Raw genomic sequence first — 60,948 nt, 5'->3', positions numbered from 1 at the left:
TTCTCAAGCGGGAAACTTGAGTTTGAAAATACAAACAGCCATCAGACGACTCACGTGCTAATAAGTCGTTCGTATTTCCAACACATTTTGGAATTGAACACCAAGGGCCGGGACATCCAAGAAACCCCAAAACAATTTAAATAATGCAGGAATATACCATGAGATACGATAATTAAACTTTACAGAATCGAAACACATAAACACATAAACAGTTAATCAAAAGATAAAATCAAACATTTGGTTAGAACCTAGTTTTCAATCCCCAGCAGAGTCGTTATTTCTGTTTTGTCGAAAATTTTGGCTTTTGAGAGTCACCACTTAAGATTGAAAAGGAATTAAGAAACTTTAAACACTTTAAATGATCCAAAACAGACAAATCGCTCAAGTTTTGAAGATTCTGAATAAGTGGTTCTTATTAACGTTTTAGGAAGGTGTTAGGCACCTAAAACGTCTGCTAACTTGCGGTTATCCGAACTGTTTGAAAACGTCTTTTGATTGACTTCAAAAAAGATTAATTTGTTGAAAAGTAGTTAATTACGAAAAGGTTTTGCAAAATCAAAATTTTAGCGACTTAGTTAGGGGAATCAACTAGATTCGCAAGAAACACGTAAAACAAATAAGCAAAAGGGAAAAGGGAAAAAGGAGGAGTAATGATTTAGGCTTTTAAGCCCAAACCGTCGACCCTGTCCTAATCTAGTTTTCGAGCTTTCGGCTCGAGTATCGCTCCACCTGTATTAAGTACAACTTTGGCTTTGAGGCCTAAATGAATAAATAAAATAAATAACTAAATAAATAAAGAAAACAACACTAAGAGAATAAATAAAATGGAAACCAAGACTTTTAAGTCTCTTGAACGCTTCAACGATGGGATTTTAACCCATTCTTTTCTTCTTCGTTCGACTTCACATGTTTATACGCCATGGGATTACTTTGACATGGGCCTCATTGGACCACTTGACAATGCAATGGGAAGGAGTCCATCGTGGACTCCAAAACAGATTCACACGTAAAGGAAGAAAGGCAAGAATTAGAATTATTCCGAATCGCATAATTGACTAAGTTTAAAAATGAGTCGATATGCATAAGAGACAGAATAGGATGAATAAAATTAAAACACATGATTATAACACTAAAAAAACGACACAAGGACCAGAATTCATAGCAACCATTTGTACAAGAAACATTAAACAAATACGAAGTAAAAACGCAAATGCAGACGTAAAACTATGGCATAGTGATAACCACTAACTAACAAACAACCTACAAAAGCAACCAAAATATCTGTGACACAGAATAGCAGATATAACACAAACATTATGATAACAACACATTTATTTTCACCTCTGTTTCTACTAAATAGATCCTGTGGGAGCTGCATAGGAAAATAGATATGTTTGCCTTAACAAACACAAAGTATTATAATACCAATACTAAAGGACTGGTGGCAGTTTCTATGAATAACAATGATCAATAGTGTAAAGAAAAAAAAATGAGTGAGATTTTACGTGAATAAGGAAACCAACATGGTATTTAAAGATTGAGCAATGCACGTTTCTATGGATGAAATAAAAAAAAACATAATATAACAAGAATATTAACTCTCCACCCCATTGACTTCCCTATCTCTTCTGAACATTGTCTTTTAATATTCACGAACTTCATACCTCTTTGAATAATCCATGTTTTAAAGAAGACTTATCCTAAACAAACGTACTTAACGTCTAGTCTTTCTACAGAAACCAGTACATTCACCCCTTCCAACCTGATCTCCTGTCAAAAATAGACTCAAAGGAAAAATGGAAGTCCAAATTTAAGACTTTAATACCAAGCAAAGACAACAACTAAACAACTCTAGCAGAGAAATGGCAGGCGTACTTACTCTTAAACAATAGGCTAGAGAATATTATGAGAAACGAATCGAAATACCGCATCCAATTAATATTCAAATGGGTGGAGGCATCAATGATCATGAACGAAAGATTATTGTTCAAAACAATCATTTGGATATAATCACTTGGAACAACATTCAGACCTCAATGACATAGAAAACTATCAAACATAGATGGAAAATCAGGAAAAACAGTAATTTTACCACAGTGTGATTTAATTAGCAATCTAAAACTATCCCACCAAACACACGTTAAAAGATATCATCTTCAACAAATAAACCTATGGCCTCCAAGGCCGTCAACAGCTAATCCCAGAAAATAAAGTTGCGACTTCAACTACATCAGCTACTCTCAGCAGAACAAGATTACGATTATGGCTATATCATCTACGAAGAAGAAAAGATGAGGAATGGTCAAATTAAGGGAAAAAACAGAGTCTGCTTACCTCTTTAAGGGCAGCAAACGGGATGATAAGCTATCAGCAAAATTGTCACCACCGGCAGTTGATGTTATCGACTCGGGAACTTCCAATTGATCGACCAGCTTCCTAGAAAGAATGGACGAGAAAATTTTCAAAAAAAAAGCTCTTTTACTTTCAGAATTCCCAACCCACTTTTCGAACCCTAATTTTGGACCCTAGAATTTTTCAGCTCCTCAAAGAGAAAGAGAAAACCAAAGAAAAAAAAGAACCCCATTTTGCCTCTAAAATCTTGAACTCCGACGGGAAAGAGGAGAGGAAAAAAAAGACCCTCCCCACAGTGACCCCAAAGCTCTTTTTATAGCCCCATCAGTTGGGGTCCTCTTTTGGGGTTTCAAAGAAGGATACCCTGGGATTTCAAATTCGAAAGTCCCTCCTAAAGCACCATTTCTTATCCTCAATCATACCCACTTTTTGAATTTCTTGCCCCCTCTGGAATAGGCCACCAATAAGGAAGGGAATTCGTCTCAATCAATGATAAATTGTCAAAAACGTACGAAATCATACCGGTCATCCCGAGATTCGCAGAGTTTGAATGTTGGGGATGACACTTATCCTCGTTTCTAGAAGCTTCGAGGGTTTTCTCATACTGGATCGCGTGAAACGCGTGAAAAAAGTGCAAACAGAACTGTCCTGGGTTGGGTTGGCTGTTTGTCGCGGTTTGGAATCGGGTTATCGGAACAATTTGAATGACAGGTCGGTGCTGGGTTGAGGGTTACTGATGTTGAAGAAGAAAAGGGGGGTTTTAGAAGGAGTTGGGCCGGTTTAGGCTTTATTGGACTGGGTTAGAGTGTTTGTTGTTTGAAGGAGAAAAGAAGTGGGCCTGGGTCAGATTGTGTTATGATGTTGGGCTTAGGGATGTCAAGGGGAGTTGGGCCTGTTGTTTGTTGGGTCTCAAATTAGGCTGAAGGGGTAAATTGGGCTAGCTGGTGGTTTTAGTGTTGGGCCTGTTTAGGCTTTAAAGGAAAGCTGAAAATTAATTAAGTGGTCTGCTAGGTGTAGTTAAATGGAGTGGGTTGCAGCTTAATGTGGTCCGATTTAAAATGAAGGGGGTAGAAATTTGGTAATTTAAAAATAGCCCAATTAAATTAATTTGTAGCTAATTTACTTAAATGTTAACCAAATTGGATATTAGTTCGATCAATTGCATTGCAATCGTGATCGACTCGATTCCAATTATGGTTGAATTTAATAAATTAACTAAAATTAATCGAGATTCGATACTAATCAATACTTTGTTTAATCTTGAGTTTCTTGATTCGGTAAAATTAAACAAACATTTATCCAAATAAATTATTTTTGAGGGCAAATTATACTTAAATCAAGATTTTAATCCTTTAAGTTTATTTTCAAAATAAGTTTTGATTAAAATCCGATATTCCATAGAATAAATATTTAAGTAATCAAATTATATAATCTCGTATAATTGAGCACGATTATATATAATCGCTACTTAAAATGACAAACTTATCTAAATAAATATTTTGAAAATTCTTTTATTCCGATGAAATAAATGTTTCAATTTTATTGAAAATCGAAGAAACTCGGGATTAAACTTAGTCGTGGAGGACAAAAATTAGGTGTTAACAGCGAGTAATGTCAAATAGTTATTATTTAAAAAGTTATTGTTTTAAATCAATGTACATATATGATTGTATTTCATCAATATCAAATATTAGTGCTAAAAGATGTCTATAAAATTGGGCCCGTGCTGACCCGGGCCATGCACCTCTAGTGAGGTAGTTTCGACCACCTCTTCATTTACTATACTACCCCCAATCATTTACTATATTATATCCTAATTGCTCCATAATTCACTATATTATCCCTAATTAATTATTACAAGTCATTGATATATTAGAATTAAAAATATTTTTTTATTATATTACCCCTAATTAATTATTATAAGTCATTTATATATTAGAATTTATAATATTTAATTAAAAAAATAGATATTTATGACGTTTGTTTCAGTTGCTTTAATCGTGATTTTACTATATATTCCCTAATTAATTATTATAAGTCATTTAGTTATTAAAAAATTAATAATATTTAATTAAAAAATAGATGACATGTCTCCCTATATTACCCCTAATTGCTCCATGATTTACTATATTATCCTTAATTATTTATCATAAGTCATTTATATATTAGAATTAATAATATTTTTTTACTATATTACCCTTAATTAATTATTATAAGTCATTTATATATTAGAATTAATAATATTTAATTTTAAAAATGGATATTTATGACGTTTGTTTCGACTGCTTTAACCGTGATTTTACTATATCATCCCTAATTAATTATTAAATTAATAATATTTAATTAAAAAATAGATGACATCTCTACCTATATTACCCCTAATTGCTTCGTGATTTACTATATTACCCCTAATTAATTATTACAAGTCATTTATATATTAGAATTAATAATATTTTTTTATTATATTATCCCTAATTAATTATTATAAGTCATTTATATATTAGAATTAATAATATTTAATTAAATCAGTGTACATTTATACTTATATCTCATCAATATCAAATTTTAATGCTAAAAAATATTTATAGTGTTGGGTCCGTATTGACACGGGCTGTGCACCTCTAGTCTTTTTGAAAAATCAAAGTTTTAAAAAATACTACTTTTAGGCGGCCAATTGGTCATCCTTTAATTATTTCTTTATCAAGACTAGTACTCTCTCCGTTTAAAAAAAAATGACCTACTTTTTTTTTTAATTCAGTTAAAAAAGAATGACTTTTTTTCTTTTTTTTTTTGTAATACTTTAATTTTAATTTTAGGATATTTTGGTACATTTGACACAATTTTAATTTAAGATCACAAGATTCAAAAGTCTTCTTTATTTTTTTAAATTTTATGTCAAGTTAAAAGTAGGTCATTTTTTTTAAAACGGAGGGAGTATATATTAAAAAGTTTGATAAGAATCATAGCACAATGCACATCATTCTTCTGATAAAACACAGACACCTGGTTAATATGCACGTCAGCTATTGAAGGAGAGAGCCAATACAGTAATCAAATACTATCTCCCTATTGTTGGCATTTTTGTTTGTTTATCAAAATCAATAATCGAACCAAACTAAACCTTGAAAATCGAATTGAATCAAAGTACTATGGTGCAATCTAATTAAAAATATATTACAGATTTGCAAACTAAAAAGACGCTGAATTTTTTATAGAATCGAACTAAATCAACTAAGGCAGACCCCTAGATAACATAATGAACACTTATATTTAATAATTATATACAAAACGAAATATTTTATGTCTTTTTATTAAATCAAAAGAAAAATCAGGCAAAAGGGTAATTGAATTGAATTTTTCCATATCCATCCAAGCATATGGACCTGTTATCCCTAACCATTAATCAAATGTGAATTTATTCGACAAGAGAGGTTGTTTGAATAGTAAGCATTATTGTAGATTCGAGTGATAGACATTAAATAATAATAATAATTAAAAAATAAATAAAAAAATATAAACTTATTCTCTCTATCCAGATATGTTTCTTAAAAACAAAAGAATCTTCAACTCGTAGGATCTACTAATATATTTAGATGATGTGCTAAATTAAACTTTGGTAACAGGAGATTGATGGCAGAAGTGATAGGAGCACCAGCAGCTCAGGTTAAATCAATATTTGTATATCCAATCAAATCATGCCGTGGAATTTCTGTTTCTCAAGCACCTATCACTTCCACTGGTATTCTCTATTTTTTCTTTTAATTCTTGAAATGAACTTTTTCCCCCCTCTTTTTTGGGTCTGTTTTACTTGTTATGGAGTGTAAATGGTGTCTTCTGGCAATTGAGATTGTGGGGGTAAAGGAAATTAAGATAAAGTTGGTAGCTTTCCTGTTTTTTTTTGTTTTTTGGTTCATATGGAAGTGTCAAGATTTGAGAGGTAGTTTGTTACTGCTAAAAAGAAAATGTTTTCGAGTATTTTGGAGAATAATTATCTGTTTTCCTTCCTATTTGAGAAAGTTCTGATGGAAACTTACTTCCTTTTTTTTCCTTGTTCCTAATTTCAGTATGCAAACCAAAACACAAAGTGCTAATGGAAATAAAATTTGTGATTCTTGTTAGTAGTTTGTTTTTGGTCACCATCTAATATGTGATATGGTTCAGTTTCATTTCTTACTTTTGAGTAAATAACATTCTTCATTAACAAACTGTTTGTGAATAGTTTGTTTTTGTTCCTAAACTTGTTTCTTCAATCACATTATCACTTGAAAAATGATATCTTGTTGCATTTAAACCAGGATTTCGATGGGATAGACAATGGTTAGTGGTGAATTCCAAAGGCAGGGCCTATACTCAAAGAGTTGAACCGAAGCTTGCTCTTGTCGAAGTGGCATTGCCAACTGAGGCATTTTCTGAAGGCTGGGAACCAAATAACGACTCTTATCTAGGTAGCGTCATAGTTTTCGGTCGCCTCGTCCTAGATAAGGTTGCCCTTACTATATGTTTTACTATTGTATTATCTCGTTGGTTCAGCTTCTCATTTTAGCTATATGGTGCATTTTCCTCGTCGCAATCTGTTACTGATACTATAGTTGACAAGAAAGAGAGAGGATAATATATGTTGAAAGATGGATCATTTTACTTGAAAATGTTGATATGCTGAATTAAGAATCAGTGTTTGATTCCCTGTGTGACTGTCAAGAATTAAACATATAGGATATTGATGTTTGGATCGTATTATAATTTTTTTTTAACTGCTGTTGCATCTCCTCAATCATAGAAGCTTCTTGTCATACTGATAGCCCACCAGAAAGTGAGGGGGAGAAAATTTTAAAGATTGGCCTATCTTTTCTATATCTCAAATTACTTTTTGGATGTAGTTATCAAAGCTCCCGATATGGCTCCACTGAAAATTCCACTAGCTAACCCATCTGAAGTGACGGATGGTGTCTCAGTCTGGGAGTGGTCTGGTTCTGCCTTGGATGAGGGAGCTGAGGCAGCAATGTGGTTCTCCACACATCTGGGGAAACCAAGTCGGCTAGTTCGCTTTAGTGAAGGTATAGCTCATCCCCTGGTTCAAATCACTGGTGTGTCAATATCCTCGTCTGAAATTTGCTCTGCATATCTCTTCCACAGTTATGCTTAACTTCTCTAAAAGCCTTGTTCAGCACTCTCTTTTTTTCCACTTAATTTCTAACTTTATTTCTTGTATTGAACTGTATTTTCTTGGAGTGTGTTTCCTTCATTCTTTGCATTTAGCTGCTTTCGATACGTAGCTTACAGAGCTACTCATGATTCATGCTATCTCCTTTGCTTCTTTTGCAATTTTTACTTGTCTTTTGTGACGAAATTTGAGAAAATCGCTAGTTGCATAAGTCGTGAACCTACCACCTTGCATATAGCCAATTTGCTTATGTTGCTTTACAGTATTCATGGTTATCAAACGAATACCAAATATTAATTATGGGATGGAGTACTTCTCTACCAAGATTTCACAATTGTGAAGCAATTCTCAGAATTGAGCAGGCTATATTTTCGCAATTTTGTTCATAGATTAGTTTATCGCCCAGTATCCGGTTATCTGCTTGCTTGAGTAGAGAACTGTTGGGAATAAATGTGAACAATTTAATCAAAATAAGTTGCTTCTTGTTGACTCTTGTAGTGAAGGAAATGAGGGTTGTAGATCCAGATTATGCTCGAGGATACAATGTTATGTTTTCTGATGGATATCCATATCTTGTGCTATCCCAGGTTAGTGATATCTATGAACTTTGTAATCTATTGAACCTATAAGCTATCTCTGATTCTGAACAATGGAGAAATCTGGTTTATCTTTTAAGTGTCATGGGCCAAGTGGCTGTTTTATTGGAATTGTTTATAATCTCTATCTAAAGAGGAAATCACATATACAATGATAGTGTGTATATATAATGACAACTCACACTACTAACCGACTCTAACAACTCAGTGCACTATTCTTTTCTCACTAATTCAGTTTAGCTGCACTTCTTTACTGTATTCACTGCACACTTAATACTCCCCCTCAAGCTGGAGGTTGGAAAATGTCCAACACCCCAAGCTTGGTAAGTAGAAACTGATGTTGCCCTGCTCCTAATCCTTTTGTCAAAATGTCTGCTACCTGTAGATTAGTGCTTAAGTATTGAGTGTCAATGAAGCCTGACTTTACTCTCTCCCTGATGAAGTGACAATCCAGCTCTATATGCTTTGTTCTCTCATGAAATACAGGGTTTCCTGCTATTTGAATAGCTGCCTTACTGCCACTGAATACCTTGATTGGTAATGTGACTGTAAAATTAAGTTCCTTCAGCAAACCAGCCAACCAGATCAACTCTGCTACTAGAGCAGCCATGCTCCTATACTCTGCCTCTGCTGAGCTTCTGCTCACAGTTGGCTGTTTCTTTGATTTCCAAGAGATTAAGGAATCTCCTAATTTTACTGCATACCCTGTCACTGATCTTCTGGTATTAGGACAAGATGCCTAGTCTGAGTCACAATAGCCTGTGAGAATTGTTCCCTTATCCCTCTTCATCAACACACCTAGACCAGGTGAGCCTTTTACATATCTTATCAGTCTGATTGCAGCATTCCAGTGTGAAACTTTTGGACGTTGCATGAACTGACTTAGCACTTGTACTCCAAAACAAATGTCTGGCCTAGTTATAGTAAGGTACAATAGTTTTCCCACTAATCTTTGATAAGCTGTCACATCTTCAAGGGTCGGATCACTAGTATTTCCCGCTTGTTCATCATGCTCCAAGCTGGTGAGTTTATGGTTAAATTCTAGAGGAGTTGATACAGTTTTAGCACCACTCAATCCTGCTTCCGAGATAAGCTGCAAAGCATATTTTCTTTGATTCAATAGTGTACCTTCTTTTGATTTCAATACTTCTATCCCCAGAAAATACCTTAGTGCACCTAAATCCTTCATCTTGAAGTTTTGATTCGAGGTGTCTTTAGCCTCTTGTATCATTTTTGAGCTAGAACCCGTGATAAGTAAATCATCAACATAAATCAATATCACCAATATATCGGTTCCTGTCTTCTTGCTAAACATTGAGTGATCATGCATGCTTTGACAATATCCAGCCTGTAATAGTGCTTCTGTCAACTTGATATTCCACTGTCTTGAGGCTTGCTTCAAACCATACAAAGACTTCTTCAGTTTGCATACCTTGTCCTTTCCCTGTTTGTGAAATCTCTGTGAAATCCCTGAGGCAATTCCATGTAGACATCTTCTTCTAAATCACCTTGAAGAAAAGCATTGTTGACATCCATTTGACATAGATCCCAACCATGTGAGGCAGCTAGACTAATGACTGTCCTTATGGTTACCATTTTAGCTACTGGTGAGAATGTTTCATGGTAGTCTAGACCCTCTTGTTGGTTGTAGCCTTTGGCAAATAACCTGGCCTTGAACCTTTCCACATCGCCATTGGCTTTGTATTTTACTTTGTAGTCCCATTTTGACCCAATAGGTTTGACACCAATTGGAAGATCAACAATAGACCAGGTTTGATTGTTCTCCAGGGCAGTGATTTCAAGCTGCATTGCATCAATCCATCTGCTATCTTGAGAAGCTTCTTTATAAGAGCTTGGTTCAATAATTGCAGAGAATGCACTAAGATATCCTTGGTAGGAATGCGATAGGTGATCATATTGAACATGATTTGTGATGGAATCAGGTGTTTTAGTCTTACTGGGAACAATGTAATCCTTTATCCAGATGGGAGGTTTAGATGACCTTACTGGCCTCTGTTGAACTGCAACATCTGGTTGTGGTACTAAGATCTGATCATTTGCTGACACCTCAGTTTCATCAATTGAATCAGTAGTTATAGGTGATTCTGTTGGCATTACTGCATCTACACCACCAATGTGATCTTGATATGTGTCTGTGTTGTGTATTGGTTCATCAGTTGAGAGACCTGAACTTGAACCTACAGAATTAGGGAACATAGTATGAGTAGCATCAGCTTCATGTTCAGCATCTTGCGCAAAAGGTGATAGTAAAGGTAGAGCCACTTCAGGTCCTGCGGTATCCTTGAATGGAAACACGTGCTCCTTGAATATTACATCTCTACTAACAAAGAAAGTATGCGTGTCGAGGTCATATAGCTTGTATCCCTTTTGTGTATTTGAAAAACCAATCAATGCAGCTTTTCTTGCCCTTGGTTCAAACTTATCCCCTCTTGGCAGCATACTTGCAAAACACAAGCATCCAAAAGTCCTCAAGTGCTCAAGTCGTGGTGGTTCACCATACAACAACTCATAAAGTGTCTTCCCTTTTAACACACTGGTTGGCCACCAATTTATCAAATACACAGATGTTTGCATACTCACCCCAAAATCTTGCAGGAATATGAGACTGCCCTTCCTACTTCAAGAATGAATATGAGACTGAAATTTCAATGCCCTTCCTACTTCAAGAATGTGTCTATGTTTCCTTTCTACCTCTCCATTTTGTTGTGGAGTATATGGGCAGCTACTTTGATAGATTATACCATTATCAATCAACAATTCATTCATTTGAGTATTGAAAAATTCTGTACCATTATCAGACGTCAACACTTTTATTTTTGCATCAAATTGTGTACAGATCATAGCGATAAAACTTTTCAAAAAACAATCACTTCCTTCTTAGATTGTAAAAGAGATATCCAAGTGAATCTACTGAAGTCATCAACTATGGTAACAAAGTAATGCTTTCTATCATGTGTTGGATGCTTATGAGGGCCCCAAACATCTAAGTGAACCAGATCAAACAAACCACTAGAGATACTGCTACTAGAACTAGGAAAATGTAATCTGCATTGTTATGTGCTTCATAACGTCTTGTGAAGGATGCCCAAGCCTGAAATGCCATAACGATTGACTCACTTTGCTCCTTATTGTTGTGTTAGCAACTGAAGATATTTGATTCCTCAAAATATACAATCCTGCTAGTCCTTCATTGCGACTTAGATTGCACGATCAAGATCAAAGTGTCCGTTCGGTAAGTCAGCCAGTCGTCATCTTATCTTGAACGAGCATCGTCGTCCCCATCACTTCCTCATCCTCAACCTCTAGAGGAGTGGAAGAGACTTCTTTGTCCTTCTTGTTTTGACTTTTGCTCTGACTTCTTCTCATCTAAGCATTTGTTGATTCCTTACCAATCCCAATCACCTTGCCAGTGAAGAGAGCCTGCACCACACACAGATCAGGATAAAAAGATACAGAACACCTTAATTCCTTAGTGATCTTTGACACAGAGAGTAAATTGAATTTAAAATCTGAAACATGCAAGACATCTTTCAATATGTAACCTCCCAGAATCACTGTGTTTCCTATGTGCTGTATTTGTATCTTGCTTCCCGTTGGTACTTGTACTTGACTTTCCTTTTGAGCAGTAACATCTCTAACATTATTTAACACCTTATCTGATGGTGTTATATGATGTGTGGCACCGGAGTCAATAATCTACTCCGTCCAATCTACACTACCTGCACTACTGAATAATGAGATCATACCTGATCCCTCAGATTTCCAAGCTCCTTTTGATTCAGATCGATCGATCATATTCAACAACTCCTCATATTGTTCTTTGGTGAAACAACTTCCTTTGTACTGATCAGCACTCCTTGAGCCACTTCCTGCTTCCACAATTGTGCTATTGACATGAGGTCTGAAAGTTTCACCTTGAGGTTTCCTCTGGCTCTTGAAGTCTGGTGGAAATCCAACAATTCTGTAACAATTCTCTTTATTGTAACCTTTGTATCCACAATGCTCACATATTATTCCTGGGTTCTTCTTTTGAAAATTCTGATTCTGGTAGTTGTTGTCTCTTCTAAAGGGCTGAGCTTGGTTCTTTGAAAATGCAAATCCCTATTGCTTGTCTGCTAGCATAATCATGGGCTCCTTCCCTCCATCTGCGCTTACGAGCTTTCTTTGGCTTTCCTCTTGGATTGCCATCGCATATGCTTGGTTCACACTAGGAACAGTAGCATTAAGCAAAATATTACTTCGCACTTGTGAGAAACTTTCATTTAACCCAACCAAAAATTGTAACAATCGTTGCTGCTTTATGTGTTCTACATGATGCTTCGACTCAACACAATCACACGCAGGTGACGGCACCATAACATCAAGCTCATCCCATAAATCTCTCAATTTGGAGTAATATGTAGTGACAGAGTCTGTACCTTGTGTCAACATGCTGATTTCCTTCCAAAGATAAAAAATTCTAGTTAGGTTAGATTTATTGAACCTTTCCTTGAAATCTCCCCAAATATTCTTCGAACTAGATGCGTAGACGATGCTAGTCATCAATTCCGGTGCTACCGTTGCACTGATCCACGACATCACCACTGCATCACATCTCTCCCACTTTGCCGCCAAAGAACCTTTGTATGAGCCTTTTGCACAAGTTCCGTCAACAAACCCTAGTTTGTTTTTGACTAGAAGTGCTAATCTCATCGACCTGCTCCATACACCGTAGTTTTCCGGCCCTGTGAGCTTCATAGGAATCAACGCTACGCCTGGTATGTCCGACGCTTGCAAGTGCAGAGGATGATTGTGATCCATCTGTGGATCTTCAACAGTTTCTGTTGTTTATGGTTCCGCCATTATTAAGCTTTCAAATTCAGCAAATCAAGTCAAAAAACAAGATGAACAACCTCCGATCGTAACCCGTTGCTCTGATACCATATGAACTTTGTAATCTATTGAAGCTATAAGCTATCTCTGATTCTGAAACAATGGAGAAATCTGGTTTATTTTTTAACTGCCATGGGCCAAGTGGCTGTTTTATTGGAATTGTTTATAATCTCTATCTAAAGTGGAAATCACATATACAATGATAGTGTGTATATATAATGACAACTCACACTACTAACCGACTCTAACAACTCCATGTGCTAATCACGTGCACTATTCTTTTCTCACTAATTCAGTTTAGCTGCACTTCTTTACTGTATTCACTGCACACTTAATAATATCATCATTTAAATTCAACAAAACATCCATAAAAACAAGAATCTTAAACTGGATTTTCTTGGTCCTGCAGGGATCGTTGAATGCGTTAAATTTTCTTCTCAAGGAGCCTGTTCCAGTAAATCGGTTTAGACCCAAGTATACTCTTGTCCCTCTTGTATAATCTGTTTATGATTGGTTGTGTACTTGCATTTCTTTTTCTGTACCAAGTGTTAGTACTTTAGATTAACTCAGTTAAATCTTTGACGTTACCTTCTTTCACAGTGTCCTTGTTGACGGATGTGAACCATTTGCTGAGGATTTGTGGAAGGAGATCCGGATCAATAAGTTGACATTTGAGGGTGTCAAACTATGCTCTCGCTGTAAGGTAAAACCTTATGAAGTTGCTACTTACTTTCTTACTAAACGACAGAGAATAACCTTTGCAAACTGAAGAGGTTTTCTCCACCTGGTTTTTTCTTTAAAGTTCATGCAACATGATATTGAGGCGAAATTTAACATATCTGAGGGCATTTTATAGGCAGAAAGCCAAACTACAAGAACAACTTCATCTGTATTTTACTCTCTAGTCGTGGGATATACATGAATTGAGATATATTATTCTAACAACTTTTTTTGACAAGATCAAAAGAAATGGTCATGTTTTTTGCTTTATAATGTTGTGATGAGTATCTTTTTTTCAACCTAAGAGAATGGTGTTGATTATGAAAACATACAACAACAACAAACCCAGTGTATTCCCACCTAGTGGGGTCTGGGGGGTAAGATGTACGCAGTCCATACCTCTACCTCTAAAGAAGTAGAAAGGTTGTTTCCGATAGACCCTCGGCTCAAGGCACGAGATACCACACAAACACATAGTAAAGCACAGAAGCAGATTACATAACATAAATACGGCACCCATGAGTAATATAAAGCAGAGGAAAGCACACAGATTCGTAATAAAACATGGAACACGGAACACGAAATCATAACAGGAATAAAACCCCCACCAAGTAATTCCCTACACTAGCGACCCAAACTGGCCCTAGTCCTCTGCCCTAATTCGCGTCCTCGTCCCTCCTAATCACCTCACCCCAGCACTTCTTCGGCCTACCCCTACCCCGCCTAAAACCATCCAACGCTAGCCTCTCACACCTACGGACCGAGGCATCCATGCCCCTCCTCTTCACGTGTCCGAACCATCTCAATCGGGCTTCCCACATCTTGCACTCCACTGAAGTCACACCGACCTTCTCCCGGATAGTCTAATTCGAAACTCTATCCCCTCTAGTCAGCCTACACATCCAGCGCAACATCCGCATTTCTGCCACCTTCATTTTTTGGATGTGGGAGTTCTTAACTGGCCAACACTCCGCTCCATACAACAAGGCCGGACGGACTACCACTCTGTAGAATTTGCCTTTAAGCTTGGGCGGCACCTTCTTATCACACAGCACCCCCGACGCGAGCTTCCACTTCATCCATCCCGCCCCAATATGGTGCGAGACATCCTTGTCAATCTCACCGTTACTCTGGATCACGGACCCAAGGTACTTGAAACTATCCCTCTTACATACCTCATGTGCTTCCAGCTTCACTACTACCTCATTCTCCCGCCTCACGTCATTAAACTTGCATTCCACATACTCTGTCTTGCTTCTGCTCACCCTGAACCCTTTAGACTCAAGAGTTTGCCTCCACACCTCTAATTTGTCATTCACACCCCCTCGAGTCTCATCTATCAGAACTACATCGTCTGCAAAAAGCATACACCACGGCACCTCCCCTTGAATACGCCGCGTCAACACATCCATCACCAACGCAAACAAAAAAGGACTAAGAGTAAATCCCTGATGCAATCCTGTCAGGACAGTGAAATGTTCTGAGTCTCCTCCCGCCGTCCTCACCTGGGTTTTCGCTCCATCATACATATCCTTAATTGCTCTGATATATGCCAGCGGTACTCCACTCAACTCCAAGCATCTCCAAAGCACCTCCCTGGGGACTTTGTCATAAGCCTTCTCCAGGTCGATAAACACCATGTGCAGATCCTTCTTCTTTTCCCTATACTGTTCCACCAACCTCCGTACCAGGTGGATTGCCTCCGTCGTCGAGCGGCCGGGCATAAATCCAAACTGGTTTTCCGAAATAGACACTATCCGTCTCAGCCTCACCTCGACCACTCTCTCCCAGATCTTCATAGAGTGACTCAATAACTTAAATCCCCCTATAGTTATTGCAACTCTGAATGTCACCCTTATTCTTATAGAGAGGGATCATGGTACTCCACCTCCAAGCCTCGGGCATCTTCGCCGTCCTGAAGATTTCATTAAACAATCCAATCAACCACCTTACACCAGCCTCTCCAACGAACTTCCAAAACTCCACCGGTATCTCATCCGACCCCGTCGCCCTACCCCTTAGCATCCTGCGAACAGCCTGTCTAACCTCTTCTACCTTAAAACGTCTACAATAGCTAAAATCCCGACACTCCTCTGAGTGCTCCAGTTCCCCTAACACAATAGCTCTATCCCCTTCGTCATTCAAGAGCCTATGAAAGTACGACTGCCATCTATTCTTAATGTGGCCGTCCTCCACCAACACTCTACCGTCCTCCCCCTTAATGCACCTCACCTGATCGAGGTCACGACCCTTCCTCTCCCTAGCCTTAGCGAGTCTAAACAACTTTTTCTCCCCTCCTTTCCCCTGTAACCCTGCATACAAGCTCTCAAAAGCGGCCGTCTTAGCTGCCGTGACTGCTGACTTAGCCTCCTTCCTCGCTAGCTTGTACTCTTTCCTGTTTACCTGCTTCTCCTCTTCGTCCTTACTCTTCACCAACTTAGCATACGCTCCAGGTCCCCTTTCTTAGAGTACGTTCCTTACTGAGTATCTTATTTTAGCCTAGTTATTGCCTATGGATGGAACTGGTTGCCTAGCATGTTCCAGTGAAAGTAATAAAGACAGTAAGTAGAGAACACAAGTGTTTTTATGTGGAAAACACCTGGCTCAAAAGGTGTAAAAACCTTGACCTGTACCTCTACAAGATTTAACCCTAACTTCACTAAACAACAATGAGCCTCAATAACAACTGATTACAACTCTGTAACCTAGTAATTATAAACTCTAATTTCTAACTACACACACCACCCAAGGTATGTATTCCCAAAGTATCTAAATTTTTCCCAACTCGAAGACTAACCCCTAGTTCAATTTATAACACACTGAAACTAATATTACATCAATAGTTCAACACACCGAACAACTCCTAACAATCAATCCTAAAAATCTTAGCCAGATTCTATACTAGGACCAGGTTCTTCAATGTGTTTCTTCAGTGATTAAGTATCACTTAGTGAAGTTAATTTATCAATTTCCCTTTTCTGCTTTGTAAGTGCGCAAGTCACTCTGAATGATACATTTTCTATTTAATCAAAGCTCTCCAAAGAGTCATTCTTTATTTCAAACTCCCCCTTCAATGAAAACTCTCATTACTTAAGAGTTCAACTTCAAGTAAGACCCCTTCTTCAATTCCAACTCTTGTCTCCTTGGTGTTGTAGTCAAACTCCAACTTTTTAAATTAAAACATATTTATTTCCTTGATTTTATCAAAATTAACCACACATCTAGTCCGTGATTCTTGCACCCTTATCTTTAATCATCGATGATTTTGCTATAAGTTCAGCTACATAAGACAATGTGTCTATGAACCAGCTTGACTGACATGTTTCATATCATGTTTTCAATCATTAAAACTATATAGTACCCGACAGTAAGGTCTGCCAAGGAATATTTGAGACACAAAAGAGATGTTAATGAATATTTTAAGCCATAAAAGGTTAAAGGGGTACCTTTTAAAGTATTATTTTTTCTTGTGAATGATTTGAAAACAGAGAATACCTAATGGAGGAGTTCTTATTAGAATCAAAATCAGCGATAAATGATTTGTGGTTGATTATGAAAACATATTTTTTGAATTTTCGTAGTACTTCACCTTGAGCCACGGGTCTATCAGAAACAACCTCTCTACCACTGTGGTAGGGGTAAGGTTTGCATACAATCTACCCTCCCCAGACCCCACTTTGTGGGATTATACTGGGTATGATGTTGTTTATGTGGTACTTCACCTTGTTAATTTACTGGCATTTGAACGCTTATCATCAAGACACTTTATATTTGACTTGACACTTTATATTTGACTTTGATTCTGTTCTTTATATAAGGTACCTACCATAAATCAAGAAACAGCAGTAGGAGGCTCTGAGCCAACAGAAACTCTCTCGAAGTTCCGATCCGATAGGACCTTGCGTCCGAATAAGAAACAACAGGGGAAGGTAAGATCAAATACTGTCGAAGTTCCACAACAGATTTACCTAATAATCCCTAGATAAATCACAAGTACGATATTTCATGTTATTTCGCAGGTATATTTTGGACAGAACATGGTTTGTTCCGACTCTCTTAGCCATGGAAAAGGCAAGATAGTCAAGGTGGGGGATCCTGTTTATGTGCGTAAGGTTGTTCCTTCTGGTGCTGAGGCTCCAGCTTGAACTCTAGTAGTTCTAACACTGCAATGTAAAATGTGCATCTGTATCAAGTGACCCTAAAAGATAAGAATACTAATGTAAAGAAAGATGATCTTCCAGGATATATATCTAAATAAAAGGTTGGCTTGAATATTTCTTTTCCTCGTTGTGAATTGCATCAAGCCTGGTATAGAACCATGTAAATGTGAATACCAGCAGGCAGCAGGTATGCCTCAATTCTAAGAAAGTTGGGGTCGGCTATGTGAATTCTGAATGTCCATGTCGCTCCATTTAGGCTCATCTTATCCAGTATTGCATAAAACCAATTTGACAAAAAGTGAGTAGGAAAAAGAGGAAGTTCCTCTAGCATTAGGAAACTATTTTGAGCACTGGAAAACTGCAAGACCATTATGGTCATATCTGAGACTATTGCCAAACTAGCACATTTTTAAATTAAAAGTATATTTGATTAAATGAAGGATAATAGTTTTAACACTTGAACAGCTGTTCATCTTTTTTGGAAGTTAAGAAGTTTGACTGATGCTGCAAAGACAGAAAAGAAGAGCAAGCCAAATCCAGCAAGTATAACAGCAGACCACCAAATCTTCCCAGGGCCAAATCCAAGGCTGACTTCCAAATATTCTTTTACAGTTCTGTTGAATCCAGGTCCTGTTATCCTTGTTTCTACATCACCAAGTTGAGAGCTAATGATGCCACGGAGTGTCCATGCAACTGGGTTGATGCAGTAGAACCATATCCACCATCCGGGGATACTCTAAGTGACACAGGAAAAAGTGACATTCAGAATTCATTAGGTGAATTTCTCTACATTTAATGTTCTTTACAATATAGTCGTCCTCTACATGAAATGATTCTTTATTTTCAATCTTCCTAAGGTGAAGTGTTCTTATAGTGTTTTGGTTAATCACTGCAAAACGTTATCTCAAGAAATCTAGTTCGACACAAACATGACAACCACAATTTTGACAAGTGACAGGGAAGTAAGAATACTTACAGGTTTTGGAACTAGAAAACCAGACATGAGGTTCCACAATGAAATGATAGCTGCTGAAATGATGGCAGCCAAATGTTGAGTTGGTGTAAGACCAATGGCTACATGAATGCAAGAAACATGAAAAGAATGTAGAGGAAAAATTTGCCTGCAAGATACCCAATAATATATTGAGTGACTGAGCCCACCAACTCCAAAAGCAAGGAATATAATAGCTGTTACAGGTGCAGTTCATGGAAAAGGGTCATGATAGTGCAAACATGCATGCGTGGCGCACGAGATGCATGTGCGATGCACACAGAGGCTAATTTCATCATACCCGCTACCCTTTCAAAGTTGATCATGAAATATGTAATGACTCCGTATAATAAGGTCTGGATCATGACATATGGAATCTCAATTAGACCCTGATAGACCAAAAAGGAAAAGTTCATCAGAAGTCATCAATACATATATCAGATCTTTTCGACAACTGCTTGATGTCTTTTCAAGTGGTCAAGAAAACCATATGTTTATACCGTAGTTTTTTACAAATAAAAGTAACTTCTAAAGTTGTCTGTGAATGTGCTAACCTGAGCTGCTGCATATGGTAGCGGGGAATACATTCCTGCAGCCTTTTCCCTATAGAAAACGATTCTTTCAATGGAAACAACTGGCTGTACAGAAGAAGCATTACTGGCCCCCAGAAACAAGACTGAAGCATAAAGAGCGGCCATTACTACAAACAAGTTTTGAGTTGAGTCCCTGTCAAATCATTTCAAGCACAGTATTTTAACGGCTTGGTGCTTTATCATTAAGGTGATTAACCAAATTTTTTTTATCAAGATCACCATTACTCCAAATTTAGAAGGCAGAAATAAAGGGAAGAACATGAAGAAGCTAGCTGAAGCTCTTCTAATTTATTTTCTGTTTAGTGAAAATATAACTGCTCAAACAGTGGGATTCATTACATATGTTTAGCAAGCCCTCTAATCTGGATAATGCTTTATTCTCTAATTTTTATTAATTTAAACCACCAAGCAATTTGGTTCAAGGTTCTTATTCTCCGTCTTTCTTTATAGCAGAAGTTTTTCAAGGTTACTCTTGGCCCAATCTACTCCATTTTCTTATCAGCAAACCAACCCTAACCAGCAGAACTTCTAAATGACATTTCTTCCTGTTGCATCCATCTTTACGATATAGCTATAAAGTTGCACAAGATTTTTCTAGGTGCATAATGAGTACATTCTTCTACAAAGAATCCAGTATAGTTCAACTTAAAGAAACCCAATTTATCCTCAATGGAGGAGTGAATGAAAAGAAAAAACTCTTAAAGAAGATGTAAGAGTGGCTACTGCTCCAACTCTTTCTCTCTTTTCAGAATAAATAGAATACACTTTGTGCATGACTTTCTGGGAATTAACGACATGAAACTCACTTAAGGATGATTGGCTGATGTACCTTCACCAAGTATAAACTGTAACAAGTCCCAAAAATTGAGGAGAAAACCCTCATGACAACACTTGGCTGCCAAAGTTAGATTTGCACCTCGGAGGTCAATTTGTAATTTCCTTCACACAACAACCACAACAACAATAACATACCAAGTATATCCCTACAAAGTGGGGTCTGGGGAGGGTAAAGTGTATGCAGTTCGTACCACTATCTCAGATAAAGTAGAGAGGTTGTTTTTGATAGACTCCAGCTCCTTCACACAAATCTCATATATCAAAAAAAACAAAAAGGCTCCTTTTTTTTTTTTTTTGCTGGAAATATCACAATTCAGCAATTCCGTTTAAGCTATCCTCTTGTTTAACTACAACGCCATTACTCAACGGTTGATTTGAATTATAAGAATTTTGAAGTTTGCTAGCTTCAAAATAAGCTGTGCAGTTTTAAGCGATAGATCAATGCATAAAACAATGCTAAAATAAGTACAGGAAGTTATACTAGAAGATTTTTTTAATGTCCTTAATATTTGTTTCTAGCTTTTTTTGGCATAGTCATCTCCTTATGTCCAAATACAACGCTAATATACTCTGCGCTAAAATAATTGTGCTCTACTATTGAATTGTTACGATGTGAAGGTTACGCTAATTTCTAGTTTAATGCTTCCCTTCATTATGTTATTTGAATCATCCTCTGCAATCTTACCATTTTTAGGAAGTTTTTCCCTAGCATTCACACTAGACCTGTGGCATGATGTAAAGCCATATACTTTGTCGCTATATAGAGAAATGATAAGTGAATTTCACACAGAAACTAGAACAACTGTCCAGTAGTTTGCTGTAGAAATCTCATAAAAAATATGTTACCTTTTCAAACCAACATCCCAAAATATGGAACCAAGAATCAATGCACACATTGTTGTGAAGAACAACCTCATAAAAACTGTATGATGGACTTCTCCAGTATATGAGATTTTGCTTCCACAGGCAGATCTTGAACTGAGAAACTGCACCTTGACTATTTATTGATGTGAAGCCCAGCGGTTCTGTTGAAGTATTGAGTTATTTGTTGTTATTTTTCTTTTTGGTTTAGTAAATTTATTTTTGAAATTCAGTTATTTAAGTTGATATAGAATAGGATTTATTAGTATCCTTGAAGATAGAATAGGATTTTATTAGTTTCCTAGTTAGAAATAGAATAAGATTCTTTTTTCTATTTATATTCTCAGATGTGAATGAATAAACAAGCAAAATATTTTTTTATCCTCAAACGTGTTCTTCTTCTCTGTGTTCTGTAGAACAACAATTGGTATCAAAGCTAGGTTCTTGAGGGATCTGTGAGAGAGAAGACCCCCAAAAATAACCCTGCGTAAAAGTCAATATTGTTATGGCTTCCAACAATTTTTCAATTCCTTCACCTCCAATTTTTTCTGGTGAGAATTATCCAATTTGGGCTATCAAGATGAGAACATACTTGCAAGCATATGATCTGTGGCAAGTGGTAGAAGTTGGAGGAGAGGAAAATCTTTTGCCAGATAATTCAATTATGGCGCAAATTAAGAATCACAGAGAAGAGGTTGCAAAAAACTTTAAAGCTCTCTCTTGCATACAATCAGCACTTTCGGAAGTAATTTTCACTAGAGTTATGACGAGTGAGACTGCAAAGGAGGCTTGGGACAAGTTGAAAGAAGAATTTCACGGAAGTGACAAGATTAGACAAATAAAAGTGATAAATCTGAGAAGAGAGTTTGAAATTCTCAGAATGAAGGATTCAGAAATTATTAAAGAATTCTCCAACAAGTTGGTGAAGGTTGTAAACCAAATCAGACTTATGGGAGAAAAGCTTACAGATTCAAGAATCGTGGAAAAGGTTCTTGTGAGTTTGCCGGAAAGATCTCTTCACTCGAAGATTTGAAGGATCTCACAAAACTGTCACCTTCAAAACTTGTACATGCTCTTCAAGCTCAAGAGCAAAGAAGATCCTTGAGGCTAGAAGAAACTACTGAAACTACTCTTCAAGCCAAGTTCAAAGGGAAGACGCAAATGCAAGAGGAAGGTAAAATCCCAGAAACTTCTACTAATTTTAGTAGAAATAATCAATGCGATTCTCGTAATGGAGTCAAGAAGAGAGAAAACTTTCACCCATGCAAGTATTGCAGAAAAACCAATCATAAAGAGGATGATTGTTGGTTTAAGGGGAAGAAACCACCTCTCCAGCGTAGATATTGCAATAAGCTTGGTTATATTGAAAGGTTTTGCAGAGTGAAGAAAGAGAACAACCAACAAACTCAAAAATCCAACGTTTTGGAAGTTGAAGAAAAGGAGGAGTTTGTGTTTACGGCGATGACAGCAACAAGATTGAACGATAAAAACACATGGTTTCTGGACAGTGGTTGCACTCAACACATGACCAGCAAACGAGAATATTTTACGAAGTTGAAATCTGCCAAAGGTAGTGTCAAGTTGGCCGATAAAACCACGTTGGAGATTGTTAGTAAACAAACTGTGGCAATTGAAGCTCCCAAAGGTACTAAATTTATTCAAGATATTTTATTGGTATCTAATCTTGACCAAAATCTATTGAGTGTTGGTCAAATGCTAGAACGAGATTATATGTTACTGTTCAAAGATAAAAAATGTGTTGTTTCCGAATCTAGCGGCCAAGAAGTGATTACAGTTGAAATGATAAAAAGAAGTTTTCCTTTAAATTGGAACTCAAATTCTGAGCAAGTTTGTCGAAGTAGTCAATGTGAGAAGGTTATTGTGACCACCAAGCACAACGATGACGATTTCATTTTTTATTCTGGAAAAATTGAAAATTGATGCGCTACAATGGACGTTGAAATTTAACAAATCACTTCTCAAGAAAATCCTCAAAAGCTTCAAAACAATAAGGAGAGTATAACTAAGGATAATCCACATACTGTAGCTGGGACCACATTCGAATCTCCAGACTCTGGCAATAACGATAATTCCAATTCAGACCTCACATTTCATGAAGATCAGAAGGACGGAGATGATGGGATGGATGATTGCGATAATGTGTCAAACTATGATGATTTTTGATGACTATTTATCAGAATCCCGTTGCAAGAATGATAGTGTTCCAGACAATGCTTCACCTCATTCTGGTCCTTCGCAGAAATGTGGTTCAGCAGAGGAAGGAAAGCATTCCTCAGGAGATGTTTCTTTAGATCCTGCAACATCGAGTTCTGAACCCAGTATGGATGCAACGTCAAAAGATCTTAACTTCGCAGATGAAAATACCAGTGCAAGTGAAAAACAGGTGTTTATGAGATATTTGCTTTATGGTATCTGCAAGCAGTTGTTATGTCGACCCGTAGTTCTTAATTGTGGCCATGTTTATTGTGAAAATTGTGTGATCAATCCTAGAGACGAGCTATGTAGATGTCCAGTTTGCCAACTGGAGCATCCAAATGGATACCCCAACATTTGTTTGATTCTTGCACACTACCCGGAAGAGCACTTTCTCGAGTTGTATGCATAAAGGAAAAAGGCATCAGCATACAGAGCTGCTCATCAGATCCCATCAGCACAAAATCAGGACGAAGCTGCTAGCTGCAAATCACTACCTAGATTTGATCTTTCCACATGGTTAACGGGAGGAGGACCGCAAGTTCATATTGGAGTAGGTTGTGATCATTGTGGGATGTGTCCTATTATTGGGGAACGGTACAAATGCAAAGACTGCAAGGAGAAAATAGGAGCTTGGAAGATGTTCATTAAGGATAACTGTGAGGAGCTTATGCCCAAGTACCTTGGATTTGTGAAGGGTGTTGTGGACTCTGATTATTTGTCTCTCAACATCTCTCGTGAGATGCTACAGCAGAACAAGATTCTCAAGGTGATTAGGAATAACCTTGTGAAAAAATGTTTTGAGATGTTCAATGAAATTGCTGAGAACAAGAAGGGATTGAAGCTCTCTGATATATTTACCAAAGCTCTTCCCAAAGAAACTCTTCGTGAACAACTTGGAGTTACCAGCAAACATCTCAAAGAGGAGTGTTGAAGTATTGAGTTATTTGTTGTTATTTTTCTTTTTAGTTTAGTAATTTTATTTTTGAAATCAGTTATTTAAGTTGATATAGAATAGGATTTATTAGTATCCTAGTTGAAGGTAGAATAAGATTTTATTAGTTTGCTAGTTAGAAATAGAATATGATTCTTTTGTCTATTTATATTCTCAAATCTGAATGAATAAACAAGCAGAATATTTTTTTATCCTCAAACGTTTTCTTCTTCTCTGTGTTCTGTAGAACAACAGGTTCTGAGTTTTCAGGTGGGACGCCCAGATGCTTAATTAAGGCTTCAACTTGCCTATGTTAAACAAAAAAAAAAACAAAAAAACAAAACTGTCAAATGGCAAAAAAAAAAAAAAAAAAAAGGAAAAATGAATAATAAATTTCAGGAATTGAAACAAGTCCGCTAAGATTACCTGTACTGTTCAGAATTGTATATTGTTGCAAAATCTTCTTCTATTTTTGCTTCAGCAGCTGATGTACTTATCTCAAGCATCCAGGTTGCAGGATTGTAACCACTAGGAATTTGGGGTATCCCATGAATACCCTGCAAAATATAACCCGCAAGTGTGATGACCAGATGAATCATCTCATTATGGAGATTGTAGTAAACAAAATTACTCCATTCAAGTCAGCAGTCTACATTAGAAGAAACTTCTTGTCAATTTTAAGGGCGTACATTCTACATGTCATGAAACGTGTATACCTCGGAGTAGTAGAAACAACCATATTGAAACAGCAAGTGGATAGCCAAGTTCATACCTGAAAATAGTTAATCATAGTTTGTGACTTCTCCCCAAGCTTTCCTCCATATATCACTTGTCCCCCCGTTTCATTAAAAGAAGCTAGAAGTTGTAGCATCACGTTAGCACAACTCATGCTTTTTATCTATTTAAGAAAAGTTGGGAACCTTACCTCGTCAAATGCTTCAAAAATTTCAATACTTGGCTGGTGAATTGTAAAGACCACAGTTCGTCCAGTATCTACTGTATTACGAACTGTTCTCATTACAATGACTGCAGCTCGTGCATCAAGACCAGATGTAGGTTCATCCATAAAAATTATGGATGGGTTTGCTACAAGTTCTACTGAAATTGTCAAACGTTTTCTTTGTTCAGTTGATAAGCCAGAACTGCCAGGCAAGCCAACCAAAGCATACCTTAGAGAGTTGAGTTCCTCCATTACTTCTTCAACAAACTCCTGTAAATAAGAAAGTCAAAAGGTTTCTGAGTTTTAACCAAATAGATCAATCACAATACTATGAAGTTAAACAATAAGAACATAAAAATGACACCGAAACTGCATGGGCTCTACTAACCTGTCTTTGTTTTTCATTCACTTCTTTGGAGAGCCGGAGATAAGAAGAAAACCACAGGGATTCAAATACTGTCACTTGAGGAGAATGTATATCATTCAGTTCAACATATCCTGAAATTCTTGCGAAAGTCTTTTGTTGTTTTGGGCAGCCTGATATCCTAATATCACCCTCTATATGTCCAGAAGTCTTCCTACCAGCTAGGCAATCCATCAAGGTGGTGTTTCCCGCTCCACTTGAACCAACCAATGCAGTAAGAATGCCAGGTGAGAATACTCCACTAACATTTGACAGTAGCTGCAACGTTTTATCAGGTATTCCTTCTGAACTCATTTCCTGAGAAAAGGATATATGTTTCCAGCTTGAAATACAATTCATCATTCTTAAATAAACAAAATTATCCCTCATGGATACCTTTGGCATGTCAACAAAGTAGTTGACATTATGGAAAGTAATAGTTAGTGGTTGGAAAGAGAGGATCATTCCTTTCTTTCTAGTCGCCTCCTGGCCAGGTCCTGTGCAAAAGATTATGATAAACAGGTCATCGATACACAGGCCAAACATCCAAGAGAGAGGATTATTTACCATCAGCAACTGAATTTACACCACTGGAATCAGCTGGGATAATTGCCTGAGATTTTCTTAGTGCTGCAGGAGTAAAGCGATAAATATGAGTCAAGTCTATGCTGGAATCAATATGATGACAGCTCTCATTTATGTAAAAGGAGATTTTAACTTACGGTTGAGGAAAGCCAAGGCTACAGTCAGAATAATGTTGAAAAGCAAAGCATAGAGCAATAGAACTCCTAATCCCCGCCAGTACCAGTAACCAGATGTTGGTAGGCCATGAGATTGCAGAATATCGTAACCAAGGGTAACATCTCCACTTGTTTTCTTCTACAAATGTAGGTTTAAATTTATATAAATACAACTATTTATTCTCTATAAACAACTATCCAGGTTTCCTATGGTAGAGAAGCCGCATCTCCATCCATCTCGTGGCAGTAAATTCATTAACTGAAATAGCTCGCTGTCCGTAGGACAATGGGGACACCCAAAAGACCCATACCCACCATGGTTTGATCATTTCTGTAAAAATGGAACCTCTTTCAATAAAATGACATTCTGTTAATAATGATCGAAAGCTACAAACTTACCTTTTGGCAAGATAAAACCACCCAGTAAAAGTATGATTAGCAGAGCAGCCGATCCAAATGTATTTGCGATGATCATATCTCGTGAAATAGAAGCTATTGACTGAAAGAGACCCATCCCCATTTGGTGTACTGAAAATAGTAAAAGTATGTAACGGAAAAATCTGCAAAAAAGATGAAGGTGATGTAAGCAGAATATAACCAATAAAATGTGTATGTGTGATGTCAATGCAGCACTGTATATACCTCCCAGCATCAGGTGCAAAACCTACAGTCCAATACACAACACAAGACCATCCAACAGCTTCAATTATGGAGTAAGGTATCTGCAGAATCCAACTACTGACGGACCATGCCCACGCAGGATAGAAGAAATTATCTCTTTGCTTATAGAATACTGGTAGACAAAATATTAAGAGAGGGAGTTCTGTGTATCCGTTGTACATGATATGCACCAAGCCAAAAAACAAGCAAGAAAGATACAAGTTCCCATTCACCAGATCCGTGGGATGTAACCGTGTTCTTAGAAACAGTGTGCATGTTACAAATCCCATAAACTGCAACCTGAAACATAAATGAGAGAGCTTCCACACACATGAATTATAGGAGATGGGAAAACTTGTATCTAAGGTAAAAAGGGTCAAAGAAACTGAGACAGATAGAAGTAGATGAGGTAGTTTAGGATAAAGAAAAAAGGGAAACAGGCTACTTAAGAATACCTGACATGTTTTGAAGATGTGTAGAAAACTATGCCTACTCATTAGAAGCATTTCTCTTGAAAAACAAATCCTAAGGAGCTCCAATCTGCACGCAGCAAACTTTTTCGTAGACAAAGCCAAATGATGGCTCTTAGATATATCATATGGAGCCAAAAGAGATGACTTTAGATCCTGACTATATCTGGAATTTCTAAAAGCTTCAGCAATTGTTTCAACGGGAATGAACTCATATGGTCTGGAATTATCAGCCCAGTATCGCGCCTGATCTTTTCTGGAGGTAACCTACAAAGACATTAATTAAGTACCAAGTCCAATTCTGGATATAAATTACCATAACAAATATACCTCTTGAAGAAAATCTGCGACACCCTTACGAGATGGCAATTGAAATCCTAACGACTCAAAAAATGGAATAACATCTGCTCGAGGACCATGGTACACAATATATCCATCAGACAGTAACACCAGATCATCAAATAACTCAAAAGTCTCTGGTGCAGGTTGAAGAAGAGCCATCATCACAGTTCCTTCCATTAAATGAACAAAATTTTTTATGCACTTGACTATTTGGAAAGTTGTAGAACCATCAAGTCCAGTAGAAATTTCATCCATGAATAGTGTTTTCCTGGGACCAACAATCATTTCTCCTGTAAATGGGAAATATTAGCATGCAAAATCTAGAACTTAAATTCCACGAAGCATGTCACTTCCCCCATCAGAACAACTTCCAAAAAGAAGATATTTCAAGGAAAATCCACAAATTATTAATTCGACTAGGGTATGTGTCTTTGTGATGGTTTGTGTGTTGGTGTGTGTGTACGAGAGAGAGAGAGAGAGAGAGAGATGCATGCATACACACACAAAATATATGTATAAAGAAAGAGAGACCTGCTGCAACTCTCTTCCTTTGTCCACCTGAAACTCCTCTTATCATGTCATTACCAACTATGGTATCTTGATACAAGTTGGAGGAACGAGCTAAGCTGGCACTTTGAGGTAGCAAGTTGTTGAAGAATTAGTTAGACAGTTATAGTTTAAATTTCTGTTTTAACTGTAGCTTAGGTAGTTAACACTATAGTAGTTCCATTTCTATGTTAATAGATTGATGTTAGTAGTTCACCCCAACTATAAAAGCTCAGATGAAAGACACAGTAATCATGAATAATACCTCAAGTTTCTCTCTTCTATATTTTCTCTATAATTTCTTTTAGCTACATTCTCGGATTAATCCTTGATTTAGCTATCATCTTCTTCGAGCTTACCTCCTAGATTAACGATTTCCAGTCACGAATCCCTTTAAGTGCATCAATTGGTATCAGAGCAGTCCGATTCTTGGCATGATTATAAATCGGAACAAGAATCAAAAAGGATCAACAACAGAAATGGATGACAAGCTTTCACAGATTCAAGACCAATTGCAGAAACTCTTGGAGGTTATGACGAGCATGACGGATAGGACTGCACAGACAAATAAAGAGTTGAGGGAAATGAAACAAGCACTGGGCAACATGACGCAGCAAGAAAAAGAAGTGGAACTTGGTAGGGCTAAAGCTTCTGTTGCTGGAGACTGTTCCAGAGATCAAGCATACTTCAATACAACTAAGGAAAGTTAAACTAATGGTGGTAAATTTCTCTCCCGATGTTCTAAACTGGATTTCCTTAAGTTTTCTTGTCAAGATCTGAGAACAGGGTTGTATAAAGATGATAAACTGTCCACTGGTGAAGTAGGGATGTCCTTTGACAATTTGGGTTCTCTTCTTCTTGTCGATCAAGGGGAATGTGAAGCAACAAAGAAAAAAGATATTTCACGGGAGGAAATGTGCCCTATTCCTCAGATGTTGCTGGAGCCCATACACAGAAAGTATGAAAAAGTGGAACCTACAAAGTGGAACCTCTCATGATGATAGTTGGCTCACAGGTACTCCTATAGGTGAAGATAAATCAGTGGGTATGGAGGAAGAGACTGATAACGTAGAGATTGGGATGAACACTGAACAATATGAGCCTATTGACAAAGGAAAAGAGTGCACAAGTGATTCTAAGGTAACTGTTCTGATTGATATAGACTATAGAACTGAATTGAAGAATTACATGCATAACTTTAGTACGAAGATAATAAAGAGTGTGATTGCATTTCCTAATGAGATAATTGATGAAATGGATAACAATTACGCTGTTGAGAAGGACAAGGGAGGGATTGGTGAACCATGGAGAGCAGTTGATAAAGAGGGAAAAAGAATCAATTCTATTGATTTTTCTCTTTCTTCCGCTATCAGTTTAATCACTAAATTGGATGTTGTAACTGGATTACAACTTACCTATGATGGCAAGCTGGAAGTCATGGATGTTTTGAATTTTTAGAGAATGGTGGTCTTGTTGCACCTACATTGGAAAAGGTTGAAACCGATTTTTACATGTGGAAAAAAGTTTTTTTGATGGTAAGTTCTTCAGGGAAGAATCTTTGTGAAAATCTGCAGTTAAAAAGAGCCCATGAAGGTCACCAGGACAAATTTAATATCATGTGCAGCCAAATAGCAGCCTACAAAAATGAGATACCAGTCATTAACATTGTTGTTTGGCACGATGGAAAAATGTGGAGAACTTCTGGGCACACTCAGAGTTTTAAGATACTGGGAGCTATAGCATCTTGGAAAAGCTTCATGGCTGCTTACCTCGTAGCTTTGGACAGTAAGGGTTCCCATGCCGTTACATCAAGACATTATGAGCAACTAACTGATTATTATGTGGCTTCTAGACAAGGGTCTACACTTCCTCTTGGGGCTTCGTACAAAATAATTCAGGCAGTTGATCAGAGAATTCCATGGAGCCTTCTTCTTGCCATGCTTGCTCTTGCTAATTTTGAGATGTTGGAAAAGGGTGGAAGGAATATTGTGGCTTCACTAAAAGAGAAACAATGTAGTTACCATGTTGATTATAAGAGTAAATTGGGGCAGCTGAAGCACAGTCTAAAATTCATGAACAAGTTGTGCAATACTATTAATATGGAGAGGCATCAACTCAGTTGCATTTTAAGGCTAATCGTTGCACCTTCAGTTCTCAGTATTGTCTCTTTTACATGGTTCATTATACATGGCCTTGGAGGGGAGATGCAACAACAATTACTAATGGTGATGAAGATGCATAGCCTGCCAGATGGGTTAACTTTTGCAATTCGTAGTGAAATTGATACAATCAAAACTACTTTTCTTAGTAGGGTGATGAAGAGAAGATATGGCATCAAGGATGGGTTTCTACCTTGTGACTTGCTTCGGGATATACTGATGGGAAGGGAACACTAGCATTGTAGTGGAAGATTAACACATTTCAAAGGTGCTATTTTACGCCAAATTTTGGAGGAATTTCTGAAGGATAGTACCTCTTTTGCGGTGAGGCAAGCGACAAGGCATCAGGAAAACAGGGTAGATATATGAGGAGGAGATTCGGTGTAGTCACTTTATTGGCCTCTAAGACTGCTGACAGAAAGTTCGTTAAAGGATATTGCCCTATGTTGGTTTTCTCCTTGCAGTATGACTTTGGTAAGCAGGAATTTTGGAAGCATAATTTCCCCATGGCTGAGGATATCCTTGATAGAAGAATGGTCAAAAGAGGTAATGAGGCTGTGTGTCAGGTCCTTATCAAATGGACTGGCATAGATGTTGTACAAGGCTACAAGCTGCTTGGGATTTCTTGTCTGAAGTGCAACATGTTTCTATCTTTTCCATTCTTGAGGTCAAGAATGTTCTTTACGGAGGGGTATTGATGCAAGTTGGAGGAATGAGTTAAGCTGGCACTTAGAAGAAGCAAGTTGTTGAAGAATTAGTTAGACAGTTATAGTTTAAATTTCTGTTATAACTGTAGCTTAGGTAGTGAACACTATAGTAGTTCCATTTCTCTGTTAATACATTGATGTTAGTAGTTCACTCCAACTATAAAAGCTCAGATGAAAGACACAGTAATCATTCATGAAGAATACCTCAAGTTTCTCTCTTCTATATTTTCTCTATAATTTCTTTTAGCTACATTCTCGGATTAATCCTTGATTTAGCTATCATCTTCTTCGAGCTTAGCTCCTAGATTAACGATTTCCAGTCACAAATCCCTTTAAGTGCATCATATCTGAACACATATCAAGACCGAGAACTTTCAAGACATATTCTGTGGACACATTGTGCTTTGTACCACCAACAGAAGATGCCTGAATGATTTGATTTATTTCATCAAAATCCAACATGAAAACAACCAAAAAAAGGTCATGACATGTCATGTAGAATGAATTAAAAAATAAAGATGATCATAACGAAACCGTCATATATGCATCTATCTCAGACTTTGGGTGTATCTTTCTTTCCTTCTCCAAATGATGAAGGTCTTTCATATAGTCTGCAGAATAAATATATAACAAGCAAGATCAGGAAACAAAACATGCTATGTCAAGAGGCAATAAATAGTTTGCACTTGCAATGTTCAGGAAAATTTATACTCCAGAGTTTCAGGAAGAGACAGCCTATGACTCTTGATGAAAGGCATCATTCTTATTAAGAGAAATGTCGAGACTTTTCTCTAATCAAATTTTAACTTGTTTTAGTGGGAATATGAAATAAGTTTTGGTTTGCAATTTTAATGATCAGTTTGGGATCAGGCATGGATTTCAATCGACAACACCAAATTGATCAAGTTTCCAATTTGGTTATAGTGAAAAGCATCCCCTTATAAGTAGCCACCATTTGCTCATTTGTTAGATGGGAAAATGGAAGGGAAGTGAGAATTGAGCAGTGGAGACGCACAAGTACGTTACAAGGATTGCTTAATAAGAGACGAAAAAAGTTTATTTGTGCAAACTCCTTTGCAACAAGTAAAGATAACCACCATAGACAAATTTTTAGTAAAGTCATTCTGCTGCGTACTGAGGGTATAAAATTATGCAGCATATCGAAGTAGTCCAGAAGAAGGTTTGTACCTAGGGATTAAGGAGGCATAGTTTCAGAGACCTTGAGCTAATATCATAATGGTTAAGTTCAAATGTATTTTGGCATTGATTTGTATTGAGAACTAAATTCATTGTGTTTACTGTATTAGAAGCAGAAAGCACGCATAGCAAAGGCTTTGAAAACAAGTAAAAGGTTGTGCAAATCGATAATCATTTTATGTAAAATAGAAATCGGTTGAGTAGAAGAGAAGTTATGACAAATTACCTCCAAAACCATGACTTGCGCCTTGGCATCTCGCTGCAAAATCTAAAGTTTCTCTTACAGTCAGCTCTGCGATATGATTATCTATTTGACTTATGCAAGCACAAGTCGTTTGCACACAAAACTCATCCTCCTTATGTCCATTATAGGTAATATTGCCTGTTCGCTGAAACCAAAAGTAGTAGTGTTATTATACATATGCTTGTATAGTAAAGTAGTAAGCAACATTCTTGTAAGGCTCCTGGAGCCTTACAACATAAACCTTAGAAAATCTAAACGTTTCATTTCTGTAGTACAAGTATCTAAAACCTTTTTAGTCTTTTTTCCTTCAAAAATCTACTTGGTTATACGTTGTGTAATTTTTCACTCCAGACATGAAAATAAGTACTTCAATTTCTGGAAAAAATGGTCCAAAACTGGTCTAAACCAGTTTTTTCAAGTAAAAATAGAATCTTCACATAAAACTTCAGTATTTTCTTAAGTGAAATGCATCCAACCACAATATATAGCCTTTTTGAACTTAACTTCAAATACTACTCTCTATTTATTTTTTTCAAAATATACTCACTTCGTGTCCAAACGCCTACTTAATCTCCAGTCCGTTCAGCCCAAAACGCAGTGTTTCATTGATACTTACACAAGATGCAGAGCAGATTTGAGATAAATCTTATCTACTGATCGGTCGCTTCATTTAAAGTAGTGATCTTCAATTAATGCATAATATGTATACAAGTATATGTGCTTTTATACGACTCAACTTCAGTTAACGAACAATTAAATTTATATTGGATTATATAACGAACAAGTAACTAATGCAGCGGTACTATACTTGTTGGGGAAATACGGTATAATAATAACAATAATATTTAAACTGTCAACATAATAATAATAATAATAATATAATAATAATAACAGTATAATAATAATAGTAACGATATGATAATAATAATAATAATTATTATTATTATTATTGTTATTATTATTATCATATCGTTACTATTATTATTATAGTTAAGTCGTACTAGACACTGTCCTAAAAAATTATTTTCCCTAAAATTAAATAAGAATTAATTAATTAGAGAATATAGGAATTAACAAAATTATTAATACAAATACCAATAAGTTAATTTAGAAACAGATAAAGCTAATAAAGCCTTTTTTAGTTAAACATATATATAATAATAAGAGAAGTGAAAGAGATGAGAATAAGTAAGACAAATAAGGTGAATGTTGAAGGGTTTTTTTTTACTGCACAATGGCAAGAATGTTGCCTATTTATGGTAACTAAAATGCTCAAAAGGTTGACAAGTGTATCGATACTTGTCCAAATAGTATCATGCAAATAAGTCACCTTAAATATGTTTGTGCCAAGTATATGACCAAATGGCAAACTCAAAGCATGCAAGCTATTACCTTCTTCTTTTTTTAAGAAAGTTAATATGGCTCATCTTTTCCTATTTTTTAAATACATAATAAATTATTTTGAGATAAATAAATAATTATCCTACAATCCTCACATTATTTCAAAATAATTTATAGGAAACAACTTTTTAACTTGTTGGATTTGCATGGATAAAATGCAGTAGATTTGGTGTTTTCTGGACTATGAACTAAACTTAGACCAATAAAATTTAACTTACAAAATTATCGATGAAATATAATATTTCTATGAACCGAATAATTTTGGTTGTAAGTGTTGACACCTAATTTTTTTCCCTCCATGACTAATTCTAATCCTAAGTTTCTTCAGTTTTTAATAAAACCAAAATAATTATTTCATCCAAATGAAAAAAAATTAAAATATTTTTTGCACGTGATTTTGTCATTTTAAATAGCGATTATATACTATCGTGTTCAGTTATACGAGATTATATAATTTTTTACTTGAATATTTATTTTACAAAATATCGAATTTAATTAAGGCTCATCTTGAAAATAAATTCCAATGATTAAAATCTTGATTTAAATATAATTTATGCTCAAAAATAATTTATTTGGATAAATATGCTTTTGATTTTATTAAATCAAGAAGCTCGGGATTAAAAAAGAAAGATATTAATTCGTATCGAATTTCAATTTAATTTAGTCAATCTATTAGATTTGACCATAATTGAAAAATTGGTCATAATTGCAATGCAATTCGTTAATTGATTTTTAATTTGGTCAAAATAAATTAATATGGCTAGATTTTAAATTTCAATTGGGGTTATATTTTAAATAACTCAAAATTCTCAAGAACTCTCATAACTTCTACCCAATTTCCACCAAAAAAATAAATTCAAATTGTACTATATTGTACTATTCCTCCCAACTTTGTCCTTTTTCAATTTTGAAATTCAAAGATTGTACTACATTGTACTATCCCCCCCCCCCCCTATTATCTTCCATCTCACCTTATCTTTAATTTTTATATTTCAAAAATCCCCCTAAATATTTTTTCTCCCACATTGGTGGATGATAAGAAATAAATCTATATCCTTTCCTATAAATACTTTTCTCCCACATTGGTGGAAAAGAGAAAAAAATACCCTTCTCTCCTATAAATACTATCACTACTTCGGTAGAGAGGAGGGGAGAAGGAAGAAAAAAAAGCTAGAAAGGTGAAAAAATCCTTTTAAGCAAAAATAGTTGTTTTTATTTAGTAAAAATTTTTGTTTCATAAAATTGAATGGCTAATCAAAATTTTTGAGTTGCCGACGACGTTTTTCGGTGGTGGTTGATTCCAACGAAACTCGTAGTCTCGTTTTGCTGCCCCCCAAAAGGTAAACACACCTTTTTTCTTTTTTTATTATTTTTGTTTTTCTCTTCATTTTTTTTCTTCTTCGTAATTCATAGATATAATTTTATTTGTTGGGATTGTATGTTGTAGATGGCCTTGAAGGTCCTAGAACGTTGTGGTATCGATATTCTAATAATTTTCATGTTCATGATATAAAAATGAGCTAGCAATAGTTGTATGTGCCTTTTTTGACTTTATTCTTTGATTATTTTGGATAAAGTTTCAATCTTTGCTTAAAAGATGTATTTATGCTTTTTTTAAACTCATTGTTGTTGGATACATTTATTTTTAGTATGTAAAGTTATTTTCTTTATGTTTAGAAGAATAGTTAATGTTGAATGTTTTGCCTTTTCACCTTATTCTTTGATTATTTAAATAAAGTTTATATATTTACTTGAAAAACGATACCCATGTCTTGTTTAAACTTATTGTTGGTAGATATATTTATTTTTAGCATGTAAAGTTATTTCCTTTATTTTGAAAAGAATAGATAATATTGATTGTTTCTCTTTTTTTACTTTATTCTTTGATTATTTTGGATAAAATTTAGATCTTTACTTGAAAAACAATACTCATGTCTTGTTTAAACCTATTGTTGGTAGATATGTTTTTTTAGCATGTAAAGTTGTTTATTTTATGTTGGAAGAATAGTTATTATTATTTGTTGCGCCTTAATAAAAATAGTAATTAGTTAAGTCAAGAATTTGTCATTTGCTTACTAATTATTTTAGTGGATTTCAAAACTCTCATATAAGATATGAAGTGCTAGCTTTATTTTTCATCCAAGATGTTTATTCTTCTTTGTTCACATGTTGTCTTTTCAAAATGATAAGAAACTTCGAACTTTTGCGGCTAAATAAAATTATTTGGATATTTTTGACTCATGCATAGTATGATTGTAAAACTTTTGCTTTGCATTTTTAATTTGTTGACTCTCATTCTTGTGCAAATGTGCTTATTCTTGTCATTCAAAAATTGGTTCTTGATAGTTTCTTTTAATTTGAAATATGTCACTTTTATGCCTTGAACATATATTAATTTCTTTATTTTTTCTTTGCATGCAAAAAAAAATATCTCGAGTCCAAATGGACTCCTCTCCTCCTGCATTTCGTAATGGGTAAATGAGGCTCACCCCTTCGAGTCAAGGTCGAAGTTTAAACCCAAGGTCCACTACATGGCGTGCGGGTGCTAGAAGATAGACAAAGAAGAAAAATGGGTCAAAACCCATTGATGAGGTCACTAAAAGACTTGAAAAGTCTCAATTTTTATTATTGCCTTCCTTTTATTTATTCATTTATTTATTCATTCATTTCGGCCTCGAAGCCAAAGTTGTATTTAATACAAGTGGAGCAAGACTCGAAAAATAGTTTAGGACAGGTGAAATGGGTTGGAAGCCCAACTAGACTAGGACAGGTCTCGTTGATTTGGGCCTAATGGCCTAAATCCTTTACTTTCTCCTCCCTTCCCCTTTTATGTGTTTATTAGTTTTGTTTAGACTTAGTTAAAATTCCTACTAAATCGCCTAAATCTATTTTACACAAGTCTTTTTTTGAAAAAAATTAAATCACTATTTCAACAAATTAATCTTTTCGAAGTTAATCAAAAGACGATTTTCAAACAGTCCGGATAACCACAAGTTAGCGGACGTTTTAGGTGCCTAACACCTTCCTAAAACGTTAATAGGAACCGCTTATCTAGAATCTCTAACTTAAAACGATTTTTCTGTTTTGAATCGTTTGAAGTAACTTTTATAAAGGTTTCTTAATTCCTTTTCAAAATTAAGTGGCGACTCTCTTTCAAAAGTCAAAATTTCCGCAAAACAGTAAGCCAGAGATTTTATTAATCACATTTTGACCGTAATTTTGTTGTTCAACGTGGTTTTGCGCCAATAGGCCATGCGCGTGCTTGGTATTCATGAGAGCTCTAGAGACTAAGGCCAAAAGTCTCATAGGAACGACCTCATTCCACTTCTCATATAGGTGAATTCATCAAGTGTACACTGCTTTAAATACACCATCCATAAGGACTATAAATTCATTAAGAGTTTATAACTCATTCATCTATTTTAACAGTAGTCCAAATACTCTCAATAAGTGCGCAGAGTCAATATCGACTTGTTATTAGCCATATGAACCTACTTCATGGGATCTCCAATCACATAGGTTGGGTTACCATCTTTATTGACACTCATATTGGCCTTAACCCCATCTCTTTTGACATTTGAAGAATTAATTTTCTTCCCACGAGTTTAGTTGGTGAATCGGCTGAATTCAATTCTGACTTCACATAATTTATGAAAATTATTCCATCTCTCAGCAATTGCTTAATAACATCATGCCTCAATTTCATATGTCTACTCTTACAATTGTAAGACTTATTCTTCGCAATAGCAATTACGGCTTGACAATCACAGTGTATATACACAGGAGACACCAGATCATCCTTTTTTAAAGGGATATGAGGCGACAGATCATGCTTTTTAAAAGGAACATTTTCTAAGAAATTCCTTAGTTATTCAGCCTCAGTACTAGCTAATTCCAAAGCTACAAACTGTGATTCCATAGTTGATCTAGCAATGATCGTTTGCTTAGCTGATTTCCATGATACTACACTACCACCAAGGGTTAACACATAACCACTAGTGGATTTTGTCTCTTTTGAATCAGAGATCCAATTTGCATCACAATACCCTTCTAAAGTTGAAGGAAATCCACTATACAAGATACCGTAATTCATGGTTCCTCTCAAATATTTCATTAACTTCATTGATGCAGATCAATGCTCATTATTGGGATTATGAGTATATCTACTTAGTCTACTCACAACATAGGCTATATCAGGCCTAGTAAAATTCATCAAATGCATCAGACTCCCAATTATCTGTGCATATTTAGACTGAGCTACTGGTCACCATTATTCCTTTTTCATTTAGAATTAGCATCATAAGGAGTGGCTACAGGAGTTATCTCCCTACATTCAAACTTCTTAAGGAGTCTTTGCACATAATATTCTTGTGACAACATTATTCCATCTTCACTCCCTATAACTTTAACTCCCAATATCATATTCACTTCACCCAGATCTTTCATATTAAAGTTAGTAGACAAAAATAATTTAGCACGTTTCACAATATTTAAACATGTACCAAATATAAGCATGTCATCAACATATAAGCAAATTATCACATAATCATTGTCTACTATTTTAATATAAACACATTTATCCACTTCAACAGAAGAAAATCCATCTTTTATTAAAACTTGATCAAATTCTTCATGCCACTGTTTAGGAGTTTGTTTAAGGCCATAAAGAGATTTAATTAATTTATAAACTTTATTTTTTTTTCCAGAAATTACACATTCTTCAAGTTTGAACCATATAAATTTCTTCTTCTAAATCGCCATTTAAGAAAGCTGTTTTTACATCCATTTGATGGATAAAGAGCTTATAAATTGATGCTAAAGCAATTAATACTCGAATAGAAGCAATTCTTGTTCCTGGTGCAAATGCATCAAAATAATCAATATTTTGCTTTTGAGAAAATCCTTTAGCTACTAACCGGGCTTTATATTTATCTATCGATCCATCCGGATTAAGTTTCTTTTTAAAAATCCATTTACAACCAATCGATTTTGCACCAGGAGATCAATCAGTTAAAACTCATGTATTATTTTTCATAATTCAATCAAGTTCATTTTTTATTGCCTCTTTCCAAAATTTATCATCAGAAGAAGATACAACTTCAAAATAAGTTGTTGGTTCATTATCAACAAGAAAGGTCGGAAATTCATTTCCATAAGAAAAATATTCTTTTCTAGGCCTTTTATTCCTTCTCAATTCCTCAATATTAGAGGTTGATTGATTTTCTCTTTCAACAGGTGCATGAGAGATTTTATCACATAATGGATAAATATGTTCAAAAAATTCAACATTTTTTATCTCAATTATAGTATTACTATCAAGTACATCACTTTTTAATACAAGAAATCTATATGCAACACTATGTTCAGCATATCCAATAAGCATGCAATCTGCAGATTTAGAACCTATTTTCCTCTTTTTAGGTTTAGGAAGAAGAACTTTAGCAAGACAACCCGACACTTTTAAATATTTCAAATTAGGTTTAAAACCTTTTCACAATTCATAAGGGGTTTTATCAGTTCTTTTACGAGGAATTCTATTCTGTAAATGACATGCAGATAAAATAGTCTCAGCCCACAAATTATCAGGTGCATTAGAGCTAATTAACACAGAGTTCATCATTTCTTTCAATGTCCTATTTTTTCTTTCAGCTACACAATTAGACTCAGGAGAATAAGACGGAGTTACTTCATGAATAATACCTTATTTTTCACAAAAAGCATTTAATGAAACATATTCTCCACCTCTATTAGATTTAATTCCCTTGATTTTTCTACTAAGCTGGTTTTCAACTTCTGATTTATAAGACACAAAAGCATCAAATGCATCATCTTTATTTCTAAGCAAATACAACTTAGCAAATCTAAAAAAATCATCAATAAAAGTCACATTATATCTTTTACCACCTCTAGTCATAGTTTGTTTTAAATCACCCAAATCAGTAAGAATTAAAGATAACAGATCTGATTCTCTATTAACTGAAAAACATGTCTTTTTAATAATTTTAGCTTCAGCACATATTCTCTTGCATTGAGATACATCTTCTATGAAAAATTTATTATTAGCATTAGGTATGTAATCAAATTTATTTTCATACCTGTAATCTGCAGTATCATAATTTTCTGACAAACGGACTGAAATGGAAGCAGCCAGAGCAACACCAACATCATTATTATAAATGGTCTTAGAATCAATATTATATGCCTTAGTTTCTTAGATTGTTGGGGAAATACGGTATAATATTAACAATAATATTTAAACTGTTAACACAATAATAATAATAATAATAATAATAATAATAATAATAATAACAACAACAACAACAACAACAACAGTATAATAATAATATTAATGATATAATAATAATAATAATAATAATAATAATAATAATAATAATAATTTAAATAATTTATAAATTATACTTGAGTCGTGCTAGACACTGTCCTAAGAAACTATTTCGGTAGAGTGAAATGTTTTCCTAGGATTAAACAAAAACTTCCTTAATTAATTAATTAATTAAAGGATATACGAATTAACAAAATTATTAATACAAATACCAACAAATTATTTTAGAAACAGATATAGCTAATAAAGTCTTTTTTAGTTAAACATATATATAATAATAAGAGAAGTGGGAGATGAGAAAATAAGTAAGACAAATAAGGTGAATGTTGAAGGGTTTTTTTTGACTGCACAATGGCAAGAATGTTGCCAATTTATGGTAACTAAAATGCTCAAAAGGTTGACAAGTGTATGGACACTTGTCCAAATAGTGTCATACAAATAAGTCACCTTAAACATATTTGTGCCAAGTATATGGCCAAATGGCAAACTCAAAGTATGCAAGCTATTACCTTTTTTTTTCCAAGTAAATTAATATGGCTCCTCTTTTCCTATTTTTTAAATACATAATAAATTATTTTGAGATAAATAAATAATTCTCCTACATACTGACCTTTAATCCATTGTCAAGCTTCCCGGAAAGAGCTAAAAGCAATGTGGATTTACCAGAACCTGGAGGTCCTAGAAGTAGAGTCATCCTATTGACATTACTAGCAATACAAACATAAGGTTTGTAAAAATTTTTATGAACCAGATGCATGAATGTGGCACCTAGTCAGGTAAACCATCATATATAAAAGGTACTACGTGCCCATTTAGTGGTGGTCGCACCGGATGAATGACTCTGCGATGTAACATACATGTCAGAATAAAAAGATTACCTTCCAGGTTTTACAATGCCAGTGACATTATATTGTTCAAAATTGTAAGGGAATGTCTCTTTGGTTTGAATATCCTTAGTCCAGCTAATATATTCTGTATTTCATGAAATAGACACAAGGGAGGCCGGATATAAACTGCCTTTCGACAAAAGGTGAAGAATATATAACATATAGAGGTGGTTCCTACCTAATAGCTACATCAAATTAAATGGCTACGTACCTCGATGACATCATGAGCAAAATTCAATAACGTAGGCAATGCTCTGGAACCTACTTTCACATTTGCTGTGATGGTTATATTCTCGTATCGCACTTCCAACTTTTGGAATCTCCAATCCCACCCTTTATTTAAAAGACAAATTTTTCATTAGTTGGCCAAAATGTGTGCTTCTTAATCCCTATCTAGTATAGTACTAATGAAAGGGAGAGGAAAGAAACAAACAAGACGATAAACCAAGATATAGATTCAAAGGCCTGACATAGGAGGAGAATTGTCCAGGGTCAATCAAAAACAGTCTGTCCAAAAACAGTCTGTCTACACGTAAAGGCAAGGGTGTCTACCTATCAAGGCACTGTTTGATGGCGTAGAGAAGTTTGAAATTATCTTGCTGTGAAGTAGCAAGTGCATTGTTGACGAGAAGTTGTCGAGTGATTCGATCAAGTTTTCTAACAAAGCAAAGTTGGTACGTTTATGAGAAGGAAGGCAGTTTCTCTAAAGCTGCCCACATCAACTCATTCTCTTCTTCTGACTGATCTGCATTAGACCTTCTTCCAAAATTATCATTCTGCACATCCAAGTACTCTAAATACTCACTCCCATTCCAACCTGCCATTTCTCTCTTTCTTGTTACCAGAGGAATTTGTGTGATACTAAATAGCTAGTGGTCACTCTATGTATATATACAGCTAGGACCGACTTAAATGAAGTTTGATCAGTTACTAAATCCTACTTGTTATGTCATTGATGAGGAAATTATTGGATACTTTGTTACACAGCATTTACTCCCTCCTGGCACAAAGATTAAGCAACAATAAATAATAGGGATAATTTTAATATATAACTCTTTGAATATAATAAATTTAATAACTAAAAAAGTGCATTGAGTGATAAATAGTATTTAATAATAAAGATAAAATTGATAGAAAAGAATAATTTTCTATTTATAATAATAAAGATAAAATTGATAGAAAAGAATAATTTTCTATTGATTTTTCAAATTAAATAATTATTATTGCACATCTATACTTTACATGTCCTTAGAATTTATATATATATTATTAATAATAAAAATAATAGTTAAATTTAGAGTTTCAAAAAAAATAATTTGATAAAATATATTTTTAATTATTAACTAAGACTTTCTTAAGGTCAATAGAGGTCAAATAATATGAAACACAAAGAACACTTTTTTACCTTGCTATTAATGTTTCATTATCCTCAATTTATTTTCCAATCACTAGATGGGATAATAATTAAGGTTGATATAGAAAAATGTTATTTATTATTTCTATATATTAGAAGAGGTAGTTTCAACATGTGAGTTTTTTTATCTTTAAATTCAATATTGAGGGTATTAAGGTCTTTAAAATAAGTTCTAAGCTCAATTTGATAATCTTTTGTGCTTTGTTTTTTGAATCTCCTTAAAAGTTTTAATAAAAGTCCATTATTTTCTCTTTAATTACCAACAATACCGTGTAAGAAATTTACAATAATGTCATCACATGCGGCCTTACATATATTTCCACAGATGTGGACCCCTCTATCTTCCATTTATTTTTCATTTTTATTTATCCTTTTTTATGTATAAAATTATTTCAAATATATTATATTTAAGTAAATTGATTCGTAAGATGATAATTTATTGTAAAAATTAATTATTGATACAATTAAATAAATTTTATTCTTTATTTAATTTCATATCAAACATATAATTTACTTTCTTTCTTATTTGTTACTACAATTTTACCTAATTTTTTTTTCTAATATATAGAAGAGAAAATTTTGATATGCCTGCTTATGTTGTCTTCTTCAACTGCTTCAATCGTGATTTTATTATATTGCTCCTAATTAATTATTATAAATTATTTATATATTAAAAAACTAATAATATTTAATTTTAAAAAACAGACATTTATGACATGTCTATTTCAGTTGTTTCAATCATAATTTTACTTTTTATTACATCATTTTTAATGAGTTATTATAAATTATTTATATATTAAAAAATTAATAATATTTAATATAAAAAGTAAAATAGACATTTATGACATGTCTGCTTCAACTGCTTTAATCGTAATTTTATTAAATATCATCCCTAATTAATTATTATAAGTCATCTAAGTATTTAAAGAAGCTCTTCATCGATCTGTTAGCTTTAGTTGTTTGCTCCGTGATTTTACTATATCATTCCTAAGTAATTCATAAATTATTTACATATTAAAAGATTAATAATATCTAATAAAACAACAGAATAGACATTTATAATATGTCTGCATCAGCTGCTTTAATCATAATTTTACTAAATATTACCTCAAATTAATTATTATAAGCCATCTAAGTATTAAATAAATAAATAAATAAATAATATTTAATTAAAAAGATAAAATAGATATAAAATGATAAGTTAACTCTTGATGTTTTAAAATAACTTGACATCTTAAATGAGATTTCACTTACTTTTTTTTCACAAGTATCTTTTATAGTAATTATATTATATCACTTCTAATTAGTTTTTGTGAGTCATTTTAAGAGATGTCTATTTCGTTGCTTCAACTATGATTTTACTATATCACTTCTAATTAATTATTATGGTCATCTAAGCATCATGTCACTGAAATTGGAGTAGAAAAAGTTTTACACAATAATTAAAAATTTAAATTATTTAGAAAATATAATTGACTATCAGTTACACAAAACTCTGGATAAGGAGAGTAGCGTATATTTTTTGAAAATTACATAAAAAATATTATAAATTACAATAATTAAAATTTTGAAATATCTAAAAATAATTTAATCTATTATATATTTTTATAAAATACTTAAAAAATACTATAAATCACAATAGTTAACAACTTAAAAAATTTAAATGATATAAATATTTGGTTGACTCTCGAAATTTTACTAGTTTCACTTAAATTGAAATAGAAGAAAATATTATAAATCACAATAATTAAAATTTTAAATTATTTTTAAAATACAATTGACTATCAATGCCACAAAAGGTTAAATAGAGAGAGTAACATATGTTATTTAAAAATTACACAAAAAATATTATAGATTACAATATTAACAACTTAAAATATTTAAAAACATATTAAAAGTATGATTGATTATATAAATTCAATTTGTGTCATAGAAATTGAGACAAAAAAAATATATATTGAGCTCATGCTAGATCCCGGATGGCTCTTAGGATGTATATGCAATCCAACCTTTTTTTTTAAGCTTTTGTTTAAATATATCAAAATTGAAAATACAAGTTCTAATACAGTACATCAAACAATGCATAAGAAATAATGTTAGCATAAATAATACCAATATTACTAATACAAGCATTATTAATGCAAACATTATTAATGCATTCTATCGGCATTATTTTTGTAAACTCTAACAAAAGACTCCACGTTTCAATGTAAGGAACATATACAAAAATAAAGTTCAATAAAATATCTACATGAGTATATTTTATCATGTTCTTAAAGTCAAATAATTTAAATTAATATGAAAGATGGTAACTTATAGTTTTCTTTTCTATATAATTCTTGAAACACTTAAAATTTAAATTTAAAATATTAATTTAGTTAAACTTCAAAGAACAAGGTGACAAATAAAAGAGAAGGAAAAAATGAAAGCAAATGATGTTTATGGCGGCTTAGTAAGGGAATATAATGTGGGTTATTAATTGCAAATTTTCTGTGTTCAATTTTTACTGTCTATCCAACAATTATGCTTTTTGATTAATATTTTGGATTGCAGGAAAAAGAAAAATCAAAGTCAAAGAAATAGATAAGAAGACGGGGTACAAGAGAAACCCCAATCGTTTGTAGAGGAAAAGATGAATAATGAATATTGCAGAATTTCAAGTCTTCAGTGAATTTTGATACGATTCCCAAAAAAATCTCATAAAATACTATTGGTACGATACACTTTAAATTATATAATCATACTATCTTATTATGAATTGCAACACATTCTTGAAATTGAAAAAAAAATTATGAGTAAGGGTGGTGGAATTCTGTGCACTTTTTCTGCGAAAGAATTTTTGACAAATATTTTTTCTAAAATATGAATTAAGTTTGAAATTTGCGTGTGTTAAATATTGAATTATTTAGAGATGGTATGTTGGGGGTTTGGGCCATAGGTGACAAAAGAGTTTTAAAATGAGGTGTAGGTGACACAAGTCTTAATTATTAGTTGGAGGTGACAATTACTTTATTATGAATTAAGAAAGTTAGAAAAGTTTGAAAATAACTCACAAGTTTTTAAATTTACACTTTGATCCCAATGTATACCTAAAATAACGGAAAACGGAGGAAAAAAGACATCTTTCTCTCTCTTCTCATCCATTGTTGTTTTCTCTCTCTTAGCTATTTTTGTTTATTATTGTTTCTGTTTCTGCTGCTTTATTCATCATCTTCTACTTCATTATCATCTTCTTTTTGTCGACCATTTGTTGTTGTTATTGTTGTTGTTGGTACAACGCTACTGCTGTGATCTGACCAATTTCTTAGGTCAAATTTTGTTTACTACATCACTTTCCACCTTGGCATTACTTCATAGGTGACTTTGGTAAGAAAAATTATGATTTTTATTCGTATTTGTCATTTGGGTACACTTCTGTTTTCCAATAATGGATCGAACCCCGATCATGAATCCAGCATAAGTGCCCATAATTAAAACAGATCAATCATCTGTTGCATCAGATGAGTAATCTGTTGCATCAGAAGATTTATCTGTTGCATCAGACTATTTATCTGTTGCATTAGATGTATTATCTATTGCATCAGACGTATAATCTGTTGTATTAAGATGTTTATCTGTTGCACCAGACTAATTATCTGTTGTAACGAATGATTAATCTGTTTGAAACAACACAAATCAACCCCTTCCACAAACCCAACAGATAACCAATATGTTTTAAACTCTTGCTATTGCTACTGGATTCAAAATTATTCCTACGTCCAATTACCCATCCCAAATTTCCTAATTCGATTTCTCATTTTACTTGTCTTTTTCATTAATCAAGAAAAGATTAAAAAAATTCATGTTTTACCCTTTGCATTAATCATTTTTTCTTCAAATTAAAATGGAAACATCATTTAATAGGGAGACTATACGCCGATCGACGTTAAAAGCTTTCTTCTCTAATGAAATTTCGATTGAATAGCAAACAATGGTTATTTCAAACACGTCCACTGTCCCACCAACTGATCAGTGGGTTATGGTAAACTAGATATGTTATTAATTATTTTTCTTAATCAATGTGGCATCTCAATTTGGGACGAATAATTTGAGATGGAGGGAGTACGAATTAAAACGTCAAAGCCAAGCGAAGCAATAAACTAGTCATCTATTGAAACAGACTATTTATCTGTTACATCAACTTCTTATCTGTTGCAAAATGACACATCAACCCCTGCCACAAGCCCAACAAATAAATCTTGCTATTGTTACTGGATTCTAAATTATTCCTTTTTACATCAAATCATTGACATGTTTGTTGAGAAGATAATAGACAAAATGAAAATTAAATACCGAATAAAACGTCAAAGATCAAACATAATTTATTTATTAAACAAAAACAAATAAAAATACATATAATAGACTAAAAGAAAAATTATAATCTAATTATTATTATTATTATCATCATCATCATTGCCAGCCGGCCAATCTTCAACCGGAAGTAGCAAGACCTTTCTCAACTTGCGTATCTCGTGGAGCATTCTTGCTCTAACTCCTCCCAATTCCCATTGCAGTTTACGAACTTGATTCTGAAGTTCATTCACGGCGTTTTGCAGAAAAGCAACGTCCCACACTGGGTCAGCCATAATCTTATCTTCTAGAGTGTAATATGAAAGACGAAATGCAATAAATAAATAGAGTGTAGTTGGATGAACGATTGAGTAAGGAGGGACCTATTTATAGAGGATTGAATTTGAATGAGAGGCAAAAAGGCGTGACTATTCACCTCCATACATTAATTATATTTTTGATTAAATTAAGAAGATAAATATTGTGATATAAGTCATGATTTTTCAAATTATTATTATTAATTAGTACTTTCGAAGAATCATTTTTATTGAGTTGTGGCAACAGATTCTATATCTGTTGCATCAGATAAACCATCTGTGACAACAAATATATTATCTGTTGCAACAAATATAAAATATGTTGCATCAGATAACATATCTTTTGCAATATATAATATAACTATTCACCTCCATTTATTAATTATATTTTTGATTAATGTGAAAAGTAATGACTTAATTAAATTAAGAAATATTGTGATAAGTCATAACTTTTCAGATTATTATTATTAATTAGTTCTTTCTAAGAACCGCTTTTATTGAGTTGTGACTCGATATAGGTTGCATCAAATAAATCATTTGTGACAACAGATATATCGTCTGTTGCAACAATAGTGAACCTGTTGCATCAGATAATTTATTTGTTGCAACATATAATCTACTTTTTTTTAAAAAAAATAACTATCATCATATCGTTAATCTAAATTTGCTTACTTTTTATTTTATAAATAAAAAAAAAACACCTTTTCAAATTCCTTAATAAAATAATAACCATTTTATTATATAATAAATAATTAAAAAAACAAATTCAAAAACAAAAATTGTGAAAAGTCACGATCAGTTATTAAAATTGTGGTTATAAATTGTGTTTATCATTTATTTCCTTATTATTTATTTACGAAACATTTTTCATATTGAATAATCGGAAAGTCATGTCTTTTCTTTTCACCCTCTCAATAATGACAATAACCCTCTTTTATTAATAACCGCCAGGTGCAACATATGATTGGTCTGTCGTAGCAGATTAACCTCTAACTGTTGACACAAATTGCTGCTCAATTCTTACCACCAACCGTCGGCATGTTGAGAACAAGAAATAAACAGAATGATTATTATTAAATACTAAATAAGAATTAAAAATTCAAAGTCGACAACAAAATGAAATGAATGTTCATAGATTTTTGAATCCCTTGGGTAGATCCGTAGATCCGATATACAAAAGGAGGAAAATAATCGCTAAAATAAAAAATATTACCTAATTATTATTACTACTATTATTATTATTGTCAATCGAACATTTTTCATCCAGCAGCCTTGCTCCGAAGTCAGCCAAATCTCTCTGGAGTTTATCAAACTGCCTTTGAAGTTCACGTAAGGACTTGATATGAATATTCTTGTATGAATCTGGATCATCCATATTTGTAAGGAGGGACCTATTTATAAATTATTATATCTCGGAAAGAAAAGAAAATTGCTTTAAAATAAATCTAACAGATGGGTAATTTGTTGCAAAATATATTTTTTCTGTTAGATAACTTACAATATATTGGCAATCTTTTGCAATAGATGTATATACTCTGTTTGATTTCTGCAACAGGTTGATCAACTATCGTAACAGATGTCTCCAATTGTTTGACAATATAAACAGATGTGTCATCTGTTGCAACAAGCTAGTCATCTGTTTATTTAATTTAAGTCATAGATGGGCTAGGAAGAATAAAGTGTGCGCAGATGGATCCACTATCATATGTGTGGGAGTTAAGTATGTATTACTGATAAGGTCACCCGGACAACAGACACAAAGTAAAATGTTTTTGTGAAAAAAGTTTTTAACTGATTAGAAATTGATCATTCAAACAAGATCCTACATTGTACCGTTAAGTTTGATGGGTTCAAAATTGATAAGGCTGAGGACCTCATAAAGATGGTGCAGATACTATGTTATGAATTACTGATGGTTGTTTCTCGTGTTTATGCGTGTCAAGTTTTGAGAAGGGATCAATATTTGTCGTCACTGCAGAGAACCAATAGTGATTGGACTTAACTTTAAGTGTGATTGGACCCTTAGAGGGCCCTTGAAATCTCGCACTGCATCAAACAAGAATGAAGAACCAACATAGTTATTGCCCTGGCCAAAATTTATATGGTTGGGTTGCTCGCTCGGGGTGATGATTATATGCCAGAAGGGTGCGATAGGAGAATGTTTTCGAGGGAAAATGGGTGGTTGATGGAAGACTATATCATCTGAGAGCTAATTGAAGAAGAGACATAGGGTAGAAAGTAACTTCTAACGAATCTGGCCGATGGAATTATCTTAACAGATGCAAAATTTGAATCAAGTGCAAATATGAAAGTATATTCGGTAATGTAATTTTATCTGTTGTGTCTTTGAAAGAAAAATAATGCAGATGGACACTTTGCTAAGAAGCTGCGTGGTCGGGATTATCACCTAGGTAGAAAATAGGAGAAGACCAAAAAAGCAGCCTTACGGGCATCGAGGGTAGAAATGATGTTCAACAAGTCTAGAAAACTTATGCCAACAACAACTGTAATTAAAATAAGGAAACTAAATGAAGGCGGCAATTTCTGAATTTTAAATTTCATCCCATGCCTTCTTGTTTGTGTTTCCGATCAGGTCCACTGTCGTTGACCTGATCAAAACCATAAATGAGATTGAAAGGAAAATAAAGTGTAATTACTTCCTTAGCAATATGGATTAATTGATTGTGTTTTCTTGCCTTAGCATGCTTTCAACATTCCTTGGAGAAGATCAGATGCTTGATGTAGTATATGAATCCCGATAATTTTCAAGCTTGCCTCCAGCTTGTTGATTCTGTATTCAAGCTGGTCGTTGCCATTTCCTCATCTCTTGTTAGCTCGATCAGAAACACTACCTTCAAAGTTGTGGCATTCTAGAAGCCCTTCAGAATACTTTCTTCAGAAGCCTTAAAGGATACATGGAGGGTCGCTGTGTTTGTTTTATGTCAAAATGTGTTGATGTACGTTGAAGATGTGGTCCCAACAGTTGAACAACACACTTTTATCAAGCGTTGCTCCATGTATCTTGCTCAACCAATTTGATAAATTAGTAAGCATGGAGTTTCGTAGTGTGTGATCTAAACTGGTTCTACCAAGCCTATCAAACGTTACGTAACTCCAAGCTCATTACCCTATCAAAAAATATTCTTGAGTTAATGTACAAATCAAACAAGCCCAATCTGTCAGCCTTTCTGCTGATCCCTTTTCTCCAATATAGATGATAAGATATCTGCTATGCAAAAGTCTACACCATCGCCAGACATGCTTGCCTGGGAGTAATTCTTCTGAAGATATCAACAGATATCTTCAAAAAATTACTCTCGGGTAAGCATGTCTGGTGACGGTGTAGACTTTTGCATAACAGATATCTTGTTATCTATATTGGAGAAGAGCGATCAGCTGAAAGGCTGAGAGATTGAGCTCATTTGATTTGTGCACTAACTCGGTCATATTTTTTTGATAGGATAATGAGCTTGGAGTTACGTAACATTTGATAGGATTGGTAGAGACGGTTTAGATCACACACTACGTGAATCTATGCTTACTAATTTATCAAATTGGTTAAGCAAGATGCATGGAGCAATGCTGGATAAAAGTGTGTTGTTCAACTGTTGGGACCATATCTTCAACGTGCATCAACACATTTTGACCTAAAACAAACACAGAGATCCTCCATGTATCCTTTAAGGCTTTTGAAGAAAGTGTTTTGAAGGGCTTCTAGAATGCCACAACTTTGAAGGTAGTGTTCTTGATCGAGCTCACAAGATATGAGGAACTCCTTACCAACTTCGAAGACGGCAACGACCAGCTTGAATACAGAATCAACAAACTGGAGGCAAGCTTGAAAATTATCGGGATTCACATACTACAGCAAACATCTGATCTTCTTCAAGAAATGTTGAAAGCATGTCAAGGTAAGAAAACACAATCAATTATAATCATATTGTTAAGGAAGCAATAATACTCTATTTGTCTTTCAATCTCGTTTGTGGTTTCGATCAGGTTAACGACAGTGGACCTGATCAAAAACATAAATAAGAAAGCATGGGATGAAATTTAAAATTCAAAAATTACCGCCTTCGCTTAGATTCCTTATTTTAACTGCAATTGCTGTTGGTGTAAGTTTTTTAGACTTATTGTACATCATTTCAACCCTCGATACTCGTGAGGCTTCTTTGTTGGTCTTCTTCTATTTTCTATCTAAGTGATAATCCCAACCACGTTGCTTCCTAACAAAGTGTCCATCTGCATTATTTTTCTTTCAGAGACACAACAGATGAAATTACATTACCAGATACACTTTCATATTTGTACTTGATTCAAATTTTTGCATCTGTTAAGATAATTCCATCGGCCAGATTCGTTGGAAGTTGCTTTCTACCCTATGTCTCTTCCTCAAATAGCTCTCATATGATATAGTCTTCCATCAACCACCCATTTTCCCTCAAAGCCATTCTCCTACCGCACCTTCTGGTATATAATCATTACCCCGTGTGAGCAATCCAACCATATAAATTTTGGCCAGGGCAATAACTATATTATTTTTTTGTTCTTGTTAGATGCAGTGCTAAGCTTCGAAGGCCCTCTAAGGGTCTAATGCACCCTAAAAGTTAGTCCAATCGCTATTAAATCTCTTTATAATGACACCAAAACTAGATCCCTTCACAATGCTTGACAAATAAATATGAGCAACAACCGACATTAAATCTTAACAGGGTATCAGAACCATATTCATAGTCCCTCAGCCTTATCAGTTCGGACCTACCAAACTTAACTGTAAAATTGCAGACATCTTGTTTGAACGATCTATGACTAATCAGTAAAAACAACATTCATAAAATCAGTGCACTCTATGTGTGTTTCCACGATAACATTATTAGTAATACATACCTCCCACATATGAAGTGGTTCCATCTGCAAGCAGCTTATTCGTCCGAACCCATCTTTACTACAGCCTCTTGCGATAGTCCATCAAAAGTTGATCAACTGTCAGTTCCTTATATCTACAAAGAAGAGGAAAAAAATTAATGTCACAAAAAGAACATTATCCATCTGTTGCATCAGATGTGGAGTCTGTTGCAACAGATGTGGAGTTTGATGGAATACATCAAACCAGCCTTTCTGGTGGTTTTATTTGTTCTAACAGTTTCTCCATCTGTTGCAACATCAACAATAGCATAAACATCAATAATAAAGAAACAATAACATGTGTTCCAACAACATCATCAACAACAAAGAAGCAACATCCTTTATTCCAGAACCATCAACAGCAATACAACACAAGTTCCAACAACATCAACCCCACCAACAACATCAATAATTGAATCAACAATAAATAAACAAATAAAATACATACAAAAAAAATGATACTGCCAACAAGACTTTTAAACTTCTCCCAACAGATGACTTTTTTCTCATATTGTAATAAAAATTCTCAGTTTGTTTATTCAACACTTAAAAGTTCTTTTAAATTTTTTTAATAAATATGATATGGGTAAATAGTAATTAAATAAAAAAGCAGATGTAAATAACTTGCAAAGAAGAAGACGAGAATGAAAGAGCAATAATGAACCATACCTTAATATCAAAAAGGGGATCAAAATAGATATTTAAGTCGAGGAAAAATATGGATCGGTTTTGATCTGAAAAGAGCTTCTTTATGAGAAGAGAAGAGAAAAAAGAGAAAAAAGGTTGTGACCCTAAAGAGGAGAGAAAGAAAAAGATGAGAGTTGAATAAAATAAACTCCAGCTGAAGGAAGAAATGAGATAATTTCTAATTTTTATAGATGTATGTATGTATGTATTGTGTACGTAGACGTGGTGATTTTCAAAATTCATTAATTTCATTTATAATTTGAGGGGCACGAGGAAGACTAAGACTACTGACATTGAAAAGACAAGACAAGACTTCTTAATGAACTCACTTTTGAGATATCCAAGAAACATTTTTTACCGTCTTTAGTAGTAAGTACTACTACTTGATATTATCTACTCGGACTAGAAGCTTGCTTTACAATTAAAAGCGAAAAAAAGATTTTCAAACAAATATTTCATTTGTTGCAACATATATAAGTATCTGTTTAGAAATCTAAACAACTCAATCATTTGTTACAACAAATATAAATATCTATTTAAAAATTCCAACAACTCAATCAGCAGTGACAACAGATGAAAATGTTCATTTGATAATTAATTAAATCAGATATGTTATCTATTACAATAAATATAAATATCTGTTTGAAAATTTCTAACAGCTCAGTCATCTGTCACAACAGATGTAAATTTCTATTTGATAATTAAATCAGATATGTCATCTGTTGCAACAGATATGAATACCTATTTGAAAATTTTCAACAACTCAGTGGTTTGTTGCAACAAATTTTATTGCAATTAATTTAGATGGAACTAGGGATAAATGAATGAGCTCACAGGTCAACTATAAATCCAATTAAGTCTTTGCAATTGTATGGCATTGGTAGTGCATTCATCCCAACTCGAGTCATCGATCGATCACTCTGAGTTAAAATGAGTTCTTATAAACTCAAAGTTAGGATAGTGATAGTACCTAAGTTAATTTAGGTGAAACTAGGGATGAATTAATGAGCTCGCAGGGTCAACTATAAATCCAATCAATTCTTTGCAATTGCATGGCGTTGGTATTGCGTTCATCCCGACCCAAGTCGTTGATCGATCACTCTGAGTTGAAATAAGTGCTCATCAACTCAATGTTAGGATAGTGACAGTACCTAAGTGGATTTAGGTGGAACTAAGGATAAAATGAATGAGCTCCCAGGGCCAACTATAAATCCAATCGAGTCTTTGCGATTGCATGGCGTTGGTATTGTGTTCATCCTGACCTGAGTCAGCGATCGATCACTCTGAGTTGAAATGAGTTCTCATCAACTCAATGTTAGGATAGTAGTAGTACCTAAGTTGATTTAGGAGGAACTAGGGACGATCGAATAAGCTCAAAGGTTCAACTACACATCCAATCAAGTCTTTGCAATTGCATGGCATTGGTATTGCGTTCATCCCGACTCGAGTCGTCGATTGATCACTATAAATTAAAATGAGTTCTTATTAACTCAATATTAGGATAGTGATGGTACCTAAGTTGATTTAGGTGGAACTAGGGATGAATGAATGAGCTCGCAGGTTCAACTATATATTCAACTGAGTCTTTGCAATTGCATGGCATTGGTATTACGTTTCTCCCGACTTGAGTCGTCGATCGATCACTCTAAGTTGAAATGAGTTCTCATCAACTCAATGTTAGGATAGTGATAGTACCTAAGTTAATTTAGGTGGAACTAGGGATGAATAAGCTCGCAGGGTCAACTATAAAACCAATCGAGTCTTTGTAATTGCATGCCGTTGGTATTGCGTTCATCCCGACCCGAATCGTCGATCAATCACTCTGAATTGAAATAAGTTCTCATCAACTCAATGTTTTAAAAACTATATCTTTTAAAATTTTTAAAATTAATTAAGATCAATTCAGAACAAATTAACAATTTCAAAACTTGTCATTCTTTTCTAAAATTATAAATCAACCCATACAAATCATCCATTTGCAAGAAAAACTTTTCATTTCAAATCTTAACTTCTCTCTCTTCTCTCTCTCACTCTCTCTCTCTCTCTCTATCTCGGGGTCTCCCCTCCCTCTCAACAATACAAACAACAACTACTCAACATATTGCTCAACCCTTCAAAACAGGTCAATTTTCTTCTCATTTACGACTACATATAGTTGTTGTTTTTTTACTTCATTCCCGCTTGTATCCATTGTTTTCTCTGTCTTTGCATGTAACAGAGTTCGAGAAGAGTTCTACATTTGTTCTTTATTCTAAAAAATAGGGCTTTATAGTTAATGATAAAAAAAAAAGACTTTTAGTTGTATTATCTTCAAGAATGGGTTAACAATTTTGAGTTTTGATGCTAAAAAAGTAGGAAGCACCCGAGAAAATCCTAGTTTTTCTCTCAGTGTTTTGTTGACTATCGTGGTATTGTTGGATGGTGTTTGTGGCATTGTTAGTGGCTGTTGTTGTTGGTGTTTGTATTTGTATTTTTTAGCGGTGGTGTCAGTGGTCTTGGTGTTGGTATTGGTATTGGTGGTGGTATTGGTGGCATTGGTGGTGGCATTGGTTGTGGTGGTGGTGGTCCATCTGTTGCAACGGGTGGAAGATCTGTTAGGAGATATTAAATAGGTCTTCAAACAGATTCCCCATCTGTTCCAACTGATGGGTTATCTGTTGGAGTATTTTCATGTAATGTGGCGTAGAATAATTTATTGAAATTTATCCACCTGTTGCAATAGGTGGAATATCTGTTGGGAGATATTAAATAGGTCTTCAAATAGATTCGGGTTCCCCATCTATTCTAACTGATGGATTGTCCGTTGGAGTATTTTTTTCGATTATGTGGTAAGAATAATTTATTGAAATTTGTCTCACCTTTTTAAAAAAAATTATGCAGACATCAAATGCAATGTATTTTTTGTTTTTCTTTTGTTTGTAGTTAAAAGATGTCTCCCAAAAGAAAAGAAACTGAATGTGGAGAAAGTGGATCAACTTTCGGTCACCAAACAAAAAAGGCTAGCGTACAGATAGATTCGGAGAAACTTCCAAAACAATCTCAGCAGGGAAAAATGAAGTCGAGGAAAATGATAACTCCTCCTCACCAATGGGGCATGAAATAATATCGAAATTCTAGCATGATTCTGTCAAAATCATTAGTATTGACAAGTTTTGAGTTGCGATGCCGATGAATAACCTTAAAGCAGTATTTGGGATCTTGTACTTAAATGTCAATTGGGGAAACCTTTTGATGAACTTAGGAGTATTATTAAGAAGGAAAACATAGATGAACTTTTTAAGAAGAGCTGTTTTGCACACTTTCTTGAGCTGTCTGGGCCCCTCTCTCTCCGTTTCCCGATGATCATAGTATATGGCCTTCTCAAGCGCAGGATCATGTATGCGGGGAATGATGGAGGTCTGAAGGAGGGAGAAAAAAAGATGGATGAAGTCTGGATCAACTACTGTGGCATGCCGGTTTGTTTTGGATTGAAAGAGTTTGCCATTGTGACGGGCTTGAGATGTGATCGTCCAGAAGAACCTCCTATCAAGAAAACACCCCACAAAAGATCCAACAAACGCAATGTAAAAAAGATGGGTTGTTGGACATTGTTGGACCTAGCTACAAAGTGGAGGATTTGATGGTGGATCTCAAGAATAAAGACATACCAAAGCACTACAGGGAGAAATTGTGCTTAGTTTGGTTTGTCCATTCTGTTTTATTGGCAAGAGACATCAGGAAAGTCATAGAATGCGATTTGTTGGTGCTTGCTGATGATTTTGGGAAATTCAATGATTATCCCTGGGGATACAACAGCTACTACTTGACTATCAAATATTTACTGAAAGAGCTAAAGCCAAAGACGACCACATTATACGGCTTTCCTTGGGATTTTATGGTAAAATTGATCACTATTTTTACGCATTCATTAATTTATATTGAATATACTTGTGACTTTTTTTTGCTTGCTTCCTGTTTAAAATTTTTAGGATTGGGCATGTGAATCCATTCCTTCCCTTCGAAAGTATTTCAAGAATTACCTGAATAAGGTTTCTCATCCAAGGATCCTTAGGTGGTTGGCTGCAGTAGAAAGCAGCAAAATAAATATTAACGAGGTTGATCTCTTTAACCCTCGGGATGATGCAGTACGTCTTCTTTCAACTAAAATAATTTGTCTCAAAGAAAGATACTGAAATAGATGTTCCATATATTGCGATAGATGGGTCATCTGTTGCAACAAATTACCCATCAACTGCAACTGTTGCAATAGATAGGTAATCTATTATGACAGACGATCCATATTTTGCAACAGATTAACCATATGTTGCTCTGGTCTCTGAACCCTACTCAACAGATTAACCATTTACTACAAATTATGCAACAGATGAGTAATCTGATGCAAAATATCATCAATCTATTTCAATATACAGATCAACTGTTACGGGGTTAACTCGTCTATTACATAAGTTGGATGTGTTAACATAACTCGGCCCCATGTAACCCAACTGACTGCAAATTATTATTATATGATTTAAATTCCTCCTGTCTTTTTTTATAGGTTGTGCATCCTTGGATCGTGCCTACCATTGATGAGCTGGGGATGACTTCTTTTCTTACTCTGGATCTTGTTGATACAAAATAAGAGCCAACGGTAGAGTTAATAAAGAAGGAATTGGATGGATCAACATCCATACGAAGATTAGTTAGGCAAGATCAGTCTAATGTTGAAGCTTTTCATGACCAAACTCAAACTGCAACATATCTGGGTGTTTCTTCTGGGGGTGATACTGGTGGAGTTGTTTGTGATAGTGGCATCTATCCTGCTGCTGCTTCTGCTTCCAGTCGTGATTATGAGCATGTTGGTGCTAAAAAAATCATGTTTGAAAATACCCCTTGCGCAGGTCCTCCCTCTCATCCCTACACCGATCCCTCCCACCCTTATAGTGGTCTCTCTCACCCCTCCTCACCTTCATGTTCTCATTGTAAATGCAAAGTGTGCAAAGACAAAAAAGATAAACTCCTCGACAAGCTAGAGGCTATTACTGAAGCTGTCGAGGAATTTAAATCCAGGAGGGGTATCATACCATCCAACGAGGTGAGGGAGCCATGCACTCCTACAGTGGAGGTTAGGAGGAAGAGAGGAAAAGTTAGACAAATTCTCTCTGTTCTAAAATCAGCAAAAATTATAACTCCCTCCGCTCTAATAGTTGATAAAGTTCAGGGGCCACCGAAGAAGGTGGACATATTCGCGGTGCTTGGCAAGAAGAAGAAGAAGGAACTAGAAGAATTCATCAAGATGAAGGTTCAAAAAGAATACACCATGCATTCATTTGCCGCCAAAGACTTCTCGAATATGACAAATATGTGTGTGTGGTACAAGGATAAGGTAAGTTTACTTTTGCTAACCTACCCTTCCAATCTACTCCATGAAGAAGAATCTACGTAGCAGATGTATAATCTGTTGCAAAAACTTAGTATTCTATTGCAACATAATACACATCTGTTGCATAAGTTGCGTTGGTTGGGTAATTTGTGAACTGATTCAGAGAACCCTCTGCATCGAATTCTTTCAACTGTGTTTTTATTCTTTACAATTACTAACCTATTTAAAAATTGACTTCTTATTCCACTGTATGTTGATGAAATTCTCTGCCTCATGAGGGGCAGGCAATTAGCGTACCCAGATGCTTATGATGCTGCCGATAGAATAATGGACCTCAACTTCTATAATAATTTCAAGGATAGGTACGCTAAACTCTGTAAGATAGCTGATTCTAGAGGCTTGAGATTTGATCAGTTAGTTTCTACATTCTAATGCGATGAAGAAGTGATTGAATATGTTAGAGGGAAGAGGCCATATCCACACGGTAAGAGCTGGACCAAGGAAAAGAGAATGCTTGCAGTCATGAACGTGGATATCACATATTTTCTCACTATTGAGATACTACTATACGAGGGAAAGATTAAGGTTTATGACTGCAACTTACCTTTCTTCAGCGAGAAGACATTTTTAACCCACATACAGTCACTCTTGAAGTTGTTGCCCAAGTTGTTGACGCAGAGTAAGCTGATGGCTTATTTTCTGGCTGAAGTCTTGGCGAAGGAATCATGGAATTTTAAAGGTCAAAATAAGAACATCTAGCTCCCAAGAAATATAATTGGTGCAGCGTGCGGGCCGTACTCGCTTGTATACATCGAGTATTTGCTGACCGACATACAAATGACCTGTGTGTGCGACACCATTATGGGAAAAATGCAATTGGTCTGAGCATATGGGGTACTAACTAAATGGTTGGAGACCGTGTATAAAAAAGAACATGTACAAAGACAGAGACGAACACGATAACAAATTTTCATTTCAAGCCAATTTACTTTACATGTAGTGGCAATAATTTTTATGTCTAGCCAAGTTGAATTTTTATAATGCAACAGATTTTATATCTGTCGTAACAGATATAGTACCTATTGTGACAGATTGATTATCTTTTGAAATAGGTTAGTCATCTGTTGCGTTAAGCAGATGTTCCCAATCCGTCTATCGCAACAGATTTATGATCTGTTGCAACATATAACTTATCTGTTGCAACTGATCGATAATCTGTTGGAGCAAATAAAAAAAGTAGAAAGAACTGTTATATAATTTCAAGCAGATGACCTATATGTTGCATCTCATGTTGCAACATATGTCTAAATCTGTTTGATAAGATATATCGTCTGTTGCAGCAGATGTATTATCTGTTGGGATATTTGAATCTAGTACTCTATTTCAATTAACATGCTCAAAACTAAGAATTAATTATATTCATAGATAGAATAAAATAAATCAAAGCCTTCGGAAATTACATGAAATAACTCAACAAATAAATGAAATGTAAAAAAAATTATTATGGGTCCCAGCGATCTACTCTACAAATAAATCAACAAGTTAAACCAAGGATGATAGGTTATTATATTGACGGACTCAAGCTATAAAGATCTAATCAATATGGACAAGTTGTTCTTCATCTGGTGCTATGAAATTTGGCTTTGGTCGTCTGGATCTTTAACGTCAGTTGCGTACGGTTTCTGAGCTTTTGCTTTTCCATATTTCCATAAAAGAGTAGCATATCTTTTACGGAGTAATCCGGCATCAAGTTCATCATTTGGTACTTGTAATCCATTGCTCAAATACTCGGCATAGGCAGCAACAAAAGGATCGCAATTCCTGCGTTATAAAAAAATAGATAATCCATATCCTGCAGTTCATGCAAGCTTTGTGAAATTTGTGAAATGAAACTAAATTATGACACTTAAACTTACAGGCTACCAATGGTTTGTTGAGCAATTCCATCAACATATTGTACATCAAATGGATTAGCCATTTTATCCCGGTATGCTTCAATCGTCGAACAATCAGTATGAACCTTTTGGTCCAAAAAAGCCACTCATATCAAGGTAAGTAGGCAATATTTTGGCCAGCTTTTGTATCTCAGACGACGTCCCGGAACGTCTTCTTCACGACATCAAGTCATAAACTCGGATGCGCCTCTCTTTTAGAATAACGACAGCCAACACCCAATGAAATTCATCACCACAATTGATTGGGCTGTACACTTCGTCGACCAAATGCTAAGGTAAGCCATTCAGAATGCTAAAACCTTTGATGATGTTGATTAAGCATTCCTCGTTTCGGGAAACTTTTGGCTGCTGTTGACAATACCTATCATGGGCATTATTGATGTAAACTTTGTACAAATAATTTCCTGTTGTGTATCGTATTGTTTTTGTGTTTGCAACTTGGCCTTCTTTCGGAGGTAGTAAAAAATGACATCGATGTGATGCATGTATTATCAAACATTTCAGATTACGTGATGAAAAAATTAATACGCAGATGCAATTATAAAGTATTAATTAATAGTAATAAGTATGACATTTAAACCTCATCATTCCAGCAAGTTTGGGGCTGTGACATCAAATAGAACCAATT

General features: G+C 34.7%; 2 protein-coding genes across 3 annotated transcripts; one reads left to right on the top strand and one right to left on the bottom strand.

The window, feature by feature from the left end:
• Positions 1-5,571: 5,571 nt before the first annotated feature.
• On the top strand, positions 5,572-17,996 carry LOC107859703 (mitochondrial amidoxime reducing component 2). 2 transcript variants are annotated; one of them, XM_016704791.2, is made up of 9 exons: positions 5,572-5,795; positions 5,976-6,091; positions 6,648-6,797; positions 7,230-7,406; positions 8,012-8,100; positions 13,412-13,476; positions 13,603-13,705; positions 17,541-17,651; positions 17,742-17,996. In XM_016704791.2, exons 2-9 carry the CDS (start codon positions 5,983-5,985, stop codon positions 17,865-17,867), a joined length of 930 nt encoding a protein of 309 aa, XP_016560277.1. In that variant the 5' UTR covers positions 5,572-5,795; positions 5,976-5,982; the 3' UTR covers positions 17,868-17,996. The 2 variants fall into 2 exon arrangements, with proteins under 2 accessions (XP_016560277.1, XP_016560278.1); XM_016704792.2 differs by having other exon boundaries at positions 5,660-5,783.
• A 292-nt stretch (positions 17,997-18,288) lies between these two features.
• On the bottom strand, positions 18,289-29,452 carry LOC107859707 (ABC transporter G family member 31-like). Its single transcript, XM_047407122.1, is given in 22 exon segments — positions 18,289-18,618; positions 18,859-18,962; positions 18,965-19,003; positions 19,175-19,262; positions 19,428-19,599; positions 21,150-21,223; positions 21,225-21,331; positions 24,574-24,620; positions 24,739-24,869; positions 25,085-25,152; positions 25,155-25,167; positions 25,238-25,522; positions 25,641-25,973; positions 26,052-26,152; positions 26,223-26,285; positions 26,378-26,536; positions 26,625-26,726; positions 26,795-26,955; positions 27,038-27,348; positions 27,511-27,792; positions 27,856-28,157; positions 28,679-29,452. Coding segments are annotated over 21 exon segments (3,204 nt in total). The 5' UTR covers positions 28,153-28,157; positions 28,679-29,452; the 3' UTR covers positions 18,289-18,351.
• Positions 29,453-60,948: the final 31,496 nt, after the last annotated feature.

Source organism: Capsicum annuum, chromosome 2 (assembly GCF_002878395.1).
Source record: "Capsicum annuum cultivar UCD-10X-F1 chromosome 2, UCD10Xv1.1, whole genome shotgun sequence".
NCBI lineage: Eukaryota > Viridiplantae > Streptophyta > Magnoliopsida > Solanales > Solanaceae > Capsicum > Capsicum annuum.
Note: the sequence above shows the minus strand (reverse complement) of the source record. Positions and strands in the feature narration are given on the sequence as shown.

What these genes read in the sequence shown, in the direction of transcription:
- LOC107859703 (XM_016704791.2), top strand. Translation starts at nt 5,983, where the DNA reads ATGGCAGAAGTGATAGGAGCACCAGCAGCTCAGGTTAAATCAATATTT. An exon ending in AGCACCTATCACTTCCACTG is followed by an intron (nt 6,092 to 6,647) that starts GTATTCTCTATT and finishes CATTTAAACCAG; the next exon opens with GATTTCGATGGGATAGACAA. An exon ending in GCTAGTTCGCTTTAGTGAAG is followed by an intron (nt 7,407 to 8,011) that starts GTATAGCTCATC and finishes TGACTCTTGTAG; the next exon opens with TGAAGGAAATGAGGGTTGTA.